General features: G+C 43.2%; 3 protein-coding genes and 1 pseudogene across 6 annotated transcripts; 2 read left to right on the forward strand and 2 right to left on the reverse strand.

Moving 5' to 3' along the window:
* The first annotated feature begins 3,120 nt into the window (after nt 1–3,120).
* On the forward strand, nt 3,121–8,232 carry LOC128106147 (3 beta-hydroxysteroid dehydrogenase/Delta 5-->4-isomerase type 1-like). 2 transcript variants are annotated; one of them, XM_052731464.1, is made up of 3 exons: nt 3,121–3,265; nt 5,705–5,869; nt 7,421–8,232. In XM_052731464.1, the coding sequence occupies exons 1-3, from the start codon at nt 3,121–3,123 to the stop codon at nt 8,230–8,232; spliced, it is 1,122 nt and encodes a 373-aa protein (XP_052587424.1). The 2 variants fall into 2 exon arrangements, with proteins under 2 accessions (XP_052587424.1, XP_052587425.1); XM_052731465.1 differs by lacking the exon at nt 5,705–5,869.
* Nucleotides 8,233–24,937: 16,705 nt separating this feature from the next.
* LOC128106155 (3 beta-hydroxysteroid dehydrogenase/Delta 5-->4-isomerase type 1-like) lies at nt 24,938–30,357 on the forward strand. Of its 2 annotated transcripts, XM_052731474.1 has the most exons (3): nt 24,938–25,082; nt 28,165–28,329; nt 29,546–30,357. In XM_052731474.1, exons 1-3 carry the CDS (start codon nt 24,938–24,940, stop codon nt 30,355–30,357), a joined length of 1,122 nt encoding a protein of 373 aa, XP_052587434.1. The 2 variants fall into 2 exon arrangements, with proteins under 2 accessions (XP_052587434.1, XP_052587435.1); XM_052731475.1 differs by lacking the exon at nt 28,165–28,329.
* A 5,312-nt stretch (nt 30,358–35,669) lies between these two features.
* LOC128106653 (3 beta-hydroxysteroid dehydrogenase/Delta 5-->4-isomerase type 2-like) lies at nt 35,670–36,605 on the reverse strand (annotated as a pseudogene).
* A 4,590-nt stretch (nt 36,606–41,195) lies between these two features.
* On the reverse strand, nt 41,196–46,635 carry LOC128106153 (3 beta-hydroxysteroid dehydrogenase/Delta 5-->4-isomerase type 1-like). 2 transcript variants are annotated; one of them, XM_052731470.1, is made up of 3 exons: nt 46,491–46,635; nt 43,232–43,396; nt 41,196–42,007 (listed from the first exon to the last, which is right to left on the reverse strand). In XM_052731470.1, the coding sequence occupies exons 1-3, from the start codon at nt 46,633–46,635 to the stop codon at nt 41,196–41,198; spliced, it is 1,122 nt and encodes a 373-aa protein (XP_052587430.1). The 2 variants fall into 2 exon arrangements, with proteins under 2 accessions (XP_052587430.1, XP_052587431.1); XM_052731471.1 differs by lacking the exon at nt 43,232–43,396.
* Nucleotides 46,636–71,078: the final 24,443 nt, after the last annotated feature.

Genomic DNA, 71,078 nt, shown 5'->3' on the forward strand with positions numbered 1-71,078 from the left:
TGTCTTCAGCTATAAATAGAATGATACCAAATTCAGAAGCTAGATAGATAATAATTGAATCTTTGGCTTTTGAAAATGCTAATTCACAATGCAAAGAGACAATTAGGCCTTTATAGACAAGGCCATCACCCATCGAGGAATGAATCTGAGATGCAGTCAGTGTTAAATCTCATAATTATGATGATGCTTGGATAGAGGTGTAGCTGGAAGTTTTCCTGTGTCCTGCCCAGTCCTGCAACCACTCAGACCTAAGGAAACACACAGAGGCTTATATCAATTATGAATTGCATGGCCACGGCCTATGGCTCAATTTTCTTGCTAGCTAGCTCTTAAAACCAAACTCAGCCCATTTCTACTAATCTATTATGTTGTTGCATGTTCCATGGCTTTCCCTGTGTGCCATTACATGCTGCTCCCTTGATAGCGGGATGGCATCACTTGCCTCTCCTTTCTCCTTTCATTCTCTCCCTTGGATTTCCCAGCCTGGCTCCATCCTGCCCTGCCATAGGCCAATGCAGCTTTATTTATCAACAAATCAGAGCAGTACATATTCACAGAGTACAGAAAGACATCCCACAGCATAGAGGAGGTGATTTCCAGAGGCTTGAAGAAAAATCGAATTGTCATATCTTTTCATTATGGCAAACAAGGTCACCTAAAAAGGAATTGTAGACAGGACATTCCTAGAAACAATGATTTTTTTAGGAATAATCCAAACAGAAGGCTCTCCCTTCTGGAGTATGCAGAAGGTGCAGCAAAGGCCTACACTGGACCAATGAATGCAGATCAACAAGGGGCAGACAGGGTAACTCTTTGCCATCAGAAAACATCTTGGAGGGCCTCTAACAGACTCCCTTATCAAATTTGGTTCAGTCATTCCCTGTCACCATGGGGGAAACTCCTCCCCAGAGCAATTAAAGAACCTAATGCCTATTGTAAAAAACCATACTGTGCTGGAGGATGAAAAACAAGTAGACAAAAATGGGAAAAAAAAAGTCAACGTTTTTTTTTTTGTACTCTATGAACAAAGCTTAATTTTAGTTTTGATGGTATGTTCCAAAATTTATCAAGAACCAAAAGTACCTTAGAAGAAAAAAAATTGTCAGAATGTGGGAATAAAATAAGAATTTCATATGCATAAAATCAGAAGGTAGACATCTCTACAGTAGACCAGGTATAGATAGTCTGTTCTATAAAAAGGCAGGGAGGAGTTTTCTGGGGTAGTGGACATGGTCTGTGTCTTTGTGTGTGTGTGTGTGTGTGTGTGTGTGTGTGTGTGTGTGTGTGTGTGTGTGTGTGTTTATGTGTGTGATATGCATGTGAAGGTTGATTGACCTGAACAACCTACTGTCTGGCCATGTTGATGTGTGTGATCACACTTACCTGTTTTAAAGGTAGAGGAAAGAACCATGTCCTAAGTAGCACATAGCAGCATACTGGAGTATCTCTGAGCTGTGGGCTTCAGAAGTACCTCTACTGTCTTCAATTCAAACTGGTACAAGCCTCCATGATGAGAGCCACTGTGGCAATCTCTCTTGTGACGTCAGCCGCATAAGAAGGTGGCTGCTACTAACCTGCCTTCTTTAATGGGAGCCCAAAGGTCTTGGGACAGAGATTTTGGAATCTACGTGCATTACTTGATGACTAATAGTGCTCCCATTGCAAGTTCCTGAAGTTTGCAAGCGAGGATGGACATTTCTAGTCACACTCAGAGCTAAGACAAAAGGAAATCTGCGAAGGATGGCATTCCTTTCAGACATGCTTATTGCATTGGACAATTTCCAGCATTTCATCTGGGGATTTACCTATTTATTCTCCTTTAAGTTCACACCCTGTGATCAAGGCTATTGGATGAACTGTTGGCTGTTTTGCTGACAGAAAACTCAAATATTTACTGGGAATTGCTCTACAAGTAAAAAAGTAGCTGCCTTGGTTCTCAGAATTCTTGAAAGAGAGGCACAGCACATACCCACAGTATTAAGTGAGCTTTTAAATCTGTATTTTCTTGGTTGTTTTCTTTCTGTTTAAGTAGATCAAGATCCAAATTAAGTGAGCTTTTTAAACTGTATTTTCTTGGTTGTTTTCTTTCTGTTTAAGTAGATCAAGATCCAACTTCAAGGCTACACATCCTTGAAGCTGCCCATGATCTTTTCAGGCAGCGTTGCTGATTTACTACTGCCGTACTAACACACGTCATTGGGTCTATCAGTAGTTACCTAGAATCTGAACTGATCAGTCGCTGCAATTGTGCTTTCTAATAAAGTCTCTCAGCTTATAGCCATTTGTGTGACTCATGTCTTAATAAAGCATATTAAACAAAATAGTCTCAAAAATGCTTACTGGGTTGCATTGTAGGTATTCATGAAATAAATTTAATTTCTGGTTAAAAAAGCTTTCATGTAATTATCCTGAGATGCAACACTGTAATTGATTGCATCTAGTAACTCTAATTATTTTTGTTTTGTTTTGCTTTTTGAGACAGGGTCTCATTATGCAGCTGTGGCTATCCAAAAACTCACTATGCAGACTAGCCTGGCCATGAACTCACAGAGATCCTGAATCTACCTCCAGAGTACTGGTATTAAAGACATGCACCTCCAAGGCCCTTATTTTTTTGAAAAAAAAATCTTTAGTGTTTTATGTCTACTGGTCCTTTATATGTCAACAAAAATCCTGAAAGAATTGCACATGTCCAAACAAAATGAAGTCTTTATCACAACATAGCCTTGAAGCTGACTTTTCTTTCTGTGTCAAGAACAAAGGATATAACCTGTCACACTAGTTACTAGGGAGGAGGGATCACAGGAAAGAATAAATAATGACCCCAAAGTAGGAATGAGTCAAAGTATGATGGATCAAGAGACCAGCATGTAAAACTCGGTGCTGAGGGCTGAGGCCAGCATCACTCTGACCCTTCCATTCTCTCTTTAAAAGTTTAGCAGGGTGGAACACTGCATTTATTTTAGTCCCTTGGTGCTGGTGAGGCAGTGTTTGCACAAATCGGGTAGAGTGAATCCGGGGATTACTGGAAAACTGTTCTCATTGGCCCTCTTTACTTGACCTTTCTAGGATCACCTACATCACACCTGCTCCCATTGAGATCTGCTTCCTGTGTTGACCATGCCAGGGTGGAGCTGCCTGGTGACAGGAGCAGGAGGGTTTCTGGGCCAGAGGATCATCCACTTGTTGGCTCAGGAGAAAGAGCTGCAGGAGGTCAGAGCCCTGGACAAAGTCTTCAGACCAGAAACCAGGGAGGAATTCTCTAGTAAGTAAGCCAGAGGCTGTTTGTGTGATGGCTGTGAATGCTGACTGGACATTGAGGGGGCTCGGTGTCTAGCAAACAGGGAGCACTTGGAGTGTAACTCTTCTCCCATGCTCACACTTATCAGGAAGAATTGTGAAAACACAGCATAAACTACATCACACAGCTGTTGGGAGGCTAAAGTCTGGCTTATCCCAGATCTAGAGAAGGCGGCCATAAGGACAACTGATGGACCTCCAGGCCTCTGGCCTTCTTCCCATTGGGAAATGTCCCCTCTGTTCTCTCTTTCTAATGTGCTATTTTGGATTTATAGATTCGTACTATTGTAGATTTGTTTAGTGCTCCACAGCATCAGCAAGGTTCTGGGGTTGGAGACCTCATCAGCAGTTTGCTGCCTTTCCTACTTGTCCTGGGGCTGGCTGGCTGTTCCTTTTCTTATTATATTTTACAGAGGAAAGCCATATAGCATCCTCCTGTGGAGTTGGAAAAATAAAAAAGTGAAGATCTTTAAGTGAGACAGAGAGTCAGGGGGAGCAGAGAATGAGAACCTGCATCAGGCAGAACATACGCAGCACAGTACAAAGAGCAGAGTCAGGTCAGGGCCAGCAGAGCCACAGATACCTCCCCTGGATTCCTCCAGTGTCTTTCCAATCATTCCTCTCTGTCCTTCATCTTGACAAAGTAAATGACGGCGGACTTTGCTGGAGCAGCACGTAATTCTCTGCTGAAATTGCTATTCCTAGGGTAAGGGCAGAGTCTAGGTGGAAAGTGTGGTTTCCCAGCAGCCTTACCCTCACATCTTCAAGATAACCCTGCAGTGAATAAGGAAAAAGGCTCAGGCATGAGGACGATAGCCTGAAGTTTTTCTCAGGTCCTGCCTGGCCCCACAGTCATGCATTCCTCTAGTCCTACCGGGCCCTGTAGTCATTCATTCCTCCTGTCCTGCCTGGCCCCTCAGTCATGCATTCCTCTAGTCCTGCCTGGCCCTGTAGTCATGCATTCCTCTAGTCCTGCCTGGCCCTGTAGTCATGCATTCCTCTAGTCCTGCCTGGCCCCTCAGTCATTCATTCCTCTAGTCCTTCCTGGCCCCTCAGTCATTCATTCCTCTGGTCCTGCGTGGCCCTGCAGTCATTCATTCCTCTGGTCCTGCCTGGCCCTCCAGTCATTCATTCCTCTGGTCCTGCCAGGCCCCTCAGTTCCTCAGCCCCTTATAAAATAATCATACAGAGGCTTAATATTATTTACCAATTGTATGGCCTATGGCACGCCTCTTGCTAGCTAGCTCTTATATCTTAAATTAACCCATTTCTATTAATCTATATTTTGCCACGAGTTCCCTGGCTTTACCAGTCTGCTGGAATGTTGCTCCTTGGATGGCAGGCTGGCCTCTCTCGAGATTCAGCCTTTCTCTTTCCTGTCTCTCTCCTTGGATCTCCCCCCTGCCTCTAAGCTGCCTTGCCATAGATCAAAGAAGCTTATTTAACCAATGGGAACAACATATATTCACAACATATAGAAAGACATCTCCAGCAGAGGACAGTGTCAGGGACTCATGTAGGTTGCATGTGTCACAATGCTAACTTTGTGGGATAATTTAGCTGCCAGCACAGCAGTCAGTGTCATCCTATGGATGTCAGAGAAGCATGAGGATACTGATTTATCCACTGCCCTGGCTTAGCGTCTGTAATGCAGGTCTCTTAGTGGCTGACTGGTGTGCAATGCACACTTCTGACATCTGCCATATGCTGACAAGCAAACCCATCACAGGAGCCCATTCTGAGTTCTCTCCCTGGGGCTCCAGTTGCCTCTTTGTAATTGAGCTCACTCTTCATCTGTGCTCAGCCCAGACTCTGAACGTATCAAGACCTATCAGGGGCAGAGCTCAGTTTTCCATCTTCGTGTCTCCCTCTTCTGGGTTCTCCTCACTGGAACTCTGGAGGACACAATCTGATTAACCTGTTGCTTGCCCAGGTTACTCTTATGTCTTCATGCCTGTCCATTAGCAACCTGAGAGCACTGTTAAAGCTTTCCAGGGCAGGACTCTGCCTCTGTTTCTCCTTCAGTCTGAATCCACAAGTGATTCCCCGTCCTCTATCAATTAAATCCTAATTCTCCCTCTTCACATTGGACGACCATCCCATCTCTGGTTGCTTTAATCACTGTATGAATTCCCATAACTCTGCTTTTATGATCAAAGCACAAATCACATCTCACTGCTCAGATTCCTTTTCTACAAAGGGAGGGGTAGACACAGATGCTTCCTCCTTCCCCACAGATGATACATTCTGATTATTGAGCATTTATTGTTCCTTCAGTAGAAAGGCCTCCTTCCCAGGATCTCCTCACTCTGGCTGCCCTTGAAGGCCTAGATCACAGATACTGTGTCAGGAAACTTCCATCCTGTGCAGAAAGCTTCCCAGTGACCTGTCTTGTGTTCCTCAGAGCTGCAGACAAAAGCCAAGGTGACAATCCTGGAGGGAGACATTCTGGATGCCCAGTGCCTGAGGAGAGCCTGCCAGGGCGTCTCTGTTGTCATCCACACCGCTGCCTCCCTTAATGTCTCGGGTGCCATTCCCAGACAGACCATCGTGGATGTCAACCTGAAAGGTACAGAGCCTCAGGAAGATATGGTATTGGTGAAATTATTAAGGCCACTCCATGTAGTTAAAAGGAGATTTATTTAATGGCGTAACTTACAAGTTAAGGGATAGGTAGGTCGCAGGGTCTGGGGAAGGTGTATCGCAGTCCAGCGGTGTTCTCTGGAGCTCTGCTAGGCCCACCTTCACCGTCCAAGGTCCCGGAACCGAGTGAGTGCGCAGTCCATCCAGATCTCAGGTCTCCAGGCACCTGCCTTGGCCCTGCCTTGTAGGTGTGACAGTTGCCGAAGTCTCAATGGGGGTTGGAACTTCCAGATCAAAGCTGGAATGGCTACCCACTACCATATGGAACAGGTGGAAAAATGAAAACAGAAAAACAGGTTTGGGGAAGGGACTCCTACTTTGAAACATCTGCTGTGCTTGCTCACCTCTCTCAGAGAGCAGAGCACACAGCTGTTAGTCTCAATATTTCTTTACATTTTTATTTTATATTTTGGTTTCTGCCTGCATGCATGCCTGAGCACTGTTTGCATGCTGGCTGCCCATTGGGTGAGAAAAATGCATTAGATCACCTAGAAATGGAGTTACAGACAGTTGTGAGTGGCCATGTGGGTACTGGAGTCACTCTCAGATTCTCTGGAAAAGCAAGCAACCAGTGGTCTTAACCGATTTGACACCCCTCCTGACCCTAGTCTCAACAGTTCCAGTGAGGAAAACAGAGTAAGAGGGGAAGAACATGATCAGGGTGCCTGAGGTATTAAGAGAATGGAGATTTAAAGTCACACTCCTGTCCCCTCAACTGCTAGAAAAGCTGTCCATCTCCATGCCAGTGCAACTGGACTCCAACTCCAAATCCTCAATTTCCCACTGCCCTGCTGGCCAGATCCAGACCTGACAGGTGCTAGCCGGAACAGCATGTGGTATTTTCGTTCTGTGAGCGCCACTCTGCCCATCTGCACAGAGCATGGGAAAGCTTCCCCACAGATGTCTGCAGGAAAGAATGACCCAGCACTTCCCTGCCCACTCTAGTTTTTTAGGAGTCACTAGTTCCCTTGTCTTTAACAAGCGCTTCTCAGCCCACTGTGGATCTCTTCTAGAGGAAGTAGTTAATTCCCTTTAATTGGTGGTCCTTTCTGCATTATGGCTTTGTAATATAAGTTAGGGTGAAACAGGTAAGTTTGCATGGGATTTCTATGTAATGTCCTCATCCTGAGCACCAAGGACAAATCTCTGTGTCATTATTACACCCTCTGCAAAGCTGCTCTATGTGTTCCTTATGTTGACTTTCAATTTGGACACTCCAAGACTCCTTTATGAAAGAAAAAATATTTGATTTAGAAATCAGGAATATGTCAAAAATATCCTTTCTGGTTTTTAATCCATCTCCCTGACGTGGCACATGTATACCTGCAGGAAGGTGCCAAAAGTCTCTGGTATTCCTCGCCTAGCTCTCACCTGGAAAGAATGCACAATGGAGCTGGGATTAGGGTGAAAATGAACAGGAATCATGTGGATGCCTGAGTTTATTTCCTGTGACTGACTATATGTTGTCTGTGACTAGGTACCCAGAACCTGTTGGAGGCCTGTGTCCAGGCTAGTGTGCCAGCCTTCATCTACACCAGCTCAGTTGATGTTGCCGGGCCCAACTCCTACAAGGAGATTGTCCTGAATGGCCATGAGGAAGAACTGCATGAAAATTCATGGTCTGATCCATACTCATCCAGCAAAAAGATGGCTGAGAGGGCAGTGCTGGCAGCCAATGGGTGCAGCCTAAAAAATGGTGGCATTTTGTGTACTTGTGCCTTGAGACCTATGTATATCTATGGGGAGAAAAGTCCATTCATTTATGTTACAATGGTCAGGGCCCTCAATAATCATGGTATTCTGGATGTTATTGGCAAATTTTCTACAGTTAACCCAGTATATGTGGGTAACGTGGCCTGGGCACACGTTCTGGCTGCCAGGGGCCTACGAGACCCCAAGAAGTCACCAAGCATCCAAGGTCAGTTCTACTATATATCAGATGACACCCCTCACCAAAGCTATGATGATTTAAACTTCACTGTAAGCAAGAAATGGGGCTTCCACCTTGATTCCAGTTGGAGCCTACCTCTGCCCATGCTCTACTGGCTTGCTTTCCTGCTGGAAACTGTGAGCTTCCTGCTGCGTCCAATCTACAACTACCAGCCTCCTTTTAACCGTTACTTGGTCACACTGTCAAATAGTGTTTTCACCTTCTCCTACAAGAAAGCTCAGCGAGATCTGGGCTATGAGCCACTTGTCAGCTGGGAGGAAGCCAGGCAGAAAACTTCGCAGTGGATCGGGTCACTGGTGGAGCAGCACAAGGGGACACTGAACAAAAAGTCTGAGTGATGTGACCATGTCAGGGACATGGCACTGGGTGCTATCAGTTGGTAGTTGTCAGGTCCTCGAGAAGGGACAGAGGCACAACCCAGGTCCTGCTGCCTCCCTTTGTCACAGAGACCAACTTGGTGTCTTCCTCAAGTCATCAGATGCTTTGCCAGTCACTGGCCCAGACACAGGCTTTCCTCCCCCAGCACCTGCCCAGGGACACAGGGGCTGCTATGTCTCAGCTGCTGTGACTAAAGCGTTCAGTAATTACAATTTTCCTTCACTTACAGTGCAGGATTGGTTTTCTTTCCACTCTCAAGCCCTAGATCACATCCTGCCTTTGAAAAAAACCCCATTGCTTTATAAAGCTCAACAGAAATAGCAATAAATATTGCAATGCCTTACCTGGAGACAGCATCTTTCTGTTATTGGGCATTGTTATGGCTTCCCTCCATAGCCAGGCTTGGCAATTCCAGATCACAAGTGGAACCTGGAAATGGCATTTTCTCACAGGAAGTAGAAATCTGAGCATGGGCTTAGGCAATCATGTGGGCACTGACAACATTTTTGACATAGATTACCTCATTTCATACCTTCCAGACAGGGATCCCAATCCCATGTCATGTATCAGAGATCTTCGTATCCACCCCCTGATGGGATGATGGAAAGTTCACTTCAGCAGAGACTGTGGGGAAACATGTAATCTTCCCTGTAAACCGTGTAGCCAGCACTTGCTTTTTATAGAGGCGGCAGCTCTGAAGAGTAGGCTGTTCCTCATTGGCAGAGCTCCAGCTCTCTTGGCCTCCTTTCTGCCTACCTAGACCTACACACAAGGCTCCCCAGAACCTTGACGGGAGACTGCGTACTCCTTAACCAATGGCCCTGGAGAGAGAGGCAGGAGAGGGAGAAACTCTCAGCCACCACCTGCAAAGTCAGTGTCATGGAAGACTCTAGAATACACCTGGATATATTTGTGACAGATAATTTAGTCATTAGTAACCCCATACTTCTACCTTAATATTCACAGAATAAAGACAAACCTGAGTTCCTGGAAGGTTAAAAGGAACAGAACAGATTCATCCAAACTTGTGTTCCTACTCAGCCTTGAATCCAAAAGAGGTTTCCCCCTATTTATTTAATTTCCACTCCTTATATCTTCCATGTCTCCATCTCACTTCCACAGGGCCTCCTCTGACATTGTACCTCTTTATCTCCTTCCATTTCTCCACTTTGGTTTCAACATTCTCTGAGCAGAGGAAGCCAGTCAGGAAATGTGTAGTAACCTAAAGAGAACACAAGTATTAACTAATGATTAACCAGCAGTTGACAGGTCAATGCAGACAGCAGTGAAGCATGCTCCTTAGGTTAGATGGAGGTAAACATTGCTGCACACAACCCTTTGCAGTGCAAGTGACACACCACAAGGGGCAGCAAAGACACAGGAAAATGGCCGCAGCTCCAGCTTGTGAGCCTCCTTCCCTTTTCCTCTGGATTCTGCAGTCTGTGGTCAAGGAATAAGGGAAGCACAGGGAAGTGATCACCCATGGGTTTAAGTGTGATGTACAAATGACCAAAGAGAATGGAGTTGGACAGAAGGTGTCTGGGAAAGCTTCAGAAACCAAGTGGGACTTGGAAAGGAGAGTCAGGTGGGTCTATGCAAGTCCATGCCTGAGAGATGGTGCAGAGGAGGAGTGTGAAACCAGGTGGGTCTTGGAAAGGAGAGTCAGGTGGGTCCATCTCAGGTCCATGCCTGAGAGATGGTGCAGAGGAGGAGTGTGCAGGTGAGGGACAAGGAGGGTCAAGGTGAGTATAGAGGATGGACACCACTTAAGGTAGGTTTTCAGAAAAACGGTGGGTGTCCTGAGTGCAGGACAGAGGTGGGCACTAAGAAGGGTGGCCTCTGGGGACACAGCAGAGTGTCCAGTGCATAGTCTGTTTAAGAGGCCATCCACAAGAGCATGGTAAACACCAAAAGCAGTCAATGCTTGATCTTTTATCTCCAAATACTGGAGTGTGAGCTTTGGGAAGCAGAGAACAGCTCACGGAAGAGGGTGAGTGTGGAATCAACTTTCTTGACAAGATGGTGACATATCTATTCTTTTATGGTACTTTGTTGCTAGAACGAATTTTCCCATACTTCAACCTTCTACATGTTTTCAATTGACTGAAGATCCTTTTAAAAAAGAGTCAATTAGTTGGCAATGCTAAGTGTATAAACTAAGAAAACTCATCTGTGGGCTGATCATGACCTCTGGCCTCCAGTTGCATCTCTGCTCCTAATTCCTGGTATAGTTAGGAGATCAAACATAAGATCTGGTCGTAGCTGTAGACAGGAAGGTGTATAATGCTTGAGAAAAGCCATGTCTAAGGATAATACCCTGTCTGGACAAAGGCTGAAAGGCCTTTGGCATTGGACTGTATGGTGGTAAATGGGTGGGATTCCACAGTTGTAAGAGGGAAGGAAAGTGATCCAGGTAGATCCATTGGAGCCTACAGAGGGCCATAGTAGGAATGTGCATAATCCTGAGGTTGCAAGGAAACAAGTCTGAACAGAACAAAAAATTCAGCTGCAGAAGTAGTAGAGATCCCTGCAATGATATAAGAGACACAGACATTGATATAAAAATTCTAAGAAGAAAAAAAAATGTCACTATGTAACAATCAAGGTATCAACTCAATAAAAATGTAAAATTTTAAATTGATAATCACCTGATGTCAAAGCACAGTGGTTTATAAAAACAAAAGCAGTGAGAAGACCTAAATGTCTCCATGGATTCGCTTATTCCTTTGAAGTGCTGCAACCTGTTGCTAAGCATTCTCTAATTGTATACTCTATTTCTGTAGCATCATTTGTAGTATCTCCTTTGGCATATTCAAGCACAGCACAATTTGGTGAAAAAATTCCTGGTGATAAATAACTCAACCCATGTGCCCAATAAAACATGAGACACGACTACATCGAAACTCCTTGTAAAGTACATATGACATCTACCATGAAGATAGGTTCTATAGAATTATTACATGTGGCATCTTCCAAAATATAGGTTGACAATCTCATGATAAGGGTCTGGGGGAGGATTTGGTGTGGTCTCAGACACAGGTAGCACAAAGATTAACTAGGCTATTAATTACATCCTCTCCCAACCTTCATGCAGAAAACAGATTATACATCTCTCTCTTTGAAAAGACAAGCCTTTGTGTTAGACATTTATAGTTCCTCTAGGATTTATCTGTGAGCACAAGGACCTCCATGCCTCCCCCAGTTGTAGGCTGCCATGTGCATGCTGGAAATTTGGGTCCTCTGCCAGAGCAATGAGTGCTCATATCCGCTGAATCATCTTTATAGCCAATATTGTCACTTTTATAATGTTCTGGGACAATAACTTGGTAACCTCAAAGTCAAAAAGATTAAAATAGCACTGAAACAAAATGTCTGGTCACACTCAGCATCCAGTTGCCTTATGGATCCAAATGGGAAGAGCTTTTTAAACACAGACAGTTTTTGAGTATCTATTATAACAAGGCTTACATCTCTTATAAATAGTTTAGTTAATGATGTTAAGAAAAATGGAAAACTTACATTGAGTGAGTTAACCCAGACCCATAAAGACAAATTCTACAGGTGTAGCATTAGGCACACAGATTTGTGTGTATAACTTGGGGTAACACTTTGGGCCACTGAGAGGTCGAAAGAAAGATATTAAGTATGTGGGGTGTGGGTGGTAGAAAACAAGTAATATGAAAAGGGAAAGGATATAATGAAGTGGAAGATTTAAGTGTGAAGGAAATTAGGATGGTAGAACAGAAGATCTGGGAAAGGGATAATAAGTACTAAGATACTTGATAAAGCCACATGGAAACGATCTGATTTGTGTGTGTGTGTATGTGTGTGTATGTGTGTGTGTGTGTGTGTGTGTGTGTGTGTGTGTGTGTGTGTGTGTGTGTGTGTGTGGTGTGTATGAGAGAGAGAGAGAGAGAGAGAGAGAGAGAGAGAGAGAGAGAGAGTTTGTTGCTCATCTCAGGATAATGCTGTTCCTTTCTTAAAACACAGAATGCCAAAGAAAAAGCCTAGCACCATCTGTGGGAAACTCCACCTGACCATTGGAATGGTCAGTGCCATCCCAATGACTCCCAAAATTATACAGGCTACTGCCATTGCTCTTGGTTGCCCATAATAACTTATGGTAAGACCTTATTGCTGACCTGTGACCACACACTTTGGTCACAGGACATGGAAAAATTAAGCTGGCACTATCCAGGAAGCTTCCTCCCAGCTGGCTAGCTTTCATATGTCATAAAGACTACAGGGAGAAAGAAAATATCGACATTCTTATACAGTTGTGAATGCTGCTAGCTACAATAATAACCAGCCTGGAAAGACAGGCCCACAGATGCAATAGTGAAATGAATGTTATGGGAGGAACCAACACCTTTCTCCTTAGATATAAGGACCGCTCCACAAGAGAAAATGCATTCCTAGTCCTGTAGACTTGACTAAGAACCATGGTTCTGCAGCTCATAGGTTTGGGGGGAACCTACTACTATTACTTTGCTAGATGGACATAATATCAGACTGCTCTCTAAATATATATCCCTATACCCACAGATGAGTGCAGCCCTTGGTCCTCAGAGAAGTATTTTTGTGCAGTGGACAACAAAACAGAAATTCACAACTGGCCAAAGTACAGAAGATAAGTATCTTTAGAGTTCTTAGCTGCTGTGGATATCATTCTGTATAAAAAAAAAAACACTGATTGGCCAGTGGCCAGGCAGGAAGTATAGGCAGGACAAGGAGAGAGGAGAATTCTGGGAAGTGGAAGGCTGAGTCAGAGAGACACTGACATCCGCCACCAGGACAAGCAGCATGTGAGAATGCCGGTAAGCCATGAGCCACATGGCAAGGTATATATTTATAGAAATGGATTAATTTAAGATATAAGAACAGTTAGCTAGAAGCCTGCCATGGCCATATAGTTTGTAAATAATATAAACGTCTGTGTGTTTATTTTATAAGTGGGCTGTCAGACTGCCTGGGCTTGGCGGGACCTGGAGAGAAAACTCTAACTACACTTAGCAATAAGTGGAACATCGATATCACACACTATTTTAGGGTATCTATTGCTGCAGTGAAACATCATGAACAAAAGAAAGTTCGGGAGGAAAGGGTTTATTAGGCTTGTACTTCCATAACACTGTTCATCCTCAATGGATGTCAGGACAGAAACTCTTAACAGGGAAGGAACATAAAGGCAGGAGCTGATGCAGAGGCCATCTCCCCAAGCGTCAGAGAACACTGGAAGAGGTCAAAGAAAGATAATAAGAGCCATAGGTCAGTAAGACACCAGGTCAAACTGTGTTCTGGATGTGACAGGACTATTGTACTGATGAAGTCATACCAGCTGTGGTTGCCTCCACACACCTAACAAGATTAAGTCCGTTAACATTACATCTTGGAATGGGGAAGGGCTCAGAGCCCTCACCCCTAGCTGGGGAGCTATTGACAGCTGAGGACTGCTAGGAAAGAGAAAGTCAGTTTTCTTTAGGGATGTGATCCCCAGCAGGTTGACCATGCCTCAGTGGATGTCATAACACCCATAGATATATGGGCCGAACAAATGGACTCAGTGGGCTTTTTTTCTAAGAACATAACATTGGATAGGAGTGGAGAGTAGGAGCTTAGAACCTGGAGGTGTAGCTAGAGTTTTCCTGCCTGGCCCACAGTCAGGACAAATCTCTCTCACCCGTCAGTCCCACAGCCACTCAGACCCAACCAAGTAAACACAGAGACTTATATTGCTTACAAACTGTATGGCCGTGGCAGGCTTCTTGCTAACTGTTCTTACAGCTTAAATTAATCCATTTCCATAGATCTATACCTTGCCACATGGCTTGTGGCTTACCAGCGTCTTCACAAGCTGTTTGTCATGGTGGCGGCTGGCAGTGTCTCCCTTTCCCTTCCTGTTCCCTTAATTCTCCTCTCTGTTAGTCCCGCCTATACTTCCTGCCTGGCCACTGGCCAATCAGCGTTTTATTTATTGACCAATCAGAGCAACAGATTTGGCATACAGACCATCCCACAGCATGGAGGAGTTGGATGGAAGAATGGGGGTGAATATGATCAAAATACATTGCATGCAGGCATACAGTTCTCAAATATTTATTTAAAATAGTACATTTTCAAGGAGATAATTAAGAAAGCCTTGACCGAATAACATATTTTGCCTCTAATTTTAAGTATTGAGTATTTAAGATACAGTGCACAAGTTTTCAGTGTTTCCATCACAGATTCCTGGGCTTTATTTTGAAATACAATTTATTAGGAAAGAATGTTGGGAACACAGGGTATCCTGCAGTTGGCACATCTGGAAAGCCTGGGAGCAACAAAAGCAGAGTGTAACAAGGCCAAACCCGCAGCAAGAGAGAAACATTCAGCTTTCTTGGCAGGCATTCAACAGGAAAGAGCCCCTGCTCACTCACTTAAACCCAACTGCCCATCCAGGTCGTCAAGCATTTTGCCAAACTGCCAGAACAGAATTCAGGGCAAAACATTTTTCTCCTCAATTCTAGATGAGATTTAGGACATAAGATTATGGTGCTTTTTAGTGTTTTTTTCCCTCCTGTATCTCCTTCTGTTCAACGGGTCATAACAAGGACATGTGTTACCCAAACCCAGATGTTAGGACCTCGACGTTATTTCTTTTTTGCAACTAGGAGTAGACATAATGTGGGTGTGTTAAAATGCCCCCATAACTGACCTGACATGTTATCATGTCCAGCCCTCTGAGCACAACACAAGGAACACACTTGCTGTGCTTTACAAGTGAGTTATCTAAACCAACCCAGTGTTGTCTATATCGGCTATTTTGCTTAGAAACCTAGTGATCGCAGGTTTTCCTCACATTTATATATATACATATACATTTATATATAGATATATTTATATGTATATTTATATATACATATTAATATAAATGTATATATAGTATATATACTATAAATATATATATATTTACAGATATAAGGTATAAACCTAAATCTTCATTCCACATTCCAGATAGTATGATTAAATTGCTTTAAGATCAAATTTAAAAAATTTCTTTCTGAGAAAAACTCTTCTGACTTTTAAAAAGACAACAGATATTCAAGGAGACGATGAAGCAGGAGAGATTTCTCTCTGATGACTTCCTCCCCAGTTATCATGTTCCCTTCTATTAAATATGGAAAACTTTTTAAATGTTTATTGGCATAGAAGACAAGAAGAAGAATTCCAAATATTTTAACAGCCTCTTTCTCACATGTTCTTTGTTCTACAAAGCTAGTATATTTGAATTTTCAAATGGACTAAAACTCAACATTTTAGAAACAATGAACTATCTACATTTCTCTGTGGGGATAGATGAAATGTCTTCATATGCATTTGAAGATTGTCAAATGAGATAGTTTAGCTCATGACCCAAGTACTAGAATGATTACACTAATAATCTAGCATTCTATCTGGCATGTGATGAACATCAGAAAGAGGTTCCAAGTCTGGTAGATCCCTGAGGTCCACAGGTCAACCAGCCTGACGTAGTCAGAGAACTCATGACCAATTGAGAGATCTTATCTCAAAACAGGATAGAGAGCATGTGAGGACTACCTGGGGCTAACCTCTGTCTTCCACAAATGCATACACACACAAGTGTATAAACATGAACACAAACATATTATAAAGACTTTTTTTTCCTAAACTTTGATAGGACAAAAAGGAACTATCAAGTAAGAATAAGAGAAACTGTGTCCATTGTTTGAAGTAGGTGTTTCTAACCAGGCTCTGGCCCAAGCTCTTGTTCACCATTTGAGGTTGGAGAGCCTACTCATATTTTGAACCCTGTCCCAAGTTTCCCTGCCAGCCCAGGAAATCAGATGTGAACCCAACATTCAGTATCCACCAAGCTCTTGTTGCCCCCCACAGTGTTTCCTTATTTGTATAATACACATGATCATTATAGGAAGCTACCTATGTCTCTCATGATTCACACCTTTTTGTTTTGTTTTGTGTCCTCTCTCCACATGATGCCATCTATATTTTTCTCTCCCAAAGAACACAGGCTACTTTATGTTGCAGAACCTTTGGACAATGACCTTATTAGAGATGAGCATGTTTGACATCATTTTAGTACATATTATGACCTCATTCTTTTTAGTCTATTTCTAACTGAGACATGAACATCTAACACCATCCCTTTTCCTTTGTGGCTGCCATTCTTTCCTGGTCACATTGCACTCTTTACCTCCCATATAACAGTATAATAATAATCACTAGCCCCTCTGTTTCCTTCCTTTTTCTCTTTATTTTCTCCCACAGTGATCCATGTATATCATAGTACCGGGCTCTCTTCTATTTCCTATAATATATGGTATTGACAGAATGACTGTTTTGTAGTCAACTCACACTCTGTGCAGTGTGTTTATTCCTGGACAGAGACTATAGTTGCAGACACTACTCAACTTCAATAGATGTCTCGGGATACAACATGGTGCTCTGAACAACAAACTAAAAGAAGAAAGTGTCACCTCAAGCCCACCACAACCTAGTCTTTCCTGAACACCATTCCACTAAAAGCAGAAAGGCAACCTGAATTCAAAAACAACAAAAATCTTAATCAATGATCTGATCCCAGATAGGCAGGTCCCAGAGTAAAATTATCAGGAGCACATGAAAAGCCAAGACAACATATTGAGTTATGTCTATTGTACTGTATAGATACAAGAAATAGTAAGTATGCTGTCTTTGTGGCCCCTACATAAAACTTGTTCTGGTCAGTCCTTTTACAGCCTATAGTGTACTATAAATGTAACTTTTATGTACTATCCTATATATTCATTTATTAGTCTGCATCTCTTGTAATCAGCTTGTTGGAAGCTGAAAACTTGCTGGCTATAGCAATGGTCTCATTACATACTCATCTACATGAAGGTCTCAGGAATCCAAAGATAAGAGACAAATATTTATGCTAGATGACCCTAGGTGACTAGAGTTTTAATGGATATTTGGACATACTTGGCCCATGAAGAGCCAAAGCCTCATAATTAATCAGAAAAATGTACAGTGCTCTTGGACTGGAAGGAACTCCAGCAGCTCATGTGGAAGATATATCCTAGGTTTGACCACTTGAAATTTGAATTACCCTACATCCTTGTTGTTTGAGGTTTCCCAAACATAGCTGGCCCATGATTGACAGTGTAAGAAGGAGTCCCTATTAAGTAGTACACATGAATGGCCAAAACCATTCCCCTAGCTCTGATTATTTATCCGTCCACAATAATTAGCCTATAACCTGAAACACACTCTTTCCTTAGAATTCCTAAAATTAATTGACTAATGTAGCTTCATTTTTTGTCTTGTCTCATTATGCTGTAATTATTATTGTCGGTGTTTATTATTTCATATATAAATTGTTGTATTTGCAGGAGTTATTGCCTGTCCGTATTTATTTTCGCTCTGGATGTCTATGTAAGATCTGATAGTTAATTAAGAGTAAACCTCTATTAATGGTCCTGGACTGATGGTTACAATGTAGGCATTTTGCTTTATTTTGGAGGCTTACCTCTAAATTTCCACCTGTAGATCACCAATGTCAAGTTATTGAATGTGACTGAAAACTGTCTTCTGAAAATGCTTCAGACCTGAGCATAGGTTTCAGCATCCTAGCTGGTGTTGTTGTAGGGCTCTAAGGCCTAGAAGGCACAGCAGTATTTTGGAGAATAGAGGAAATGACCATCACCAGAGATCAAAGGCTAGCCTGTAACATCCTTTGGAGTTCAAGAAGATCTGAATGGTGGGAAACAGTCTTCAGTGTTGATGGTAGTGGTGGATATCCCAAAGAAGTAGCATAATATTTCATAATACAGAATATTCCAATGTTATCAGATGGTTAAGTAAACTAGAAATCAAGAGACAAAAGCACAAAGCCAAGTGTGCTGGCTAGTTTTCATGTCAAATTGACACAAAGCTAGGACCATGTGGGTAAAGGGAATCTAAATTAAGAAAATGGCTCCATAGCAGCTGGTCTGTAGGCAAGTCTGGAGGGCATTTTATTGACTGATAATTGATGTAAGAGGGCCCAGCTCACTGAGGGCAGTGCTACTCTTGGGCAGGTGGTCCTGGGTGGTATAAGAAAGCAGACCAAGCAAGCCATGAAGAGTAAGCCAATAAGTAACTCTCTTCCATGACCTCTGCATCAGCTTCTGCCTCCAGGTTCCTGCCCTGTTTGAATTTCTGCCCTGACTTCTCTCAGTGATAGACTGTAATGCAGAACTATCAACTGAAGTAAATCATTTCTTCACTGAATTGTTTTTAGTCATGGAGTTTTATTAGAGCAGTAGAAACCTTAACTAAGACACCAAGCATTTCCAAACCCATCCTGACAAGTTACCTCAGAATTGTTCTAGCCAGAAGGCCTTTTGAGTTCTTAAAGGAACAAACTTAGTCACTCAGTGTAGGAGCCAGGGACTGAAAATGTACAGTAGAATAAGAAGAGTAAGAAATGCTACTAGATAAGAGGAAGAGCCGTGGCCATGTGCAGCCAAACAAGGGTTGTGAAAACTGGACATGAGAAGAGGCACAGCAGTATGCCTGGCATTAAAAATAAATAAGTAGCTAGATTCTACCCCTTCAGAAGAGAAGAGGCTGGCAAGAGCCTGCCATACTACAGCAAGAATTCACTGCTTGTGTGGTGATATTTTATTTGTGCTGAAATGTGGTGACACACTAGGGAATAGCCAAGCATGGTGACAGATGCTTTTAATCCCAGTACCAACCATTGAGACCCAGAGGTCTGTACAGACAGGCAGTGACAGGGAAGTTTGGTAGCTGGGCTAAGAGCCAATGAGAGGGCAGAGTAGCAAGGCAATTAAAAGCACGGGTAGACAGGAAGTAAGTCAATTTTGATAGCTGCAGAGCTGGAGAGGCAAGGTTGGTGGCTATGACTATTTCCCTGATCTCTAAGGCTTTCACCCCTATATTTGGCTCTGTGTTTCTTATTTAATAAGACCATTTAGAAATTCATCTATGGGCTTGCTTCTCATAAGGTCCTCTGAGGCAACAGACTGCAAATAGAACAGATCTAGATATGATCAACTAGTGTGTCCCAGCAGCCCACTGGTTCCCAGTGCATTGTCTAGGGTCTGACCGTGTAGGAGTTAAGGGGAATGTTTTGAAGTCTGTGTAAAGGGTAGGTGTAGTCTGTTGAGCCTGTGGGTGAATGACAGAGCCGTGATGGAGCGATGGGGGGAAATCTCAGACAGAGAGTTAGACTTTCGTTTACTCAGAGCCAGACAAAATTAATTTTGACAGAGCGTTCTGGAAAGAATTTTATGGCAATCAAGAAAGAATTTGCCTGGAGTAAGGGAGAGCATAAATGTCACCGAGACACTTTCCACCAGGACAATTTTAGAGGCAGAAGCTCTGTGTCACAGATCTTTATATTTAGTTGTGTGAAGTTGGCCTCTAGAGTCCCCTTTAAAGGGAAAGTATGAGGACTTAGTTGGTTTAGTACTCTGGTAGGACTCACTTGCAGCTTACTTTGGCTGTTTCTTGAAAGAAATGCTGACCCTTCATAGGTGAAACTCCCTAGTAAACTCATGGCATCTGACAGCCACTGCATTAGTTAGTGACACCTAGTAAAGTCCCTTTAAAATGGCTGAGAACAGTCATTTAAATGACTCTCTTGTGGGTTTTTAGGTCCCCTGACTGAATGAGGTCAATCTGGGAACCTCAGTAAGGGGCTGGTAGCACTTGTTTCATAGTATCATAACTGTTTGGTGTTGGCATTATTCTTTCCTACTGAATGTTCAAGATGGAATAGGTGGCCAATAATTAACCTTTTAAATGTTAATTTAGCCAAAACTGGGAGGTGAGGGTAAACTATCAGTTGTTATCTTCAGGGATGGGTCAAAGTCTTATTGACCTTGTGTGTGTGTGTCCTCATTAAAGCATGAGAGAACTTTTGTTCTGATGTTCTCCTCCTCAGAGGGAATTCTGTTTAGAGTTCACCCTCTAGGGTCTCCATTGCATCTGTCATTAAAAGGAACGTTTAATCTGGAGCTGTGCTGTTTTAGAGGCACTTGTGTTCCCTTGGGTTCTGACTGACCTTCCAGGACTAAGACCCAAGCATTGCCTTTCTTTTTCGTCCTTATCTTTTGACATTCACACTTGGACATTACAAGGACTTCAACAAATCTTTATGTGGGGCCGAGGGGTTTTTATTAAAACTTTTGTGAAAATTTACATAAACATTAGATAGGAAATTAGATTTTAAAATAGTCATTTTTGTTATTTATTGTGAATTTTGATGTTAATTTTTCTTGATTCTTGAGAATTTCATGTGTGTATACAGTAAGGCAAGATCATATTCATCCCTCATTTACTGAATCCCCCATTAAATGCTCCCCAAGCACCCTGTCCCAATATTTCCCCTGAACTTTGTGTCTTTTTTGGATAGTGTCCATGAATGAGTATGGAACTATCCACTAGAGCAGGAGACATTTATTGGTGGTCATGGTCAACATTCAAAATTCAATCTCAGTCTGATAACCTCCTCCTTGTTCTAAAATATACCCAAATGTAAAAGGAGGCAGTGCAAAGATAGCAACCAGCCTTCTAACACACTCTTGAAACCCAGTGACCCCTCCTCCCTGCTATCTCCCAGTCAGCAGAAACACAGCTGAAGCCCTCTGCTGGTCCCACTTGTGAACTTTGCAGCGCTCTGCCTGGCTCCACCCTTAACCCTAAAAACAAAAAAAAGCTTTGAACATCAGTATTAAAAAAAATATTTCACAGTTAGATTTATCTATAGCTAAAGATATAAAACGAGATGTCATAGGACAAATGAAAACTCTCCCCACACATTTATGGGGACACCTTCCTACAAGATGTTTTAGCTTCCTTTTAAGTTAATCATATCTCTTCTCTTTTAAGTTTAGACTGGTCCTTAGGTATAGGACAGGATGTTCTCTTTATCTCAAGAGTAGCCTTCTGCCAAAAGAAGCCCCCCTCACCTGGTTCTGACGCAGGAGACACCTAATTATGATACATTTCAGTGTCAATTCGTCACAAAAGAGAATCACTCAACAAAGTGTCTTGATGACCTTGATTGATGTGGGAAGCCCCACCCTGAAAGTGGGCGGAAACCTCTGAAAGCAACCCAGATAAAAAACCTCCAGTTCAGAAAAAACATCTAGCCTGTTGCTGGCTTTGGTTCCCTCTTGGATTGGAGTTGGTTTGTGGTGCGGCGGCTGGCTCCTTTGCAGATAGAAGACACCAGCTTTTCCAAGCTGGCATCGTGGACTAGGGACCAGCTGGGTCTCAGAAACCTTCCACACTTCCAGTGCCAACTTGTGACCACTGACCCACTGGCCCTGTGGCTGAGTAAGTACAATTTGTCTCCCCACAGTGAGGAACACTTATTATGGGACTATTCCAACGGTTGAGGTATTTAGCCTCAAGGACCAAGTAGGCGCTAGTTTCTGAGGTGTGATTTAGCTGTTCTTACTACTTTAAAGCTGATTTAATAAATTCTGAGGGACAGACAAAAAGAAGACAGACTGACAGATAAAATCCTCTTGGTTCTGTTCCTCTATAGGCCGCTGAATAAAACACACCAGCTATCTGCCTATACTATACTACTACTAACTGCCAAGCAGGCTATTGGAAAGGGTATATTCCACCATCACTGAATTTTGTAACCAGAACTTCTAAGTTAAACACCTAGACTGGAGCAGCCATCCTGACATACCAATTAAAGAAACAAGGAATTGCTACAGCAGAGGTGTGGGGAGAATCTCTTCAACGTGGCTCCAGGAGGATCAAAAGCAGACAGGGGTGTTCAGTGACCCCAAGTCTGTCTTCATGGTTCTGCTTTGGCTTGTGGTAAACAGAGAAAGAGCTTCCATAGGAGCCACAGGTAAACATGATGAAGTGATGCTTGTAAAGATCACTGTCTGAGTCTCGCTTCGTCAGTGTCCCCAATGAAGTCCTTGGTGCTCAATGTCACAAAGTGATTCTCAGAAAATGATTGCTCACTGTCATGGATAATTGCCCTCCTCTTTTGTTGATATACAATATCTATATATCAGAGAAAATTCAATATATTAGAGGAGACAAAAATAAAGAAATTATGTCCTGAGAGGAGCCTGGGAAGCACATGGTTATAGACAGCCCTTTTTTTATTCCCCTTTCTCTTCCTGAAGGTTCAATCTTACAATCACTTATTAAAAATTATCCCTGCAACAGAGAGATGGCTACAACACCTGGAGAATTGTGCCCCTGTGTGCACAGAAACAAACTCATAAGAAAGGGGTGAAACATCCCATTAGTGGCCATTGTTAACAGACAGTGCTGGGTCAGACTGATGAAGAGGATGCCCGACATGAAAGTAATTGACCAAGAACAGTGGGTCAGATTGATGCTAGACGGAGCTCAGAACTCCATGTGCTTGGCCTCAGCCTTCTACCATCAGCAGCACCTCCAAGGAAAATTACACAAGAACTACAGGGGTAATCTTTCTGTTCCTTGGTCACCAAAAATATTCTATTAGAGGGAAAGGCAATAGCAAGAAATGGTGGAAGCAGGAAAGCATAATGTGAAGGAATTCTGTCATTTGTGTAATCCAAATGGGTTGTGAGAGCAGCCGGTTAAGAAGAGCAATTCGGTTTTGAAAGCTGTACTGTGGCCAACACACCAGGGTTCATACAGGACCCATGGCCACCGAAAGCAGGCTCTACCTGGTAAAAACTGACACTAGGTTATCCCCCAGTGGGGGAGCAGACCAGTAGACAGGATAAAAGGCACACATTCATTCATTAACTTGGCACCAAAACATTAAAATATAAGAGCCAATAAGGTTACAAACTTGAAGTGTTTAAACCGGCATTATGTGATAAGCTGAACCACTTTTCCTTTAGTGTTGGTTGAGAAGGGTGTGGTCTCTAGCTGAGCAGCCCTCCCTGATGAGGTCCTCTTAGACCAAAATGTGATGTTGAAGTCTTAGTGGAGGCTAAGTAGAAACGGGGAGGGGATAAAGACAAAGTTCACAGAAGAGGGGTTTTTCACGAAACCTTTCCTTCAAGTTCTTATCTCTTTTATCTGTTTCTGTGGGAGCAGAAAGTGAATCTAACAAAGAAATATTTCTCTAGCCAGATGTGTAAAACAGTAGCCATGCAAGCCAGAGGAGTGTGTGTGTATGTGTGTAATTGTGTGTGAGTGTGTAACATTTTGCTTTTCACATCTCTTCAAAGATCACCTCCCAATGCACCAAGACTTTGGTCTGAGGACCAGGATTCAAAAAACTGAAAGTGCTATGCTAGAAACAGTGCCCGTGGAAACTTCTGTCAGACCTCCTGCGGGTCAGAGAGGGTGGGTGGTGTTGGGCTTAACAGTGAATGCTGCTGTATTGGCTAGTGGTCCAGATAGCCCACTAGTTCTACAAGATGTAGCTAACCCTACTACTGTGTGGGAGAGCGGTTACTTAGTATTCTAGCCTTGCTGCATGCAGCCTAGATGGGACAGTGGCCTCACCTAATACCCCTTCCAAACATGAAAATGTTTGAGTGTTGATGAGTTGGGAGAAAAGGAGGAGTTCCTGAGAGAGCAGACAGGAATAACTGGGCTCTAACTTGAAGGGAATCTTGCATGACATCTACACCTCCATCGAGACTAGAGGAAGATACAATATTATTTCATAGCCCAGTTATACCAGATGCCTGAGAAGATGAAAGTTTAGGCTTGCCGAAAGTGTTACCTTGCTTTGTAAACTGATGTGATTCTAAAAGGAAGTGTGGTATCTGACTTGATTTGGAAGACATATTCATATAGTATAAAGCAAAGTACTTGCTAATAAAGGTTGACCGAAATTCCGTTGATGTGGCGATTTCTTGAGTTACATATCTGTTTGGTATGAGGGATTTAGGAATTTGTGTTTAAAAAAAAAAAACAGGCTGTGGATTTTAATATTATCATCTAAATTGCTTTTCCTCTATGGTATGTGATTCAAATCTCACTCCAAAATGGCCTGTGGCTGATTTGACAGAGCATTCCTATTCCAAATGACTTCTGCCCCACAAACTCAAGGAAGGAATGCAGAGGAATTTTAAAAAACAGGACTTACTGGATCACCTATCCCATCTGATGGCACTTAGATAAACTTGTGTCCTATCACATTTCACTAAAATTATACATGGTTCAAGCATGCCCATAAATGCAATCTCCAAAATAGTTGCCTGATAACAGGTTCACTGTGCTTCTGGGACAATGAACCTCTAGAATTTTATGGAGGTATATACCTCAAGGCATGGGATCTCTCGAACCTTCCTTTGTGCCTCACCTTTTGTAGCCAACAAGCAAACATTTTTCTGAGTTCCATGAACTGTTTATGTAACTTGATTGTGTGCAGTAAGTTTGTGGCCATTTCTGAAGCACAGGTGAAATCGCCTGGGCTGGCAACAGATATCTGGGTAAAGGAGATATCTTGGGGAAAAGAGACCCTGTGGGTCTAACAGTTTCTGGGTACACATCAAAATACATTGATAGTGCTATGGAGAAATTGTACCATGTCTTACGATCTGTGTTATGAGAGGTTGGTGGGAGAAATTAAGCTTGAATAATCCCTGGCTCTCTCTTTCTAGCCATCTTCAGAATCACCCTACATTACTCTTGCTCTCACTGGATCGGCTGCCTGTGTTGACCATGCCTGGGTGGACCTGTCTGGTAACAGGGGCAGGAGGATTTCTAGGGCAAAGGATTGTCCACTTGCTGGTGCAGGAGAAGGATCTGGAGGAGGTCAGAGTTCTGGACAAGGTCTTCAAACCAGAAACCAGGGAGGAATTCTTCAGTAAGTCAACTTAAGGATTTGGCATAACATTCCAATTCAGCAGAACAATTGCTGACTGATACAGGGAGGGCTTTTGAACTGTTAAGTAAAAAAGGACACTTGCAGTCATAACACTGCTCCATGTCCACATTCAGCAGGAGGAAAGAGACCACAGAGCATAAAATTCGCTGTAAAGATGGGGGATGCTGAGTTTGGACTGACAATTTCACTCTCCCTTTTCTGGAGCTCTTTAATGTGGACTTGCCAATTGCTGGGTATTAGCCATAAAGATCTTTAAGCTAGTGGGTTCAGTACTAGCTCTGTCTGTCCTAACTGTTACTGTTCTAGTTGTTTTGTTCTGGTTTGCTCTGTGCAGGCAGGGTGGGGCCAGAGGGAGGTGGTTTTGGTTTTTTTTTCATCTTTTGTGGTCCTTCATTCAGCATTTTGTGTAGATGTCAAATAAAACAAGTGAAAAATAAAAAAGGGAGAGAAATTTAGAGAGACAGAGAAAGAAAGTGATAGACAGGAAAAAACAGAGATAGAAAATAAGATTGACAAAGTGAATTTCTGAGCAAATGCGTGAGGTCACACCAAGGGACCAACACAATGCCAATATGAGCAGGACTGTTCATACCTCACCTGGACTGTTCTTGCGTATTTCTCTCCATTCCTCACTGGAGTTTATCATCACTAAGAATAATATTGCAGAAGGCACTGGGGCAGGCCATAATTCCTTCAGCAATTTGTTATCTCAGTTACAACTGGACCAGCTGGTTTCATGTGATATTTTTGCCACCTTTTCAACCTCCAGGTCATTATAAGAACTTTGCAGGACTTGGAGGAAAGGATGCCCACTCACCTGGACAGCAAGGACTTTGAGATGGGATAAGAAAGATAACTATAGCAGCAGCATCCAATTAATGAGGATCACAGATCATGCCAGAGGTTCCCTCACTTACACTCCATTATTTTGTCAAGGGCCAGCTCTTGGCTGCAGAGTCCTCCTATCGTCTGTATGTGACTCAAGCTAGCTCTATGCCCCGTCCTTGGCTTCAAGGATAATCGCACTCTACCTAGAGATCTGCCCTGCACACAGGACCCTCCATGGCCCTTGAGACAACACTCCCCCTCTACTCTGTCTTTGTTTCTGACTTCTTCAAATGTCAAGTTCCTCCTCTGTCATGCTGAGTGCTGCTTCCAGAAACTCAATGATAGCACAAAGCCAATTCTATTCATTAGAGTCCCGATGTCTAAGCAATACTTGCAAATAGCCAAGGCTTGGACTGGAGGAATAGCACCATAGTGAGTACTGTCAGGGGTAGAGGTAGAGAGGGCCCTGCATAAAGATAAATGTGCTTTCTGTGCCAGGCTCCGTGGTACATACTGTGGTGACATATCATTAGCTCAGTTTAACATTCCTGGAATGTAGTTAGTGTGTCTACTCTCTAATTCTGTAGATTAATAGGTGCAGAGGATAAATGGTTTACCCAAATATGAAAGCTAAAATAAACAAACTGAATGGGAACCCCAGAAGTCTTTCTATAGCCTTTATATTCCTCACATTCAGTGTGGGTAGGAGCTTCCTTGGGTCACTTTCAGACACTGTTCGCATGACAGCAATACTGCACCATGTTGGTGTGTGTGCAAACATTTGCCACATCCAGGTGTTCTAGACAAGGGTGCAGCTATGGTTCCACCAATAAACTCTCTAAGAGGACTCTCCTGTGATCTCTGGGTTCTCAAATAGCTCATGGATTAGAGTCTACTACAATATAGCTCAGGATTCCTCTTTTCTGTTCATAGCGACATCCCTGAACCAGTCTGTATAAATCAAAGGCAAAGGAGAAGAAGGACAGAATGGGCAGATAGGATCATAATCTATGAATTCAACCCTCACACTGGTACCTGATTCCCTGTGAGCAGTACCTTGTTTGCCTCCCTTTACTTCAGGACTTTCCTGGAGATACATGAGGAGAGGAGGGGGCATGGATAGGACACACGTAGAAGAGAGTAAGTGAAAAGCCGTTCTGTTTGTGTCTCTAGAGATGTTTCCTCAGCTATGGATTTCTCCCACCCTTCTCACTGTTGTTCAGCCTCATTGATAAATTCAGTTGAGTGGAATGACTTCAATCCGCCTCTGATAAGTTGATTGCAAACATCCCCAGAGAATAGGCTAGTAGCACAGGTAGAGACAGGTCAAGGGAGGTGTCCTCAGTCAGTGTAGCCATAACTGTGTCCACAGATTTCTGATAACCCACTAGGCTCATCTACTAATTATGACCTAGAGGACCAGTCCCTACAAAGTGAAGGCAGGAAGGAATAAAACTCCAAAACCTGGGTGAGAATTAAGAAGCCAAAGCAAATGTAGGGTACTGGGCAAGAACGCATGTGGGACACGGGCATTTTGTGAGCTGAATGACAAAATAACAGGCAGTGCTATTTGTGGGTTCCATAGGAACCCAAATATACTGGCATTGTACCCACTGCCTTGGGGAGATGGCTGTAAGGGATTCCCTGGAAGGCCTCAGTTACAGCATAGACATCTAGTTTTTTGATAATATCTCAGGGACGAAGTTCTACTGTCTACATATGTGAGTCCATCATATTTTTATTGTTAGTGCCTTCACTCTCCATGAGTCATGTCTGCCCAGCGAGTGGTACTGTGTTAACTCTTCCTTTTTGGTTCAGCACAGACTCAGGCAATACCAGGCTCTGGCTGAGACTCATACCCATGTGGCTTCTCTCTCTGATCCCACTGCTAGAAACAGGGTCTTCCTCATCATAATCCTGAAACAGACATTCCATCTGCTAATCTCCCTTCTACCCAGCCACCACCATTACCTCCTGAGTCTCTTTGATGAATGGATCAATTTCTCATCACTCTCCTGCACAGGTTTCATGCCCCAGGCACATTTGATTGCTTCCTAATCTGATTTGTTTTCTGCTGTGGGAAAGAATGCATCTTCCTTCCTTATATCAGGCTTCCTCTCTAACATTTCCCCCACTCTGACATTTTTTCATGAACAAGGTAACTGACACCTGTGTACAGGAAACATCCCAGCCCACAGAAAAGCTTCCCAATGACCTGTCTTGTGTCCCACAGACCTACAGACAAAGACCAAGGTGACACTGCTAGAAGGAGACATTCTGGATGCCCAGTACCTGAGGAGAGCCTGCCAGGGCATCTCTGTTGTCATCCACACTGCTGCTGTCATTGACGTTCAGGGGGGCATTCCCAGACAGACCATCCTGGATGTTAATCTTAAAGGTAGAGTATCTGGACACAAAGTGAATGTTGTGAGGTTGAAAATGTCCACACAAATCAGGAAGGGATTCTCTCACCACAGAAGACCTGCCATGCTCTGATTCTAATGCTGTGCTCACCAGACACAGCTCGAAGATTTCAGGGCTATTACATGGCTAAGGACCAGCAGGTAGAAAGTGTGTGGCCTAGGATGTGAGGTCACATCTATGTCACTCCAACTTGAAGGAAAGCTCTTCTGTGGTCGTCCCTGCCAAGGAGACTGGATTCCAACTCCAGGCAGTTGACAACCATCCACACTTTCCTCCTTTTGGTCAGACATAGACAAGCCCTTGCAGGTACTTGCTCTACATGCTGTTAGTTCTGAGAGAGCTTCCAGCCTGACAAGGGTCTGCCATGACAGGAATTCCCAGCAGGGAACACACAGTCCCTTTTAGTTTTCTTCCAAGAGGAACAGATGAAGTCAGTCAGTGCTTGGATCCAAGATGAAAACTGGAAGAATATTTATCCCCTCTACTTTGTACAACTAAGTCAATAAAGTCATAGATGGAACCAAGAGTGCTTTACCATTGTGTATGCACTCAGGAACACAGTTGTGTCTCCACTTCTCCCCAAACCCAATAATCATTTGTTCCCTGACTCAGATTAGTCGTTTTGGACAGTTTTATTCTCATCAAATGACAAAAAACCTGTAGCTATGAAATGTCTGTTTAACATATTATCACCTGTATACAACTGGATTTGAGCTTGGATGATGTTAATTCCTGAACAATTCTTAGTTAAAAAGAGCTATTCTTGTTAAAATAGTTTTAATTAGTTAAAAAGAGTATGATCTTTTGCTTTTGTACATCTAAAACACATGAATTTATATGCATGAATTTATATGCATAAAGTTATAATTATATCATAGAAACATTCAAATTGGATAAACAAGAAGCCTTAGGGGCTTTGGACACTAAAGGACACCCAGTTCCGCATATTCATGCACACAAACACATACAGGGCTGTGAACACAACAGCCTAGAGACTCTTGTTCTCTAGAACTCTCTGTTGTCCCCGGATCATAGCAAGGTAGCTGTGAGTTCAGAGAACAGGAAATGTGCATTGATCTGTAAAGGTTGCTCTGTTAGCCAGAAGATGAAAATAATCATGAAGCTGTGCACATGGTGAACCCCCTTAATTATCTATCTCCTGACACTGACAGTGTATTCTCTGTGATTAGGTACCCAGAACCTGTTGGAAACCTGTGTCCAAGCTAGTGTCCCAACCTTCATCTACACCAGCTCAGTTGATGTTGCAGGGCCCAACTCCTACAAGGAGATCGTCCTGAATGGCCATGAGGAAGAACAACGTGAAACTATATGGCCTGATCCCTACCCATATAGTAAAAAGATGGCAGAGAAGGCAGTGCTGGCAGCCAATGGGTGCAGCCTGAAAAATGGTGGCATTTTGCATACTTGTGCCTTAAGGCCTATGTATATCTATGGGGAGAAAAGTCCATTCATTTCTTTCGAAATGGTCAGGGCCCTCAAAAATAACGGTATTCTGGGTGTTACTGGCAAATTCTCTATAGCCAATCCAGTGTATGTAGGCAATGCAGCCTGGGCACACATTCTGGCTGCCAGAGGCCTACGAGACCCCAAGAAGTCACCAAGCATCCAAGGTCAGTTCTACTACATATCAGATGACACTCCTCACCAAAGCTATGATGATTTAAACTTCACTGTGAGCAAGGACTGGGGCTTCCACCTGGATTCCAGTTGGAGCCTACCTCTTCCCATGCTCTACTGGATTGCCTTCCTGCTGGAAACTGTGAGCTTCCTGCTGCGTCCATTCTACAACTACCAGCCTCCTTTTAACCGCCACTTGGTCACACTGTCAAATAGTGTGTTCACTTTCTCCTACAAGAAAGCTCAGCGAGATCTGGGCTATGAGCCACTTGTCAGCTGGGAGGAAGCCAGGCAGAAAACTTCGCAGTGGATCGGGTCACTGGTGGAGCAGCACAAGGGGACACTGAACACAAAGACTCAGTGATGTGACCATGGCAGGAACATGGCCCTGGGTGCTGTCAGGAATTAATTGTCAGATCCTCCAGAAGGGACAGATGCACAATCCAGGTCCTGCTGCCTCCCTTTGACACAGAGACCAACTTGGTGTCTTCCTCAAGTCACCAGATGCTTTGCCAGTCACTGGCCCAGACACAGGCTTTCTTCCCTCAGCACCTGCCCAGGGACACAGGGCTGCTGTGTCTCTGCTCCTAGTTCTAAACTCTCAGCACCTCTTGTACCTTAGAGCTCTCTCCATTGGTTTCATCTCCCCACTAAAAACATTTTGCATCTCTGCAAAATTTTCTTTGCTCTATGAAGCTCAATAAATTTTGGTTAATATATCATCTGCAGAAGTTGTTTTAGTCTTCTATTTCCCTTCTGTGACCAGGCAAGGCCATGCTGGGATCAGAAATGATCATTGATCTGAGGTGGATTGAGGAAAATCAGGGCCAGATTAGGGATAGGAGTCTCATCCCTGGCCGCTGTCCTGTGAAGTGCACTAGATGACTAGATGACTGTATTTTATGTAATAGGGACTGACAGTGGGAATGCCAAAGTTCCAGTTTCTCCAGGAGATTCCCCAGGCCCAGGGGAAGAGCTAGGAGGAGGCGTCCTCTAGTGGACATTCAGAGTTACAGTTTTTCTCACAGCTAAATCTACACTTGTCTGTTTGGTGGTTTTTGTTCCAGGTTTCCTATAAAATTGCCAGTATGAGAACAGTGGATAGAGGCTAAGAAAGTTTCTCTCCCTAAGTCTAGACAGAACTATGAATAAACCCACTCCCCTTTACCAGCTAATGCCTCAAATTTTTCTCTTTCTGATGCACAAAGAAATGTGCCTCAGATCCTGACTCTGGGACCAGTTTTTACAAACCTAGACAGTAGAGAGTACCTTTGGGTTTATACTCCTAGATTCCCAGCAGTTGGTGGAGGTGAAGTTTAGGAGATTCCCCCTTTTCTTTTTTCTTTTTCTTTCTTTTTTTTTTTTTTTTTTTTTTTTTTTTTTTTTGGTTTTTTGAGACAGGGTTTCTCTGTGTAGCTTTGCGCCTTTCCTGGAACTCACTTGGTAGCCCAGGCTGGCCCCGAACTCACAGAGATCCGCCTGGCTCTGCCTCCCGAGTGCTGGGATTAAAGGTGTGCGCCACCACCGCCCAGCGAGATTCCCCCTTTTCAAGCATGGTGGTACCAACTGCCTGTGAGGGATTTTGGTCAAGAGAATAAGCAATGGGCTCCAGCCTGACCTATTTCGTATGGAAACTGTGCTACTGGGTTTGTGATTAGAAAGTTCTTGGTAAACTGTGGTTAGGAATGCTTTATTCTTCTCACTTTCCTTTTCCAGTTTTTAAATTATGAAATTGCTTGCTTCTAAGAACCCCTTGAATAGGAAAGTGGCCCCTGTGAATTTGAACCCATTTTGTAAAGAGTGTTGGATAAGATACATATGCATTCAGGATTGCTGTCATGTGTGAGTCTCTTCTCCCCACACCTAAAGCAGCACAGGCAGCAGACTCCAGACTCCATGCAGAAGCTCTCTCCTCCTGTGGGTTCAGGATTCCACACCTGGGGCTGAACACAGCACTGGCATTCTCTCCCTTGGGTATATAGGGAATCTCACTTAGGATTTTGAACTTTGTGTTCTACAAATCAGTAATTCCCGGAGAAAGGATATGACAAGCAGAGAACAGTGGCTTTGAGGAATGTTTAAATGTGAGCTTTGGCCAAACCCAGCTCTGTTGTGGAATATTGTTTTAAGATGTGTTATGTTTGTTTATGCTATGGAACATTTGTTTTTATGATGGAACGATGTGTTGCATTTTTTAGGTTGTGTTTGTTTAACTCTGTGACACTCTGTTACTTAGCCTGTCTAAAACACCTGATTTCTGCAATAAAGAGCTGTTTGGCTAATAACAAGGTAGGAGAAAGGATAGGCTGGGCAGGCAGAGAGAATAAAAGAGAAGGAGAAATCTGGAAGAAGATAGAAGGAATGAGAAAAGAAGTAGTAGGGTATTTACAGGCCAGCCACCCAGCTTCATAATAAGCCATGGAGTAAAAAGTCATGAAAGATACACAGAAATACAGAAAGGTAAAAGCACAGAGGAAAAAGATATATGGGATAATTTAAGTTAAGAAAAGCTGGCTAGAAACAAGCCAAGTTAAGGCCAGGCATTTTTAATAGAGAAAAAGCCTCTGTGAGAATTTATTTGGGAGCTGGGTGGTGTGGTCCTCAAAACAGTCAAAGAGTAAACAGAAACAATAAAACAACAACGACTACACTGCTCTATTCTGCTCTGCCCCTAGAGCCTCTGGGAAGTGACAGCCTTCACTCACTTTTTAAACAGTATGTCTGTTCTGAACCTTCCTGGACATTCTGAGTCTACATGAATGCTCTAGTCCTGTTACTTCTTGTCTGGATCTTTGAACCCTGATCCCATGAAGGAAAGAACACTGTAGCTACAACAATTCTGTTAGAGAGGAGACAAATGTGCCCTCCAGCCCACTCTGCTAATTAGGGACAAGGCCCTTAATAGAAGTGTCAGGCATCTGACCCCAAGACATACATCTGCCTCACAGAGAATCATAGCAGAAGAACATATCCCATTTCTGTAGTGGAAGGACCTCCAACAACTCCTCTGGGAGATGGACATAAGAGCTTGGTCACCCTGTATCTTGAGCTATGCCACATCCACTTTAGAGTAAGGCCCTTCTGAAACATGGAAAAGAAGATGCCTGGCTTTCAGTGACATTCTGGGAAGGAACCTTCACTAAGCATCACACCTCAATGACCCACAACACTACCCCAGCATTAACTCTTGCTTCAGCCTCTGAAATCATCCTCTAATCAAATAAATAAGGCATTCAGCAAAACTTCATCTACCTGTGGAATTCTGAAAAGTAAAAGACTTGTGTCCCTGCAAGTCTCCATTTTTGCATCAATTTAAGTTCTCCTTATGCATAGTACAAATTGCTATTCTTATTGTTTCTAATCTAAAAACATTTTTTATAAATGTGCGTGTTTAAGTATGTGAACATTGTCATTATGTTATTCATTTCTTAATCTACTTTCTATGCACACTTGTGTGTGTCTCCTTGAACTACAGCAGGTGTGTGTAGAGGTCAAAGGACAAGATGTGGAGTTATTCCAAGGATTGAACTCAGATTATCAGTCTTTTGTGGCAGGAGCCTTTACTTGCTTAGCCATCTCACCCGTACTTAAGCTGACACTATAAATTGAATGCAGAGACTGTGTCTCTGATTGATAGTCCTGACTCCATAGCTCTTTCTTCCGCTGCCTCTGAAAGAAAAATAGCCACTGGTGTCCCAGGGAGAAAGTGCTTCTTGGTATTGGGGGCTCACAGGAAGAAATGGGGATAGGCTAGAAGTGTGTGTTGGAGGGAGGGCGGAAGTGAGAGGGTCTCGAGGACATCAGGGGCCACCCACCCAGTGACACAGCAAGCCATGTAGTAAGAAGTAATGAAAGGTATACAGGAATAGAAAAGGAAAAGCCTGAGGCCAAAGGTAGATGAAATAATTTAAGTTAATTAAAACTGGCTAGAAACAAGGTAAGTTAAGGTTAGACATTCATAAATAAGAATAAGTCTCCATGTGATTATTTGGGAGCTGAGTGGCAGGCCTCCCAAAGAAAAAAAGAGTAAAACAAAACAAAACAAAAACAAAAACAAAAAACCAATTATATTGTTCACATTTTTAGAAACTGGAAAAGGTAAGTGAGAAGAATGAAGCATTCCTAATGGCAGTTCACCAGGAACTTTACAATCACAAACCCAGTAGCACAGCTTCCTTCCATACAAGGTCAGGCTGGAGCCCATGGCTCATTCTCTTGACAAACATCCCTCATAGGCAGCTGGTACCATTATGCTTGGAATAAGGGAATCTCCCCACCCCTCACCACCCAGAAACTTTTGGAAATCCTAGAATATCAACTCAAATCCACTCTCTCCTATCTAGGCTTATTAAAAAAATGGTCCCTGGAGTCTGGGATCTGAGGTCCATTTCTCTGTGCTTTAGAATGAGAAAACTATGAGGCATTAGCTTGTTAAAGGGGAGTGGGTTTATTTATAGTACTGTCTAGAGCTAGGGAGAGAAACTTTCTTAGCCTCTATCCACTGTTGAGGTGATATATTGTGTACCCTAATATACATGCCAGAGAATCAGAGGACAGAGCCAGCCACTAGATTAGACATTGAGGTCAGGCAGTGGTTGCACACACCCTTAATCCTATCACTTGGGAGGCAGAGATCCATCTGGACCTGCGTGAGTTCAAGGCTACACTGGAAACAGAGCCAGGCAGTGGTGCTACACACCTTTAATCCCAGTACTGGGACAAGACACACACATGCCTTTAATCCCAGAAAGTGATGTCTGGGAAGAGAAAGAAATATGAAGCATGAGGAAACAGGAACTCACTCTCTTTACGCTGAGGATTTCTTAGAGGTAAGAACTAGTGGCAGGCTGTTCTGCTTCTCTGATCTTTCAGCTTTCACCCTGATATCTGGCTCTGGGTTTTTTTTCTATCAAAGGACCATCTAAGGTTTGAACAACAACTGTTCTCATACAAGCAATTTCATAGGAAAACTGTAATAACAACCATCAAACAGACATCTCTAGATTTAGCTGCAAGAAACACTGTAACTCTGAGAATGTTCCGAAGAAAGAGCCTCCTTCTGGCCCAAGTAGGGAATCTCTTAGAAAAACTTTAACTTCAGCGTTCCTTCTGTCAGGGTCCCTATTACATAAAATATGATCATCTAGTCATTTAGTACACTCGCAAAGGAGTATGGCCTGGGATTAGTCTCCTACCCTAATCTGGCCCCGATTTTCCTCAATCCACCTCAGATCCATGATCATTTCTGATCGTAGCATGGCCTTGCTGGGACACAGAAGGGAACAGAAGAGAAAAATACCATCTGCAGATGATGTATTAACCAATATTTATTGATCCTTTGATTGAGCTTCATAAAGCATTGGTAAATTTCCAGAGATGAGAAATTCTTTTAGTGGGGGGTTGAAACCAATGAAGAGACCTCTAAGGTACAAGAGGTGCTGAGAATTTGGAACTAGGAGCTGAGACACAGCAGCGCATATGTCCCTGGGCAGGTGCTGAGGGAAGAAAGCTTGTGTCTGGGCCAGTGACTGGCAAAGCATCCTGTGACTTGAGGAAGACACCAAGTTGGTCTCTGTGTCAAAGGGAGGAAGAAGGACCTGGATTGTGCCTCTGTCCCTTCTCGAGGATCTGACAATTCCTGACAGCACCCAGGGCCATGTTCCTGCCATGGTCACATCACTGAGACTTTGTGTTCAGTGTCCCCTTGTGCTGCTCCACTAGTGACCCGATCCACTGCGAAGTTTTCTGCCTGGCTTCCTCCCAGCTGACAAGTGGCTCATAGCCCAGATCTCGCTGAGCTTTCTTGTAGGAGAAGGTGAACACACAATTTGACACTGTGACCAAGCAGCAGTTAAAAGGAGGCCGGTAGTTGTATATTGGATGCAGTAGGAAGATCACAGTTTCCAGCAGGAAGGCAAGCCAGGATACCACAGGCAGAGGAAGGCTCCAACTTGGAATCAAGGTACAAGCCCCAAGCCTTGTTCCAGAGGCAACTTAAATCATCATAGCTTTGGTGAGGGGTGTCATCTGAGATGTAGTAGAACTGACCTTGGATGTTTGGTGACTTCTCGGGATCTTGTAGGCCCCTGGCAACCATGTGTTCCTAGGTAACATTACCCACATATAGTGGGTTGATTGGGGAGAATTTGCCAGTAACATCCAGAACAGCATTAATTTTGAAGGTCCTAAGAATTGTGTCAGAAAGGAATGTGCTTCCCTCCCCATAAATGTATGTGGCCTTAAGGCACAAGTACGCAAAATGCCACCATTTTTCAGGATGCACCCATTGACTGCCAGCACTGCCTTCTCGCCCGTCTTTCCGCTATAGAAGCAGGGATTAGGCCATGTGCTTTCATGATTCTCTTCCTCGCAGCCATTCTGGATGATCTCCTTGTAGGAGTCGGGCCCTGAAACATGAACTGAGTTGGTGGAGATAAAGGCTGGCATACCGGCCTGGAAACAGGCCTCTAACAGGTTCTGGGTACCTAATCACAGACAACACACTGTTAGTATAAGGAAACAAACCAAAATGTCCACATGATTACTGCTCATTTCCACCTTGATCCCAGTTCCCTGGTACATTCTTTCCTGTTCCTGGATCAGCCTGGCCATGGTGTGGGAACACAACCAAAAAAAATGACAGGGGTGACATCTACTATCTGGGAGCCAAGGATTCTAGACTTTCAGCCTTTACAGAGATCTCTCTGTTTGTCTGTGTTTCTGTCTGTGTCTCTCTGTCTCTGCCTCTCTGTCTCTGTCTCTCTCTGTGTGTGCATGTGCGTGTGCGTGTGTATGTGCGTGTGTAATTCTGACCAAGAACTTTGATTCTGGAAAAGACCAGAGTATTTCTAGTCTATGATTTGTCAATATAGTTTTAAAGATGACAATTTCTCATTTCATTATTGGGAAGCAATTTTCAAATTAAGAAAAACATACAGCCACATACAAGGACAGCTGAGAAATTGTCACAAGGACCATCCCTAGTGACCGAGCAAAGGTTGCTGAGCTGTGTGGAGATTTAACATTTTCTGTGTCTGAGGTATCCATTTCTTTTGCAACACCAGAGATTCTCTCTTCTGTGCTGTGTACTCTGAGGTTTGAGTTTGACTTCCTTATCTTTTCATTTCCAGTTTTATCTCAGGTTGGGTTTGCTTAAGCCATTCCATGTCTACTTTCATGTCTTGAACTGTTTTCATCATGTCCCTCACTGTTCCTTTGTGTTTTCATAGACGTCATTAAGGGTTTTCTCATATCTCTGTAAGGTCCTTGAACATATTCAGAATTGCTGCTTTGAAGTCCTTGTGTTTCCATGCTGATGTCTTGGCTTCTGGGTTTGTGACTGAGGTGATTTTAGGTGTTGACATCTGGTCTTTGTTGTGTGGGTGCTCTGTTGTTTGGTTCCTGTTGCCCTCTCTTGATCTTAGGAGAGTGTGGTGGTAGACTTCTACAGTGCTTCTGCAGATTGATGGTGGCAAAGAGGAATAGAGGTGGGCTAGGAAAAAGGCTGAAGAGTTGCTCCAGGAAATAGCCAAGGGGATCCTGTCTACATCAAGTGATGGGGTCCCCAGGAAGTTGGAGGTATGATAGAAAGTGGGCCTTCTGTAAGTAGGTTGACCTAAGGCACAGAAGAATCTGGAGAGACAGGCTTGAATGGGCTAGGGGGACCCTGGTTCTGATGCAAGAATTGGAGTCTCCAGTGAATGGAGCTGAGGTGGGAGAAGGGGACTTGTATGCAGGTTGTTATGTATCTGAGGGTGAGAGTAGAGAGATCATAATGGAGGACAGGAAGGATGGTGTGACTCCCCTATCTGAGTCCCTGCCAGATGTAGCCACTGGGGTCCCAGGTACAAAGAGCTTCTTGGTATTGGAGGCTAACAGGAAGGTCTGGGAAAAGGCTAGGAGTGTGTTGGGGGTGGGGTGGGCAGTGAGATGATCCACAGGAAGAGGAAAGCCGGGTCTGCTGCAAGGTTTAGCATGGTCCCCAGGTAAGGAAGTAGGACTGAGGGACAGGCTCCTGCAAGCAGGCTGTTACAGGACTGGGGGTGAGGAGAGAAAGTATAATGGAGGGCATGAAGGACAGTGGAAGTCTCCCACTGGAGTCCAGTGTGGGTTCCAAGTAGAGAGCTTTTATACATATAGGCTTCAGACACAGATGGATGGAGGAAGGAGGAAACCTGGGTCTGTTGCAAGGTTCCAGGAGTCCCCATGGAATGGAGGGAGTAGGGTGGGAGGAGAGGGCCCTGCAAGTCTGTTACATCCTTTGAAAATGGTATCGTTTACTCTTTTTGTAAATGTCTAAGCTAAAACAACAGCAATATTTCGTGTACTTTCCCCTTTAATCTCCTATGAGAATTAGCTTGGTTTTTATCTCTCTGTGTGCCTATTTCTCTCTCTCTCTCTCTCTCTCTCTCTCTCTCTCTCTCTCTCTCTCTCTCTTCTGTCTCTGTCTCTGTCCCTCCATCTCTCTCTTTCCATCTCTCTTTTTTTTGGAACAGGGTTTCTCTGTGTAACAGCTCTGGATGGTCTGGAACTCACTCTGTAGATCAGGCTGGACTTTAACTCAGATGTGGCTGAGAATTAATTGCCCATGCTGAGAATTAACTCTTAAATGTTAACATGTCAGCTAGAGTGAGCTGAAATAAGAACCTTCCCTAATAGTTTTTCTTTCAGAGGCAGCAGAAGAAAGGGCTATGGAGTGAGGACTATCAGTCAGAGACACAGTCTCTGCATTGTGTTTCCAACTTCAGCTTAAGGGCTGGTAAGATGGCTAAGTAGGTAAAGGCTCCTGTCTCAAAGACTGATAATCTGAGTTCAGTTCCTGGATGGACTAACTCCACATCTTGTCCTTTGGCTTCTACACACACCTGCTGTGGTTCACAAGTAGACACACACAAGTGCAAATGGAAAGTCAGTAGAGAAAGGCATAATATGATGATAATATTCACATACTTATACACACACATTTACACAACTGTTTTTATAGTAGACATACCAGAATGGTAACATAGGCTATATAAGGAAAACCTAATTTGATGCAAAAATGGACCATAGCAGGTACACAAGTTCTTTACTTTTCAGAATTCCACAGGTAGATGAAGTTTTGCTGAATGCCTTGTTTTAGTTTATTTGATTAGAGGATGATTTTAGTGGCTGAAGCAAGAGTTAGTGCTGGGGTAGTGTTGTGGGTCATTGAGGTGTGATGTTTAATGAAGGTTCCTTCCCAGAGGGTCACTAAGGGCCAGGCATCCTCTTTTCCATGTTTCAGAAGGGCCCTACTCTAAAGTGAATGTGGCATAGCTCAAGATACAGAGTGACCAAGCCCTTATGTCCATCTCCCTGAGGAGCTGTTAGAGTTCCTTCCACTCCAGAAATGGGATATGTTCTCTGTGAGGTAGATGTGTGTCTTGGGGTCAGATGCCTGAAACTTCTGTTAAGGGCCTTGTCCCTCATTAGGAGAGTGGGCTGGAGGGCACATTTGTCTCCTCTCTAACAGAACTGATGCAGCTACATTGTTTTGCCTTCATCGGGCCAGTCTTCATAGATTCAGACGAAAAGGAACAGGACAAGAGCATTCACATAGAATTAGAATGCCCAGGTAGGTTCAGAACAGACATGCTGTTTAAAAAGTGAGGGCAGATTGTCACTTCCCAGGGTCTAAGGACAGAGCAGAGCAGGCTTTGGCTAAAGATCACATTTAAACAAGCCTCAAAACCTCTGATTCACTTCGGCATATCCTTTTTCCTAAGTCACATTCCTTGCACACCCAAGGGAGAGAGTGCCAGTGCTGTGTTCACCCCAGGTGTGGAATCCTAAACCCACAGGAGGAGAGAGCTTCTGCATGGAGTCTGGAGTCTGGTGCCTGTGCTGTTTTAGGTGTGAGGAGAAGAGACTCCCATGTGACAGCAATCCTGAATGCATATGTATCTTATCCAACACTCTTTACAAAATGGGATCAAATGCACAGGGGCCAGTTTCCTATTCAAGGGGTTCTTAGAAGCAAGCATTCTTCATAATCTTAGAAACTGGAAAAAGTAAGTGAGAAGAATGAAGCATTCCTAACCACAGTTTACCAGGAACTATCCAATCACAGACCAGTAGCACAGCTCCAGTAGCACAGCTTCCTTTCAAACAAGGTCAGGCTGGAGCACATTGCCAATTCTCTTAACCAATATCCCTCATTGGCAGTTGGTACGACCATGCTTGGAAAGGAGTAATTTCTCTGTCCTCCAGCCCCACCAACTGATGGAATCAGTTGTATTAACCCAGGGAATCCAGGAGTATTAACCCAAAGGTACTCTCTACTGTATAGACTTGTAAAAAACTGGTGCACAGAGTTGGCCAATTACTCTGTGCATCAGAAAGAGAAAACTATAAGGCATTAGCTGGTAAGGGGGAGTGGGTTTATTCATAGTTCTGTCTAGACCTAGGGAGAGAAACTTTCTTAGCCTCTATTCTATGTTCTCATACTGGCAATTTTATAGGAAACCTGGAACAAAAACTACCAAACAGACAAGTGTAGATTTAGCTGTGAGAAAAACTGTAACTCTGAATGTCCACTAGAGGACGCCTCCTTCAAGCTCTTCCCCTAGACCTGGGGAGTCTCCTGGAGAAACTGGAACTTTGGCATTCCCACTGTCAGTCCCTATTACATAAAATACAGTCATTTAGTCATCTAGTGCACTTCACAGGACAGCGGCCAGGGATGAGTCTCCTATCCCTAATCTGGCCCTGATTTTCCTCAATCCACCTCAGATCAATGATCATTTCTGATCCCAGCATGGCCTTGCCTGGTCACAGAAGGGAAATAGAAGACTAAAACAACTTCTGCAGATGATGTACTAATCAGTATTAATTGATCCTTTGATTGAGCTTCATAGAGCAAAGAAAATTTTGCAGAGACCAAAAATGTTTTTAGTGGGGAGATGAAACCAATGGAGAGAGCTCTAAGGTACAAGAGGCACGGATAGTTTGGAAGTTCCAGCAGAGACACAGCAGCCTCTGTGTCCCTGGGCAGGTGCTGAGGGAAGAAAGCCTGTGTCTGAGCCAGTGACTGGCGACGCATCTGGTGACTTGAAGAAGACACCAAGTTGGTCTCTGTGTCAAAGGGAGGCAGCAGGACCTGGGTTGTGCCTCTGTCCCTTCTCGAGGATCTGACAACTACCAACTGACAGCAACCAGGGCCATGTCCCTGGGATTGTCACATCACTGAGTCTTTGTGTTCAGTGTCCTGTTGTGCTGCTCCACTAGTGACCCGATCCACTGGGAAGTTTTCTGCCTGGCTTCCTCCCAGCTGACAGGTGGCTCATAGCCCAGATCTTGCTGAGCTTTCTTGTAGGAGAAGGTGAACACACAATTTGACACTGTGACCAAGTGGCGGTTAATTGGAGGGCAGTAGCTGTAGATTGGATGCAGCAGGAAGCTCACAGTTTCCAGCAGGAAGGCAAGCCAGTAGAGCATGGGCAGAGGAAGGCTCCAACTGGAATCAAGACGGAGGCCCCAGTCCTTGCTCATGGTGCAATTTAAATCATCATAGCTTTGGTGAGGAGTGTCATCTGAGATGTAGTAGAACTGACCTTGGATAATTGGTGACTTCTTGGGGTCTCGTAGGCCCCTGGTAGCTAGAATGTGTGCCCAGGCCACATTACCCACATATACTGGGTTAACTGTGGAAAATTTGCCAGTAACATTCAGAATACCATTATTATTGAGAGCCCTGATTGTTTTAACATAAGCAAATGGATTCTTTTCCCCATAGATATACATAGGCCTTAAGGCACAAGTATGCAAAGTGCCACCATTTTTTAGGCTGCACCCATTGGCTGCCAGCACTGCCCTCTCAGCCATCTTTTTACTATATGAGTATGGATCAGGCCATATAGTTTCACGTTGTTCTTCCTCATGGCCATTCAGGACAATCTCCTTGTAGGAGTTGGTCCCTACAACATCAACTGAGCTGGTGTAGATGAAGGCTGGCACACTAGCTTGGACACAGGCTTCCAACAGGTTCTGGGTACCTAATCACAGAAAATACACTGTCAGTGTCAGGAGATAGATAATTAAGGGGGTTCACCATGTGCAGAGCTACATGATTATTTTCATCTTCTGGCTAAGAGAGCAACCTTTACAGATCAGTGCACATTTCCTGTTCTCTGAACTCACAGCTAGCTACATTGCTATGTTCCGGGGACAACAAGTAGTTCTAGAGAACAAGAGTCTCTAGGCTGTTATGTTCAAAGCCCTGTGTGTGTTTCTGTGCATGAATGTGTGGAACTGGGTGTCCTTTAGTGTCCAAAGCCCCTAAGGCTTCTTGTTTATCCATTTTGAATGTGACCATGAAATAATTATAATTTTATGCATATAAATTCATGCATATAAATTCATGTGTTTTAGATGTACAAAAGCAAAAGATCATACTCTTTTTAACTAATTAAAACTATTTTAACAAGAATAGCTCTTTTTAACTAAGAATTGTTCAAGAATTAACATCATTCAAGCTCAAATCCAGTTGTATACAGGTGAAAATATGTTACACAGACATTTCATAGCTACAGGGTTTTTTTTGTCATTTGATGAGAATAAAACTGTACAAGGACAACTAGTCTGAGTCAGGGAACAAATGATTATTGGGTTTGGGGAGAAGTGGAGACACAACTGTGTTCCTGAGTGCATACACAATGGTAAAGCACTCTTGGTTCCATCTATGACTTTATTGACTTAGTTGTACAAAGTAGAGGGGATAAATAGTCTTCCAGTTTTCATCTTGGATCCAAGCACTGACTGACTTCATCTGTTCCTCTTGGAAGAAAACTAAAAGGGACTGTGTGTTCCCTGCTGGGAATTCCTGTCATGGCAGACCCTTGTCAGGCTGGAAGCTCTCTCAGAACTAACAGCATGCAGAGCAAGTACCTGCAAGGGCTTGTCTATGTCTGACCAAAAGGAGGAAAGTGTGGATGGTTGTCAACTGCCTGGAGTTGGAATAAAGTTTCCTTGGCAGGGACGACCACAGAAGAGCTTTCCTTCAAGTTGGAGTGACATAGATGTGACCTCACATCCTAGGCCACATACTTTCTACTTGCTGGTCCTTAGCCATGTAATAGCCCTGAAATCCTCGAGCTGTGTCTGGTGAGCACAGCATTAGAATCAGAGCATGGCAGGTCTTCTGTGGTGAGAGAATCCCTTCCTGATTTGTGTGGACATTTTCAACCTCACAACATTCACTTTGTGTCCAGATACTCTACCTTTAAGATTAACATCCAGGATGGTCTGTCTGGGAATAACACCCAAGACATCAATGACAGCAGCAGTGTGGATGACAACAGAGACGCCCTGGCAGGCTCTCCTCAGGTACTGGGCATCCAGAACGTCTCCTTCTAGCAGTGTCACCTTGGTCTTTGTCTGTAGGTCTGTGGGACACAAGACAGGTCATTGGGAAGCTTTTCTGTGGGCTGGGATGTTTCCTGTACACAGGCGTCAGTTACCTTGTTCATGAAAAACTGTCAGAGTGGGGGAAATGTTAGAGAGGAAGCCTGATATAAGGAAGGAAGATGCATTCTTTCCCACAGCAGAAAACAAATCAGATTACGAAGCAATCAAATGTGCCTGGGGCATGAAACCTGTTCAGGAGAGTGATGGGAAATTGATCCATTCATCAAAGAGACTCAGGAGGTAATGGTGGTGGCTGGATAGAAGGGAGATTAGCAGATGGAATGTCTGTTTCAGGATTATGATGAGGAAGATCCTGTTTCTAGCAGTGGGATCTGAGAGGGAAGCCACATGGGTATGAGTCTCAGCCAGAGCCTGGTATTGCCTGAGTCTGTGCTGAACCAAAAAGGAAGAGTTAACACAGTACCACTCGCTGGGCAGACATGACTCATGGAGAGTGAAGGCACTAACAATAAAAATAGATGGGCTCACATATGTAGATAGTAGAACTTCGTCCCTGAGATATTATCAAAAAACCAGATGTCTGTGCTGTAACTGTGGCTTTCCAGGGAATCCCTTACAGCCATCTACCCAAGGCAGTGGGTACAATGCCAGTATCTTTGGGTTCCTCTGAAACCCACAAATAGCCCTGCCTGTTATTTTGTCATTCAGCTCACAAAATGACCGAGTCCCAATGCGTTGTTGCCCAGTACCCTACATTTGATTTGGCTTCTTAATTCTCACCCAGGTTTCAGATTTTCCTTTCTTCGTGCCCACACTTTGTAGAGACTGGTCATCTAGGCCCTAATTAGTTGATGAGCTTAGTGGGTGTCCAGAAATCTCTGGACACGGTTATGGCTACACTGACTAGGACACCTCCCTTGACCTGTGTCTACCTGTGCTATTAGCCCATTCTCTGGGGTTGCTTGCAGTCAGTATTTCCGAGGCAGTTTGAAGTCATTCCACTCAACTGAACTTGTCAATAAAGCTGAACAACAGAGAGATGTGTGGGAGAAATCCAGTGCTGAGGAAACATCTCTAGAGACACAAACAGATTGGGAACACTAATTCTCTTCTAAATGTTTCCTATCCTCGCCACCTTCTCTCCTCATGTAACTCCCGGAAAGTCCTGAAGTAGAGGGAGGCAAACAAGGTACTGCTCACAGGGAAGCAGGTACCAGTGTGAGGGTTGAATTCACGGATTATGATCCTATCTGCCCATTCTATCCTTCTTCTCCTTTGCTATTGATTTAGACAGACTGGTTCAGGGATATGGCGATGAACAAACATGTGGAATCCAGACCTGTTTTGGAATAGACTCTCATCCATGAGCTCTTTGGGGAACCTGAGATCGCAGGAGAGGCCTCTTAGAGTGTTTTCTGGTGTACCCTTATCTAGGATACCTAAATGTGGCAAAGATTGGCACAGAAACACGGTAGAGTGTTGCTGTCTTGTGAAGTGAGTCAGAGAGAGACCCAAGGGAGCTCCTACCCACAATGAATGTGAAGATTATAAAGGCTCCGGCTAGATTTCCTAGATTCCTGTTCAATTTGTTAATTTTTGCTTTGGTATTTGGATAAGTCAGTGAACTTCTGCACTTATATATCTATAGAAATAGAGTGTAGACACATTAACTACACTCCAGGAATGTTAAACAGAGCTAATGATTAGTCGTCGCAGTATGTACCACAGAGCCTGGTACAGAAAGCACACTCACAGGAATGTCGGCTTTATTTTTATGCAGGGCCCTCTCTATCTCTACCCCTGACAGTAGTCACTATGCTGCTATTCTTCCAAACCAAACCTTGGCTATTTGCAAGTAGGGCTTAGACATCAGGACTCGAAGAAATAGAATTGACTGTGTGCTAATATTGAGTTTCTGGAGGCAGCAATTAGAATGTTAGAGGACTAACTTGGCATTTGAAGAAGTCAGAAACAAAGACAGAGTAGAAGAGTAGTGTTGTCTCAAAGGGCCATTGAGGGTTCTGTGTGCAGGGCAGATCCTTAAATAGAGTGTGTTTACCCTGGAAGCAGAGGAGGGGGCATAGAGCTAGCTTGAGTCACAAAGAGACAATGGGAGGACGCTGCAGTCAAGAGCTGGACCCTGGACAAAATAATGGAGTGTAAGTGAGGGAACCTCTGGCTTGGTCTGTGATCCTCATTAATCGGATGCTGCGGCTATAGTCATCTTTCTTATCCCAACTCAAATCCTTGCTGTCCAGGTGAGTGAGCATCCTTACCTCCATGTCCTGCAAAGTTCTTATAATGACCTGGAGGTTGACTAGGTGGTAAAATATCCCATGAAACCAGCTGGTTCAGTTGTAACTGAGATAACAAATTGGCAAAGGAATTGTGGCCTGCCCCAGTGAATTCTGCAACCTTATTCTTAGTGATGATAAACTCCAGTGAGGAATGAGAGAAATATAAAAAAAATAGTCCAGGTGAGGTATGGACAGTTCTGATACTGGCTTTTTGTTGGTCCCTTGGTATGATCGCATACATTTGCTCAAATTCACTTTCTCAATCTCATTCTCTATCTCTGTTTTTTCCTGTCTACCTGTCCCTGCCCAATATCCTATATTTGTCTCTGTATATTTAAAGAAATATATCTTTTTACTTCTTTTTACTTCTTTTATTTACCCTCTACCCCAAATGCTAAATGAAGGAATGCAAAAATACTAAAAGAACACCTTCCTCCTCCTCCTCCTCCTCCTCTCCCCACGCAGAGAGCAAACCAGAACAAAACAACTAGAACAGTAGCAGTTATGGCAGAGGGAGCTAGTACTGAACCCACTAGCTTAATGATCTTTATGGCTAATACCCAGCAATTGGCAACTCCACATTAAAGAGCTCCAGAAAAGGGAGAGAGAAATTGTCAGTCCAAACTCAGCCTCCCTCATCTCTACAGTGAGTTTTATGCTCTGTGGTCTCTTTCCTCCTGCTGAATGTGGACATGGAGCAGTGTTATGACTGCAAGTGTCCTTATTTACTTAACAGTTAAAAAGGCCTCCCTGAATCAGTCAGCAATTGTTCTGCTGAATTGGAATGTTATGCCAAATCCTTAAGTTGACTTACTGAAGAATTCCTCCCTGGTTTCTGGTTTGAAGACCTTGTCCAGAACTCTGACCTCCTCCAGATCCTTCTCCTGCACCAGCAAGTGGACAATCCTTTGCCCTAGAAATCCTCCTGCCCCTGTCACCAGGCAGGTCCACCCAGGCATGGTCAACACAGGCAGCCGATCCAGTGAGAGCAGGGGTAATGTAGGGTGATTCTGAAGATGGCTAGAAAGAGAGAGCCAGGGATTATTCAAGCTTAATTTCTCCCACCAAAATCTCATAACACAGATCGTAAGACATGGTACAATTTTTCCATAGCACTATCAATGTATTTTGATGTGTACCCAGAAACTGTTAGACCCACAGGGTCTCTTTTCCCCAAGATATCTCCTTTACCCAGATGCCTGTTGCAAGCCCAGGCGATTTCACCTGTGCTTCAGAAATGGCCACAAACTTACTGCACACGATCAAGTTACATAAGCAGTTCATGGAACTCAGAAAAATGTTTGCTTGTTGGCTACAAAAGGTGAGGCACAAAGGAAGGTTCCAGAGATCCCGTGCTGTGGGGAACATACCTCCATAAACTTCTATATGTTCAGTTAGCCGGAAACACATGAACCTGTTATTGGGCATCTTTTGGAGATTACATTTATACTTGAACCATGTACAATTTTAGTGAAATGTGATAGGACACAAGTTTATCTAAGTGCCATCAAATGGGATAGGTAATCCAGTAAGTCCTGTTTTTTAAAATTTTTCTGCATTCCTTCCTTGAGTTTGTGGGGCAGAAGTCATTTGGAATAGGAAAGCTCTGTCAATCAGACACAGCCCATTTTGGAATGATACTTGAATCACATACCATAGAGGAAAAGCAATTTAGATGATAATATTAAAATCCACAGCCTGTTTTTTTTTTTTAACACAAACCCCTAAATCCCTCATACCAAACAGATATGTAACTCAAGAAATCGCCACATCAACGGAATTCCTGTCAACCTTTATTAGCAAGTACTGTGCTTTATACTATATGAATATGTCTTCCAAATCAAGTCAGATACCACACTTCCTTTTTGATCATATCAGGTTACAAAGGAAGGTAACACTTTTGGCAAGCCTAAACTTTCATCTTCTCAGGCATCTGGTATAATTGAGCTATGAAATAATATTGTATCTTCCTCTAGTCTCGCTGGAGGTGTAGATGTCATGCAAGATTCCCTTCAAGTTAGAGCCCAGTTATTCCCGTCTGCTCTCTCAGGAACTCCTCCTTTTCTCCCAACTCATCAGCACTCAAACATTTTCATGTTTGGAAGGGGCATTAGGTGAGGCCACTGTCCCATCTAGGCTGCATGCAGCAAAGCTAGAATACTAAGTAACCGCTCTCCCACACAGTAGTAGGGTTAGCTACATCTTGTAGAACTAGTGGGCTATCTGGACCACTAGCCAATACAGCAGCATTCACTGTTAAGCCCAACACCACCCACCCTCTCTGACCCGCAGGAGGTCTGACAGAAGTTTCCACGGGCACTGTTTCTAGCATAGCACTTTCAGTTATTTGAATCCTGGTCCTCAGACCAGAGTCTTGGTGCATTGGGAGGTGATCTTTGAAGAGATGTGAAAAGCAAAATGTTACACACTCACACACAATTACACACATACACACACACTCCTCTGGCTTGCATGGCTACTGTTTTACATCAGGCTGGAGAAAGATTTCTTTGTTAGATTCACTTTCTGCTCCCACAGAATCAGATAAAAGAGGTAAGAACTTCAGGAAAGGTTTGGTAAAAGATCCCTCTTCTGTGAACTTTGTCTTTATCCCCTCCCCGTTTCTACTTGGCCTCCACTAAGACTTCAACAGCACATTTTGGTCTAAGAGGACCTCATCAGGGAGGGCTGCTCAGCTAGAGACCACACCCTTCTCAACCAACACTAAAGAAAAAGTGGTTCAGCTTATCACATAATGCCGGTTTAAACACTTCAAGTTTGTAACCTTATCGGCTCTTATATTTTAATGTTTGGTGCCAAGTTAATGAATGAATGTGTGCCTTTTATCCTGTCTACTGGTCTGCTCCCCCACTGGGGGATAACCTAGTGTCAGTTTTTACTAGGTAGAGCCTGCTTTCTGTGGCCATGGGTCCTGTATGAACCCTGGTGTATGGCCACAGTACAGCTTTCAAAACCGAATTGCTCTTCTTAACCGGCTACTCTCACAACCCATTTGGATTACACAGATGACAGAATTCCTTCACATTATGCTTTCCTGCTTCCACCATTTCTTGTTATTACCTTTCCCTTTAATGGAATATTTTTGGTGACCAAGGAGCAGAAAGATTACCCCTGTAGTTCTTGTGTAATTTTCCTTGGAGGCACTGCTGATGGTAGAAGGCTGAGGCCAAACACATGGAGTTCTGAGCTTCGCCGTCTAGCATCAGTCTGAACCACTGTTCTTGGTCTATTACTTTCATGTCGGGCATCCTCTGCATCAGTCTGACCCAGCACTGTCTGTTAACAATGGCCACTAATGGGATGTTTCACCCCTTTCTTATGAGTTGTATGTTTCTGGGCACACAGGGGCACAATTCTCCAGGTGTTGTAGCCATCTCTAAGTTGCAGGGATAATTTTTAGTAACTGATTGTGAGATAGGACTACAGGAAGAGAAAGGGAAATAAAAAAAGGGCTGTCTATGACCATGTGCTTCCCAGGCTCCTCTCAGGACATAATTTCTTTTTTTTTTTTTTTTTTTTTTTTTTTTTTTGGTTTTTCGAGACAGGATTTCTGTGTGTAGCTTTGTGCCTTTCCTGGAACTCGCTTGGTAGTCCAGGCTGGCCTTGAACTCACAGAGATCCGCCTGGCTCTCACTCACGAGTGCTGGGATTAAAGGCGTGCGCCACCAACGCCCGGCTAATTTCTTTATTTTTGTCTCCTCTAATATATTGAATTTTCTCTGATATATTGATATTGTATATCAACAAAAGAGGAGGGCAATTATCCATGACAGTGAGCAATCATTTTCTGAGAATCACTTTGTGACATTAAGCACCAAGGACTTCATTGGGGACACTGACGAAGCGAGACTCAGACAGTGATCTTTACAAGCATCACTTCATCATGTTTACCTGTGACTCGTATGGAAGCTCTTTCTCTGTTTACCACAAGCCAAAGCAGAACCATGAAGACAGACTTGGGGTCCCTGAAGCTTTTGATCCTCCTGGAGCCACGTTGAAGAGATTCTCCCCACACCTCTGCTGTAGCAATTCCTTGTTTCTTTAATTGGTATGTCAGGATGGCTGCTCCAGTCTAGGCTTTTAACTTAGAAGTTCTGGTTACAAAATTCAGTGATGGTGGAATATACCCTTCCCAATAGCCTGCTTGGCAGTTAGTAGTAGTATAGTATAGGCAGATAGCTGGTGTGTTTTATTCAGCGGTCTATAGAGGAACAGAACCAAAAGGATATATATCTGTCTATCTATCAGTCTTCTTTCTGTCTGTCTCTCAGAATTTACTAAATCAGCTTTAAAGTAGTAAGAACAGCTAAATCACACCTCAGAAACTAGTGCTTACTTGGTCCTTGAGGCTAAATGTCTCAACAGTTGGAATAGTCCCACAATAAGTGTTCCTCACTGTGGGGAGACAAATTGTACTTACTCAGCCACAGGGCCAGTGGGTAGTGGTCACAAGTTAGCACTGGAAGTATGGAAGGTTTCTGAGACCCAGCTGGTCCCTAGTCCATGATGCAAGCTTGGAAAAGCTGGTGTCTTCTATCTGCAAAGGAGCCAGCCGCAGCACCACAAACCAACTCCAATGCAAGAGGGAACCAAAGCCAGCAACAGGCTAGATGATCTTCCTGGACAGGACGTTTTTTTATCTGGGTTGCTACCAGAGGTTCCCGCCCACAATCAGGGTGGGGCTTCCCACATCAATCAAGGTCAACAGGGCACTTTGTTGAGTGATTCTCCTTTGTGACAAATTGACACTAAAACCAATCGTAATTAGGTGTCTCCTGTGTCAGAACCAGGTGAGGGAGGCTTCTTTGAGGGAGTGGTGGGGTGGTGGGGGGGTAGGGGAAGGCTACTTCTGAGCTAAATAGAACATCTTGTCCTACACCTAAGGACCAGCCTAAACTTAAAAGGTGCAAAAGAAAAGAGATTTGATTAACTTAAAATGAAGCTACATCATCTTGTAGTAAAGGGGCCCCATAAATCATTGGGGAGCATTTTCATTTGTCCTATGAAACCGCATTTCATATCGTTAGCTATAGATAAATCTAACTGAAATATTTTAATAGTGATGGTCAGAGCTGTATTTGTTTTCAGGGTTAAGGGTGGAGCCAGGCAGAGTGCTGCAAAGGTCACAAAAGGGACAAGCAGAGGGATACAGCTGTGTTTCTGCAAACTGGGAGACAGCAGGGAGGAGGGGCCACTGGTTTTCAAGAGCCTGTAAGAGGGCTGGTTGCTATTTTGGGCTGCCCCCTTTTTTGGTTATATTTTTGAGCAAGGAGGAGGTTATCAGACTGAGATTGAATTTTGAATGTATGACCATGACCACCAGTAGATGTCTCCTGCTCTAGTGGATAGTACTATACTCATTCATGGACACTATCCAAAAAAGACACAATGTTCAGGGGAAGTGTTAGGACAGGGGTGCTTGGGGAACGTTTGAGGGGGGTACATGAGGGATGAATATGATCATGCCTCTGTATACATATATGAAATTCTCAATAATCAAGAATACTTAAGCATCAAAACCCAGAAAAAATAATAAAAATTATTTTTTAATATCTAATTTCCTATCTAATTTTTATGTAAATTTACACAAAAGTTATAACAAAAAGCTCTCGGCCCCACTTAAAGATTTGGTTGAGAGACAGCCCGAACTGACCTACTCTGGTGATGGGATGGCCAAACACCATAATTGTCGTGCTAGAAACCCCATCCAACTACTGAGGGATCTGGATGCAGAGATCCATGGCTAGGCCCCAGGTGGAGCTCCGGGAGTCCAATTAGTGAGAAAGAGGAGGGTTTATATGAACAAGAATTGTTGAGACCAAGGTTGGATAAAGCACAGGGACAAATAGCCAAATGAATGGAAATACATGAACTATGAACCAATGGCTGAGGGGTCCCCAACTGATTCAGGCCCTCTGAATGGGTGAGACAGTTGATTGGCTTGATCTGTTTGGGAGGCATCCAGGCAGTGGGACCAGGTCCTGTGCTCTTTGCATGAGATGGCTGTTTGAAACCTGGGGCCTATGCAGGGTCACTTGGCTCGGCCTGGGAGGAGGGGACTGGACCTGTCTGGACTGAGTCTACCAGGTTGATCTCAGTCGGGGGGGGGGGGGGGGGGAGGCTTTGCCCTGGAGGAGGTGGGAATGGGGGGTGGGCTGGGGGGAAGGGAAGGGGGGCGAGAGGGGGGAGAACAAGGGAATCCATGGCTGATATGTAGAACTGAATTGTATTGCAAAATAAAATAAAAAAAAAAAAAGAAAAAGAAAGATTTGTCAAAGTCCCTCTACAGTCTAAGTGTGGATGTCTAAATGATAAGTATGAAAAGAATGCCAATGTTTGGGTCTTAGTCCTGGAGGGTCAGTCAGAACCCAGGGGAACACAGGTGCTTTTAAATACCACAGCTCCAGATTAAATATTCCTTTTGATGACATATGCCATGGAGAACCTAGAGGGTGAACACTAAACAAAATCACTCTGAAGAGGAGAACCATCAGAACAAAAGTTCTCTCATGCTTTAATGAGGACACACACACACACACACACACACACACACACACACACATACACACAAGGTCAATAAGACTTTGACCCATCCCTGAAGATGACAACTGATAGTTTACCCCCACCTCCCAGTTTTGGCTAAATCATCATTTAAAAGGTTAATTATTGGCCACCTAGTCAATCTTGAACATCCAGTATGAAAGAATAATGCCAACACCAAACAGTTATGATATTATGAAGCAAGTGCTACGAGCCCCTTACTGAGGTCCCCAGATTGACCTCACTCAGTCAGGGGATCTAAAGACCTACAGGAGTGTCATTTAAATAACTGGTCTCAGCCATTTTTAAAGGACTTTACTAGGTGTTACCAACTAATGAAGTGGCTGTAAAATGTTGTGGGGTTACTAAGGAGTTTCACCTGTGCAGGGTCAGCATTACTTTCCAGAAAACTGCCAAAGTAAGCTGCAAGAGAGCCCTACCGGAGTACTAAATCAACTAAGTACTTATGCTTTCCCTTTAAAGGGGACCTTAGAGGCCAACTTCAGACAACTAAATATAAAGGTCTGTGATACAGACCTTCTGCTTTTAATATTGTCCTGGTGGAAAGTGTCTCAGTGACATTTATGCTCCTCATTACTCCAGGCAAATCTTTCTTGACTTCCATAAGATTCTTTCCAGGAGGCCCTGTCAAAACTAATTTTTTCTGACTCTGAGTAAATGAGAATCTATCACTCTATCAGATATTCCCCCAAACCCTCCATCACAGCTCTGTCATTCACCCACATGCTCAACAGATTACACCTACCCTTTACACAGACTTCAAAACATTCCCCCTAACTCCTGTATGGTCAGACCCTAGACAATGCACAGGGAACCAGTGGGCTGCTGGGACACACTAGTTGATCATATCTAGATCTGTTCTATTTGTAGTCTGTTGCCTCAGAGGACCTTATGAGAAGCAAGCCAGTGAATTCTTGCTGTAATATGGCAGGCTCCTGCCAGCCTCTTCTCTTCTGAAGGGGTAGAATCTATCTACTTATTTATTTTTAATGCCAGGCATACTGCTGTGCCTCTTCTCATGTCCAGTTTTCACAACCCTTGTTTGGCTGCACATGGCCACGGCTCTTCCTCTTATCTAGTAGCATTTCTTACTCTTCTTATTCTATTGTACACTTTCAGTCCCTGACTCCTACAGTGAGTGACTAAGTTTGTTCCTTTAAGAACTCAAAAGGCCTTCTGGCTAGAACAATTCTGAGGTAACTTGTCAGGATGGGTTTGGAAATGCTTGGTGTCTTAGTTAAGGTTTCTACTGCTCTAATAAAACACCATGACTCAAAACAATTCAGTGAGGAAATGATTTATTTCAGTTGACAGTTCTGCATTACAGTCTATCACTGAGAGAAGTCAGGGCAGAAATTCAAACAGGGCAGGAACCTGGAGGCAGAAGCTGATGCAGAGGTCATGGAAGAGAGTTACTTATTGGCTTACTCTTCATGGCTTGCTTGGTCTGCTTTCTTATACCACCCAGGACCACCTGCCCAAGAGTAGCACTGCCCTCAGTGAGCTGGGCCCTCTTACATCAATTATCAGTCAATAAAATGCCCTCCAGACTTGCCTACAGACCAGCTGCTATGGAGCCATTTTCTTAATTTAGATTCCCTTTACTCACATAGTCCTAGCTTTGTGTCAATTTGACATGAAAACTAGCCAGCACACTTGGCTTTGTGCTTTTGTCTCTTGATTTCTGGTTTACTTAACCATCTGATAAAACTGGAATATTCTATATTATGAAATATTACACTACTTCTTTTGAATATCAACCACTACCATCAACACCGAAGACTGTTTCCCACCATTCAGATCTTCTTGAACTCCAAAGGATGTTACAGGCTAGCCTTTGATCTCTGGTGATGGTCATTTCCTCTATTCTCCAAAATACTGCTGAGACTTCTAGGCCTTAGAGCCCTACAACCTTATGTGGATCAACAACACCAGCTAGGATGCTGAAAACTATGCTCAGGTCTGAAGCATTTTCAGAAGACAGTTTTCATTCACATTCAATAACTTGACATTGGTGATGTACAGGTGGAAATGTAGACGTAAGTCTCCAAAATAAAGCAAAATGCCTACGTTTTAACCATCAATCCAGGACCATTAATAGAGCTTTACTCTTAATTTACCATCAGATCTTACATAGACATCCAGAGGGAAATTAAATACAGACAGGCATTAACTCCTACATATGCATAAAATGCCCTCCAGACAATTACATATTTGAAATATTAAAAACCAACAACAATACTTACAGCATAATGAGTCAAAAGGGGAAAATGAAGCTACATTAGTCAATTAATTTTAGGAATTCTAAAGGAAGAGTGTGTATCAGGTTATAGGTTAATCTTTGTGGACAGATAATAATCAGAGCTAGGGGAATGGTTTTGGACATTTATGTGTACTACTTAATAGGGACTCCTTCTTAGACTGTCAATTATGGGCCAGCTATGTTTTGGGAAACATGAAGTAAAAAGGTTGTGTGGTAATTCAGGTTTCAAGTGGTCAAACCTAGGATGTATCTCCCAGATGAGCTGTTGGGTTTTCTTAGAGCCCAGGAGCATGGTACTTTTTTTCTGATTTGTTATGAGGCCTCTGCTCGTTATGGGCCAAGCATGTCTAAATATTCATTAAGACTCTAGTTACCTAGAGTCACGTAGCATAAATATTTGTCTCTTATCTTTGGATTCCTGAGACTTTCATGTACATAAACACATAATGAGACCATTGCTATAGCCAAAAAGTTTTCAGCTTCCAACAAGCAGATTACCAGAGATGCAGACTAATAAATGAATATATGGGATAGTACATAAAAGTTACATTTATAGTACACTATAGGCTATAAAAGGAAGAGCCAGAACATTTTATCTAGGGACCACAAAAATAGCATACTTACTATTTCTCATATCTACACAGTACAATCAATATAATTCAATATGTTGTCTTGGCTTTTCGTGTGCCCCTGATGATTTTACTCTGGGACCTGCCTATCTGGGATCAGATCATTGATTACAATTTTCGTTGTTTTTTAATTCAGGTTGCCTTTCTGCTTTTAGTGGAATGATGTTCAGGAAAGACTAGGTTGTGGTGGACTTGAGATGACACTTTCTATTTTAGTTTGTTGTTCAGGGCACCAGGTTGTATCCCCAGACATCTATTGAAGCTGAGTAGTGTCTGCAACTATAGTCTCTGTCCAGGAATAAACACACTGCACAGAGTGTGAGTTGACTACAAAACAGTCATTCTGTACATACCATATATTATAAGAAATAGAAGAGAGCCCGGTACTATGATATACATGGATCACTGTGGGAGAAAAAAAAGAGAAAGAAGAAGGAAACAGAGGGGCTAGTGATTGTCATTATGCTGTTATATGGGAGTAAAGAGTGGAATGTGACCAGGAAAAATGGCAGGCACAAAGGAAAAGGGATGGGGTAAGATGTGCATGTCCCAGTTAGAAATAGATTAAAAAGAATGAGGTTATAACATGCACTAAAATGTTGTCAAAATGCTCACCTCTAATGAGGTCAATGTCCAAAGATTCTGCAACATAAAGTAGCCTGTGTTTTTTGGAAGAGAAAAAATATAGATAGCATCATGTGGAGAGAGAGGCAACAAAAGGAAACAAGAAAGTGTGAACCATGAGAGACACAGGTGGCTTGCTATAATGATCATGTGTATCATACAAATAAGGAAGAACTGTGGGGGCAACAAGAGCTTCGTGGATATTGAATGTAGGGTTCGCATCTGATTTCCTGGGCTGTCAGGGAAACTTGTGACAGGGTTCAAAACATGAGTAGGCTCTCCAACCTCAAATGGTGAAGAAGAGATTGGGCCAGAACCTGTCAGACACACCCACTTCCAACAATGGACCCAGTTTATCTTTTTCTTACTTGATAGTTCCTTTCTGTCTTTTCAAAATTAAAAAAAAAATCTTTTTAATATGTTTGTGTTCATGTGGATACACTTGTGTGTGTATGTGCTTGTAGAAGACAGAAGTTAGCCCCAGGTAGTCCTCAGATGCTGTATGTCCTGTTTTTGAGATAGGATTTCTCAATTGGTCTGGAGTTCTCTGACTATGTCAGGCTGGTTGACCTGCAGGCCACAGGGATCTCCAGTACTTAGAACCTCTTTTAGATATTCATCACACGCCAGATAGTGTGCTAGATTATTAGTGTAATCATTCTAGTATTTGGGCCATGAGCTAAACAATCTGATTTGACAACTTCAAATGCATAGGAAAATATATGGTCTAACCCCACAGAGAAATGTGGATAGTTCATTGTTTCTAAAATGTTGAGTTTTAGTCCATTTGAAAATTCAAGTATACTAGCTTCTCAGAACAAAGAAAATGTGAGACAGAGACTATTAAAATCTTTTTAATTCTTGTCTTCTGTGCCAATAAACATTTAAACAGTTTTTCATATTTAATAGAAGAGAATATGATAACTTGGGAAGAAGTCAACCAAGAGAGAAATCTCTCCTGCTTCATTGTCTCCATGAATGTTTTTTTAACACTCAGGAGAGTTTTTCTCAGAAAGAAATTTTTTAAATTTGATCTTAAAGAAATTTAATCATACTATCTGGAATGTGGAATGAAGATTTAGGTTTAAACCTTATATCTGTAAATGTGAGGAAAACCTGCGATCACTAGGTTTCTAAGCAAAATAGCCAATATAGACAACACTGGGTTGGTTTCCATAACTCACTTGTAAAGCACAGCAAGTGTGTTCCTTGTGTTGTGCTCAGAGGGATGGACATGATGACATGTCAGGTCAGTGATGGGGGCATTTTAACACACCCACATTATGTCTACTCCTAGTTGCAAAAAAGAAATAACATCGAGGTCCTAACATCAGGGTTTGTGTAACACATGTCCTTGTTATGACCCGTTGAACAGAAGGAGATTACAGGAGGGGAAAAAACACCAAAAAGCACCACAATCTAATGTGCTGAATCTCATCTATCATTGAGGAGAAAAATGTCTTGCCCTGAATTCTGTTCTGGCAGTTTGTCAAAATGCTTGACGCCCTGGATGGGCAGTTGGGTTTAGTGAGTGAGCAGGGGCTCTCTGCTGTTGAGTGCCGGCCAGGAAAGCTGAATGTTTCTCTCTTGCTGGGGGTTTAGCCTTGCCCCTCCCTGCTTTTGTTGCTCCCAGGCTTTCCAGATGTGCCAACTGCAGGATTCCTGTGTTCTCAACATTCTTTCCTAATAAATTGTATTTCAAATGAAAACCCAGGAATCTGTGGTGGAAACATTGAAAACTTGTGCTCCTTATCTTAAATATTCAATATTTAAAATTACAGACAATATATGTTAATCATTCTAGGTATTCTTTTTTTTTTTTTTTTGGTTTTTCGAGACAGGGTTTCTCTATGTAGCTTTGCGCCTTTCCTGGAACTCACTTGGTAGCCCAGGCTGGCCTCGAACTCACAAAGATCCGCCTGGCTCTGCCTCCCGAGTGCTGGGATTAAAGGCGTGCGCCACCACCGCCCGGCTCATTCTAGGTATTCTTAATTATCATCTTGAAAAAATATACTATTTTAAATACATATTTGAGAACTGTATGCAGGCATGCAATGTATTTTGATCATATTCATCCCCACTCTTCCACCTAGCACCTCCAGGGTTCTAGCCCCTATTCCCTACTCCTTTCCAATGTCATGTTCTTAGAAAAAAAGCCCACTGAGTCAATTTGTTCGGCCCATATATCTATGGGTGTTATGACATCCACTGAGGCATGGTCAACCTGCTGGGGATCACATCCCTAAAGAAAACTGACTTTCTCTTTCCTAGCAGTCCTCAGCTGTCAATAGCTCCCCAGCTAGGGGTGAGGGCTCTGAGCCCTTCCCCATTCCAAGATGTAATGTTAACGGACTTAATCTTGTTAGGTGTGTGGAGGCAACCACAGCTGGTATGACTTCATCATTACAATAGTCCTGTCACATCCAGAACACAGTTTGACTTGGTGTCTTACTGACCTCTGGCTCTTACAATCTTTCTGTGACTTCTTCCAGCATTCTCTGAGGCTTGGGGAGATGGCCTCTGCATCAGCTTCTGCCTTTATGTCCCTTCCCTGTTCAGAGTTTCTGTCCTGACATCCATTGAGGATGAACAGTGATTTGGAAGTACAAGCCTAATAAAAAGTTTCCTCCCCTATTTGCTTTTGGTCATGATGTTTCATTGCAACAATAGAAACCCTAAGATAGTGTGTGATATAGATGTCCCATGTACTGCTGAGAACTCTAAAGATTCTTATTTTCTATACGTTGTCCAGTTGAGAATTTGTTTTATTGTCCATCCCACAAAAATACTTCCCTGATGAGGACTGAGGGCTGCACTCATCTATGGGTATAGGGATATATATTTAGAGAGCAGTTTGATACTATGTCCATCTAGCAAAGTAATAGTAGTAGGTTCCCCCTAAACCTATGAGCTGCAGAACCATGGTTCTTAGTCAAGTCTACAGTACTAGGAATGCATTTCCTCCTGTGGAGCGGTCCTTATATCTAAGGAGAAAGGTGTTGGTTCCTCCCATAACATTCATTTCACTATTGCATCTGTGGGCCTGTCTTTCCAGGCTGGTTATTATTGTAGCTAGCAGCATTCACAACTGTATAAGAATGTCGATATTTTCTTTCTCCCTGTAGTCTTCATGACACCTTATGAAAGCTAGCCAGCTGGGAGGAAGCTTCCTGGATAATGCCAGCTTAATTTCCATGTCCTGTGACCAAAGTGTGCGACGTATTCAGCAATAGTGTCTTCCCATAAGTTATGATGGGCAACCAGGTGCAATGGCAGTAGCCTGTATAATTTTGGTGGCCTTTGGGATGGCACTGACCAACAACTTAGTTGGTGCTAGGATTTTCATTTGGCACTCTGTGTTTCCTGCGAGGAACAGCATTACCCTGAGAAAAGCAACAATCTCATATATATATATATATATATATATCTCAGATCGTTTCAATGTGCCTTTTTCAAGTATCTTAGTACTAATTATCCCTTCCCCAGATCTTCTGTTTTACCATCCTAATGTCCTTCACACTTATATCTTCCACTTCATTATATCCTTTCCCTTTTCATACTACAGGTTTTCTACAATCTACACCCTACAGGCTTAATATCTTTCTTTCTACCTCTTAGTGGCCCAAAGTGTTATCCAAGTTAAATACCCAAATCTGAAGATTTAGTGCTGAATGCTACATTTGCAGCATTTGTCTTTATGGCTCTGGGTTTCCTCACTCAATGTAATTTTTCCAGTTTTTTGAACATCATTAACTAAACTATTTATAAGAGATATAAGCCTTGTTATAACAGATACTCAAAAACTGTCTTTGTTTAAGAGGCTCTTCCCATTTGAATCCACAAGGCAATTGGATGCTGAGTGAGAGCCAGACATTTTGTTTCAGTGCTGCTTTAATCTTTTTGACTTTGGGGTTAACAAGTTATTGTCCCAGAACATTATACAAGGGAAGTTAGGGGCTGTAGAGATGACTCACCAGATATGAGCACTCATTGCTCTGGCCCTGCACCCAGGTTCAATTTCCAGCATGTACAGCATGGCAGCTCACAACTAGGGGAGGCATGGAGGTCTTTGTGCTCACAGATAAATCCTAGAGGAACTATCAATGTCAAACACGCAAGCTAGTCTCTTCAAAGAGAGAGATGTATAATCTGTTTTCTGCATGAAGTTTGGGAGAGGATGTGTTTAATAGCCTGATTTAACTGTGTGCTATCCGTATGTTTGTGACCACACCGAATCCTCCCCCAGACTCTTATCATGAGCTTGTCACCTATCTTTATGGAAGATGTCACATGTAATCAATATATGGAACCCATCTTCATGGTAGATATCATATGTACTTTATCAGAAGTTTTGATGTAGTCATGTCTTATATTTTTGGTTGTGAGCCTAGCCTTTAACAGCTGATCCATCTCTCCAGTCCTGTAGTCATGTCTTAAGCTTTATTGGGCACATGGGTTGAGTTATTTATCACAAGGAATTTTTTCACCAAATTATGCTGTGCTTGAATATGCCAAAGGAGATACAACAAGTGATGCTACAGAAATAGAGTATACAATTAGAGACTACTTAGCAACAGGTTGTAACACTTTAAAATATTGAGCAAATCCATGGAGACATTTAGGTCTTCTTACTACTTTTGTTTTATCAACCTGTGTGCTTTGACATCATGTGATTATCAATTTAAAATTTTACATTTTTATTGAGTTGATACCTTGATTATCAACTTTTTTTTTCCTTAGGATTTTTATGTCAGTGTCTATGTCTCTTATACCATTGCAAGGATCTCTACTACTTCTGCAGCTGATTTTTCTGCTCTGTCCAGACTTGTTTTCCTTGCGGCCTCAGGATCATGCAGGCTTCTACCATGCACCTTTGTAGGCTCCAATGCATCTAACTGGATCATTGTCCATCTCTCTTGCACTTTGGAATCCCACCCATCTACCACTATGCAGTCTAATTGCAAGGATTTTCAGCCTTTGTCCAGAAAGGATACTCCCCTCAGAAATGACCTTTCTCAAGCATTATATACCTTCCTGTCTACAGCCATGACCATATCTCATGTTTGATCTCCTAACTATACCAGGAACTTGGAGTAGAGATGCAACTGGAGGCCAGAGGTCATGATCAGTCCACACATGGGTTTTCTTAATTTATACACTTAGAATTGCCATCCAATTGACTCTTCTTTAAAAAGGATCTTCAGCCAATTGAAAACATGTAGAAGGTTAAAGTATGGCTAAATGCATTCTTGGGACAAAACACCATGAAAGAACAGATATGTCACCATTTTGTCAAGAAAGATGATTTTACACTCTCTCCCTTGAGCTGTTCTCTGCTTCCCAAAGCTCACACTCCAGTATTTGGAGATCAAAGATCAAGCACTGACTGCCTTTGATATTATGCAATGCTCCTGTGAATGGCCTCTTGAACAGACCATGCACTGGACACTCTGCTGGGTCCCCAAGGCCACCCTTGTCAAGTGACCAGCTCTGTCTGGCACCCAGGACACCCAGTGTTTCTCAGTAAACCCTGCTAAGTTGTGTCCAGCATTTTACTCACCTTGGTCCTCCTTGTCCCTCACCTGCACACTCCTCCTCTGTACCATCTCTCAGGCTGTCCTCCCTGCATGGACCCACCTGACTCTCCTTTCCAAGTCCCACCTGGTTTCTGAAGCTTTCCCAGACATCTTCTGTCCAACTCCATTCTCTTCGGTCATTTGTACATCACACTTAAACCCATGGGTGATCACTTCCCTGTGCTTCCCTTATTCCTTGACCACAGACTGCAGAATCCAGAGGAAAAGGGAAGGAGGCTCACAAGCTGGAGCTGCGGCCATTTTCCTGTGTCTTTGCTGCCCCTTGTGGTGTTTCACTTGCACTGCGAAGGGTTGTGTGCAGCAATGTCTGGCCCACCTCGACCAGCAAGGAAGACACAACACAGAGCTCTTCTTTCTGCCGTTTATTCAGCAATCTTGAACAATCTTCTGACCCTGGGGAAAGCCAGCCCATGCCCTTTATAGCCACTGGGCAACCAACCCCGTAGTGCCAAGTGGACAATGCCGATAGGGTCAGACATATGCAAGCAAGCCAGATACCATGCCCAAGCCAAATAAGGAGTTGTTTATCCCAGAGAACACCCGCCATCGGGAAGGCAGAAGCCAGATGCCATCTTTGAGGTGCGGCCATGCACGGCTCTCTACAGTTCCCCCTTTTTTGTTTTAAGCAGCAGGCAAAAGCAGAGGTCTAATCTCTGCCAAAAAACAACTTGGACATTGTACTGGTGTTAGTCCAGGTGTCACCCACCCAGAGAACACTTGACCCGTCCGATACCCTTTTTTGCAGAGGTGGGGATTAGGGTATCAACCCACATGCAATTAGACTTGCTCTTCTTGGGTTTTGCAATACAGCTAGACCCAAGTGCAGTGCACTAGCCTCGCATCCTGCGTGATCAAGCTTTTAATGCGGCCAGCCAGGTCTGGGGAGACTGTCCAGCCTCTATAGCTGTAAAGGCTTGGATAATCATGGCTGCATTGTGCTGCTGAGAAACCCTTAAACGAACAATGCACCACAGGCACATCAGGGATACAAGTACCTGTAGGCCTGCCAGGGCACCTAATCCCACCCACTCCTTTAAAAAGATGATAGAATTTCACAGCCAAGACATCATTTCTGCAGTGGAGGCCAGGTGCACACGGGTGGAGTTGACCGCAATGATATCATTGCGCAGGATCTGGGTTCTGCTCCTGCAGCAAGTCAACTCAAAAATAAAGCAATACACTAGAATGTGATGTTATGGGTAAAGGGTATGGCCAGGCTTTTATAAGAGCCCAGAGTAGTCGATCCTCAGCTGCTCCCACTGGCTTGCTTGTCAGAATCAGGGTTATCAGGATCAGGCACATCAGCTTCCAGGGTGTCATCACGTCTCTCCGTCTGAGGGGCCTGTCGCACCAATCGTTTAGGTACCCAGATAGGGTCTAGCCAGTCCTGTGGGAAAACACAAACAGAACCTCGTGCCCATGTCAGCACGGGATCGGGGCCATGCCAGCTACCCGTGAGGATATCTTTCCACTTCACCATGCCCTTCATAGGGCTGTATGGATTATGATGCCTATCTGCTGATGAACTTCCCGAGGCATCCAAATTCAAAAAATTTAAGGTGAATAATGCCAGAGAGAGTCTTTCTCTTGGGGTTCGGTCATGGCCTATTCCCCCTTTTTGTTTTTGAAGAATTTCTTTGAGGGACCAATGCGCATGCTCCACAATGCCTCGGCGCATCCGCACGGGAAAGGGAAAATTTAGCCTGCAATGTGTGTGCATTCACGATCCTAGTAAGACCTCTTATGGTGGTGGAGGATAAACCCACCGTGCCTGGCTTCAAAGGGCCTTTAAAATCAGACTCCACTAATTGTACTCCCATCTTCAGAGTCAGTAATTTTAAACCACATTGTTTTCACTGTTAGCTCAGGTTTTTCTGTCTTGCGTTGATTTTCCACAGATCTCAGCTGCGGATGCCTTGTTGTGCTGGTTCTGGCGTCTGCCATTCTTAGCTTCTTAGTGGCTTCTGGAACTTTTGAAACCATTCAGACTGCCTACTTTGCAGTCTACTGGGACACTAACCTTCTGTGTCTCAGGTTCTTTCACCACATACATTAAGCTTAGATTCACAATCAACATTTACACCTTTTCACAAACTCACATATAACATGTGCTTAAGCCTAAACTCACACTCAACATTTACACATTTTTACAAACTCACATATAACATATTAACATCTACTTATTTATACTCTTTAATGAAACTATAGAACTACTTTAGCAAATATATTTCTTATTACTTCTTATATACTTCTTATATTTCTTATTTAAACTTACATTTACAACTAACATCTTTACTTCTTGCAAGCTTATTACTACATGTCTTAAGATTACCTTAGATACTTCTTGCAAGCTTATATTCTTAAAGGAACTCTATGAATCTATCTTACAAACTTATATAGGGCTACCATTAGCATATATTTAACTTAGCAAACACCTAAAGATTTCTTAACACAGATTTAACAAGACAGAATTTCTACAAACTCACATATCTTATTTTCATCCCGGACAGATTCCGCTAGAGACTTGATGACCTTAAAATCCAAAGGTTCATGGTATCTCTGTTGAGTCTGGTCATTGAGAAACACTGGGCAAGCTAGCTGCATTTCAGTTCTAACCTCTCCAAACCTCCGGGTTAAAAGAATTCCCCATAGAGACAACTCTAGACATGGAGGCAGATTCCAGATACGGTGGAGGAGCTTAGGGAGCGGCTCCACACTCAGACTCACATCCTTTAATTCTTTCTCTTTCTCCTTTATTTCTACCCCTTTTCTTTCTTATTCTCATGCTCTGCAAGGTTTCACATATTGACTCTACATCATCAGAATCAGGGGAAGAGAGAGGGGACTCGGAACGCTCTAGGTCCGAAAGGTCAGGATATAACCTTGTTTTTTCTTCCTCCTTTTTTGTTTTACTTCTGGTAGACGCTGCTTTAGCAGACATGGCCTTTTCTGATCTTTCCTCCTGCAACATTTCTAAGGCTGCCTGCCCATTCTCTACCGCATCGCTGCAGCACTGGCCTTCAAGACACCCTCTCACTAATTTCCAAACTGGTCTAACCCCATGTTTAAGAGTCCCTTGTTCTGCAGCGAAGTCTAGATCACGGCCCAACTTTTCCCAGGAAGCTACCGTGAGGCTTCCGGAAACTGTGAACCAGGGTGCCACGACATCACATTCCTCTAGAAATCTTTCTAAAGTACTCTTCTTAATCTTTAATTTCTTTGAAAGGAGCAGCTCATTAAGAGCCAGAAAAATTGGGTGCAAAGAAGTTGCGCCCATGATACTAGCAGCACTTTTGCCTTCACTTGCTTTCACTTTCTTTAATTTTCCCGTCAGCTTTTGTCGCGGCTCTACATTTTCCCGCTCTCTCTTTATCTACAGATGAGAGCAAAATCCGCTTTTATCGCACTTCCCCAAATTACCTGAGGACTTACCGGTATACCACCCTGACAGCAAAAAGTTCTGAGCTCCATGAAGAGGCTGAGGTTCCCCGAACGGGCCACCACTTGTCGCACCCACCTCGACCAGCAAGGAAGACACAACACCGAGCTCTTCTTTCTGCCGTCTATTCAGGAACCTTGAACAATCTTCTGACCCTGGGGAAAGACAGCCCACGCCCTTGATAGCCACTGGGCAATCAACCACGTAGTGCCAAGTGGACAATGCCGATAGGGTCAGACATACGCAAGCAAGCCAGATACCACGCCCAAGCCAAATAAGGAGTTGTTTATCCCAGAGAACACCTGCCATCAGGAAGGTGGAAGCCGGATGCCAGCGCCATCTTTGAGGCGCGGCCGTGCACGGCTCTCTACACAGCAATGTTTACCTCTATTTAACCTAAGGAGCATGCTTCACTGCTGTCTGCATTGAACTGTCAACTGTTGGTTAATAGTTAGTTAATACTTGTGTTCTCTTTAGGTTACTACACATTTCCTGACTGGCTTCCTCTGCTCAGACAATATTGAAACCAAAGTGGAGAAATGGAAGGAAATAAAGAGGTACAATGTCAGAAGAGGCCCTGTGGAAGTGAGATGGAGACATGGAAGATATAAGGAGTGGAAATTAAATAAATGGGGAAAACATCTTCCAGATTCAAGGCTGAGTAGGAACACGTTTGATTGCATCTGTTCTGTTTCTTTTAACCTTCCAGGAACTCAGGCTTGTCTTTATTCTGTAAATTTTCAGGTAAAAATATGGGGTTATTAATGACTAAAATATCTGTCCCAAATATATACAGGTACGTCCTAGAGTCTTCCATGACACTGACTTTGCAGGTGATGGCTGAGAGTTTCTCCCTCTCCTGCCTCTCTCTCCAGGGCCATTGGTTAAGGAGTACACAGTCTCCCCTCAAGGTTCTGGGGAGCCTTGTGTGTAGGTCTAGGTAGGCAGAAAGGAAGCCAAGAGAGCTGGAGCTCTGCCAATGAGAAACAGGCTACTCTTCAGAGCTGCCGCCTCTATAAAAAGCAAGTTCTGGCTACATGGTTTACAGGGAAGATTACATGTTTCCCCACAGTCTCTGCTGAAGTGAACTTTCCATCATCCCATCAAAGGGTGGATACAAAGATCTCTGATACATGACATGGTATTGGGATCCTTGTCTGGAAGGTATGAAATGAGGTAATCTATGTCAAAAATGTCGTCAGTGCCCACATGATTGCCTAAGCCCATGCTCAGATTTCTACTTCCTATGAGAAAATGCCATTTCCACGTTCCACTTGTGATCTGCATTGCCAAGCCTGGCTATGGAGGGAAGCCATAACAATGCCCAATAATAGAAAGATGCTGTCTCCAGGTAAGGCATTGCAATATTTATTGCTATTTCTGTTGAGCTTTATAAAGCAATGGGGTTTTTTTCAAAGGCAGGATGTGATCTAGGGCTTGAGAGTGGAAAGAAAACCAATCCTGCACTCCAAGTGAAGGGAAATTGCAATTGCTGAATGCTTTAGTCACAGCAGCTGAGACACAGCAGCCCCTGTGTCTGTGGGCCAGTGCTGTGGGAAAAAAGCCTGTGTCTGGGCCAGTGACTGGCAAAGCATCTGGTGACTTGAGGAAGACACCAAGTTGGTCTCTGTGTCAAAGGGAGGCAGCAGGACCTGGGTTGTGCCTCTGTCCCTTCTCAAGGACCTGACAACTACCAACTGACAGCACCCAGTGCCATGTTCCTGCCTAGGTCACATCACTCAGACTTTGTGTTCAGTGTCCCCTTGTGCTGCTCCACTAGTGACCCAATCCACTGGGAAGTTTTCTGCCTGGCTTCCTCCCAGCTGACAAGTGGCTGATAACCCAGATCCTGCTGAGCTTTCTTGTAGGAGAAGGTGAACACACTATTTGTCATTTTGACCAAATGTAATGGGGGACAGGAAGGACAGTGGAAATCACCTACTGGTGTCCAGTATGTGTTTCAGGTAGAGAGCTTTTCTACAAATAGTCTTCAGACAAGGATGAGAGGAAGGAGGAAACCTGTATCTGCTGCAAGGTTCCAGGAGTCCCCTTGGAATGGAGGAAGTAGGTTGTAGCTGGAGTTTTCCTGCCTGGCCCACAGTCAGGACAAATCTCTCTCACCTGCCAATCCCACAGCCACTCAGACCCAACCAAGCAAACACAGAGACTTATATTGTTTATAAACTGTATGGCCGTGGCAGGCTTCTTGCTAACTGTTCTTACTGCTTAAATTAATTCATTTCCATTAATCTATACCTTGCCACATGGCTCGTGGCTTACCGGCATCTTCACATGCTGTTTCTCATCGTGGCGGCTGGCAGTGTCTCTCTGACTCAGCCTTCCACTTCCCAGCTTTATTCTGCTCCTTGTCCCGCCTACACTTCCTGCCTAGCCAATGGCCAATCAGTGTTTTATTTACTGACTAATTAGCAACACATTTGCCATATAGAACATCCCACAGCAGTAGGTTGTGAGGAGAGGGCCCTGCAAGCCTGTTACCTCCTTTGAAAGTGGTATCATTTACTCTTTGTAAATCTCTAAGCTAAAACAACAACAAGAGTTCATGTATTTTCCCCTTTATCTCCTTTGAGAATTAGCTTGGTTTCTCTCAGTGTGTCTGTTTCTCTCTTTCACTCTGTCTGTCTATCTCTGTCTTTGTCACTCTTTCTCTCTCTGTCTGTCTTTCTCTTTTGAGACAGGGCTTCTCTGTGTAACAGCTCTGGATGCTCTGGGTCTCATTCTGTAGACCCGGCTGGCCTTGAACTCAGAGATTTGCCTAAAAATTAATTGCCTGTGCTGAGAATTAACCCTTAAATGTTAACATATCAGCTAGAGTGAGTTGAAATAAGAACCTTCCCTAATAGTTTTTCTTTCAGAGGCAGCAGAAGAAAGAGCTATGGAGTGGGGACTATCAGTCAGAGACAGTCTCTGCACTGTGTTTACAACTTCAGCTTAAGGGCTGGTAAGATGGCTAAGCAGGTAAAGATTCTTGCCCCAAAGACTGATAATCTGAGTTCAATTCCTGGATGGACTAACTCCACATCTTGTCCTTTGGTCTTTACACACACCTGTTGTGGTTCATAAGTAGACACACACAAGTGCAAATGGAAAGTCAGTAGAGAAAGGCATAATATGATGATAATGTTCACATACTTATACATGCACATTTACACAACTGTTTTTAGAGTAGACACACCAGAATGGTAACATATACTATACATAAGGAAAACCCAATTTGATGCAAAAATGGACCATAGCAGGTACACAAGTTCTTTACTTTTCAGAATTCCACAGGTAGATGAAGTTTTGCTGAATGCCTTGTTTTAGTTTATTTGATTAGAGGATGATTTCAGTGGCTGAAGCAAGAGTTAATGCTGGGGTAGTGTTGTGGGTCCTTGAGGTGTGATGCTTAGTGATGGTTCCATTGCAGAGTGTCACTTAGGGCCAGGCATCTTCTTTTCCATGTTTCAGAAGGGCCCTACTCTAAAGTGGATGTGGCATAGCTCAAGATATGGGGTGACCAAGCTCTTTTATCCGTCTCCCAGAGGAGTTGTTGGAGTTCCTTCCACTCCAGAAATGGGATATGTTCTTCCACTATGGTTCTCTGTGAGGCAGATGTATTTCTTGGGGTCAGATGACTGACACTTCTATTAAGGGCCTTGTCCCTCATTAGCAGATTGGGCTGGAGGGCACGTTTGTCCCCTCTCTAACAGAACTGTTGTAGCTACAGTGTTCTTTCCTTCATGGGATCAGGGTTCACAGATCCAGACAAGAAGTAACAGGACTAGAGCATTCATATAGATTTAGAATGTCCAGGTAGGCTCAGAACAGACATGCTGTTTAAAAAGTGAGGGCAGGTTATCACTTCCCAGGGTCTAGGGACAGAGCAGAGCAGGCTTTGGCTAAAGATCACCTTTGAACAAGCCCCAAAGCCTCTGATTCTGTTCGGCATATCCTTTCTCAGGGAATTACTAACAGACTTGTAGAACATAAATTTCAAATTCCTCAGTCACATTCCTTGCACACCCAAGGGAGAGAGTGCCAGTGCTGTGTTCAGCCCAGGTGTGGAATTCTAAACCCACAGGAGGAGAGAGCTTCTGCATGGAGTCTGGAGTCTGGTCCCTGTGTTGTTTTAGGTGTGAGGAGAAGAAACTCCCACGTGACAGCAATCCTAAATGCATATGTATCTTACCCAACACTCTTTACAAAATGGGTTCAAATACACAGGCTCCACTTTCCTATCCAAGGGGTTCTTAGAAGCAAGTAATCTTCATAATCTTAGAAACTGGAAAAAGTAAGTGAGAAGAATGAAGCATTCCTAACCACAGTTTACCACAATTTTCCAATCACAAACCCAGTAGCACAGCTTCTTTCCAAATAAGGTCAGGCTAGAGCCCATTGCCCATTCTCTTGACCAATATCCCTCATAGGCAGTTGGTACTACCATGCTTGAAAAGGGGGAATCTCCTCATCCCCCACCCCCAACTGTAGCTGAAGTTTTCTCCAGTCCTGCCTGGGCCATGGTCAGAACAAATCTCTCTTACCCGCCAGTCCTGCAGCAGCTCAGACCCAACTGAGTAAACACACAGAGACTTATATTGCTTATACACTGTATGGCCATGGCAGGCTTCTTGTTATCTAATTCTTCTATCTTAAATTAACCCATTTCTATTAATCTATACTTTGCCACGTGGCTCATGGCTTACTGGTACTTTACATCCTGTTCCTCATTGTAACAGCTGGAAGCATCTCCTCCACTCCACCTTCCTGTTCCCTCAGTTCTCCTTGCTGCTAGTCCCGCCTATACTTCCTGCCTGGCTACTGGCCAATCACTGTTTTATTTATCAATCAATCATAGCAATACATTCACAGCATAGGGAATATCCCACAGCACTTCCCCGTTTTCTTTTTTTTCAAAAAGAAAGGTTTTAACTTTAACATAGTAAAATTATATATAACAAAACAATTATCAAGCAAGCATTACAGTTACAATATTTAGTCTATTTATAATATCTAGTCTATTTGTATTTGGCAAAATTAAAGAAGATATCCTATCTATCACATTTGTGAGTCTAAGATTTCATATCTAACTTATCTTTTATTATAACTAAGGAAATTATAACTATCTAGTCTTCAACTACATCAAAGACATCAGAAGGATATAATATTACCTGAGAAATGAGAGAAAGACACAAGCAACTTTCGGCATCTTGCGAAAGTAGACAGAGACAGCTGGCAGCCTGGACAGTGATCCAAAGTTTTTCTGTAAAGTTGGGGCATCTGTCTTCAGGCCACAGGCTTAGAGTACCTCAGTCATTTTTCTCTGTGTCCTGTAGAATGTCTGGCAGTTTCCTCTGTGAAGCAAGAACCTGAAGGACCATTTTGCCTAGCAAAGTTCAGTAGTCACCTTCCTATGGGTCCTGCCTGTTCAGTCGATATATTATTTTCAAGCAGTCCAGGCAAGAACAGTTTGTTGCCCAAATGGCTACTTTTGCCAAGAAGAAGATAAACTCCATATGGAGTGTCTTAGCTGCCTATCCTCCTTTCTGAAGTAAATCAGTGCTGCCAGGAGCAGACATGTCTCATTGTCCAGAAAGTCTAAATTTTGAAAAACATTTTAAATGCCATATTCTGTGTGTCTTTGAAGTATTTGAAGATTACCTATCTATCTGAAATATATCTATGTATACCTAGAAAACTTAACATGAACTATAAGTTTGACTATCATAGAAGACTAACTGTTCCATTACAATTTAAATGAGTTGTATAAACATAATACCTTAAACAAGAGTAAAAATACACATACAGTATAACAAAATTAACTTTAAATTTGTATCAATAAACTAAAATCCATAGCAATGTAAAACATTTTTAAACAAGTTGCTCTTTAAAAGTAGGTTCAATAATCCACCCCTTTATCTTATCATTATCTATACTGTCCCCTTTTGTTCTTTAGAAAGAGATTGTATTTATAATCAACCTGTTTTAAATAAAAATATTGGTTTTTCTCTGTCTCTTCTGATGTAGGACAAAAGAATATCTTAACACTTTTTTTTTTTTGGCAATATGCTTGGATTTAGAGATGGAGTGAGCTAATTCCATCTCCAAAGCCAGCTTTGGATATTTGGGAATTTGGTCATAGCTTCTCTTACTACTTCCTGCTGGAGGGGGGCACTGTATCTTATGGGGACATAAAGAAAATTTTAGGATTATGGAATAGTCTGTGAGGGTGTATTGTCTGAACCAATTGCCTTGAAGCCATTTTGGA

This window comes from Peromyscus californicus, unplaced genomic scaffold, assembly GCF_007827085.1.
Source record: "Peromyscus californicus insignis strain IS unplaced genomic scaffold, ASM782708v3 Scaffold_9__1_contigs__length_137607984, whole genome shotgun sequence".
NCBI classification, from domain to species: Eukaryota; Metazoa; Chordata; class Mammalia; order Rodentia; family Cricetidae; genus Peromyscus; species Peromyscus californicus.

Excerpts from the sequence above, each read along its gene's own strand:
- LOC128106147 (XM_052731464.1), top strand. The coding sequence starts at position 3,121 with ATGCCAGGGTGGAGCTGCCTGGTGACAGGAGCAGGAGGGTTTCTGGGC. Across the intron at positions 3,266-5,704 it reads AACCAGGGAGGAATTCTCTA|AGCTGCAGACAAAAGCCAAG; the intron begins GTAAGTAAGCCA and ends TGTGTTCCTCAG. Across the intron at positions 5,870-7,420 it reads CGTGGATGTCAACCTGAAAG|GTACCCAGAACCTGTTGGAG; the intron begins GTACAGAGCCTC and ends GTCTGTGACTAG.
- LOC128106155 (XM_052731474.1), top strand. The coding sequence starts at position 24,938 with ATGCCTGGGTGGACCTGTCTGGTAACAGGGGCAGGAGGATTTCTAGGG. Across the intron at positions 25,083-28,164 it reads AACCAGGGAGGAATTCTTCA|ACCTACAGACAAAGACCAAG; the intron begins GTAAGTCAACTT and ends TGTGTCCCACAG. Across the intron at positions 28,330-29,545 it reads CCTGGATGTTAATCTTAAAG|GTACCCAGAACCTGTTGGAA; the intron begins GTAGAGTATCTG and ends CTCTGTGATTAG.
- LOC128106153 (XM_052731470.1), bottom strand. The coding sequence starts at position 46,635 with ATGCCTGGGTGGACCTGCCTGGTGACAGGGGCAGGAGGATTTCTAGGG. Across the intron at positions 43,397-46,490 it reads AACCAGGGAGGAATTCTTCA|ACCTACAGACAAAGACCAAG; the intron begins GTAAGTCAACTT and ends TGTGTCCCACAG. Across the intron at positions 42,008-43,231 it reads CCTGGATGTTAATCTTAAAG|GTACCCAGAACCTGTTGGAA; the intron begins GTAGAGTATCTG and ends TTCTGTGATTAG.